The sequence below is a fragment of the Macrosteles quadrilineatus genome, unplaced genomic scaffold, assembly GCF_028750875.1.
Source record: "Macrosteles quadrilineatus isolate MER2022 unplaced genomic scaffold, UCM_ALF_1.0 Scaffold_2__2_contigs__length_208266976, whole genome shotgun sequence".
Lineage (NCBI taxonomy): Eukaryota > Metazoa > Arthropoda > Insecta > Hemiptera > Cicadellidae > Macrosteles > Macrosteles quadrilineatus.
Window position 1 is genome coordinate 196,080,812 of NW_026542595.1, and position 60,948 is coordinate 196,141,759.

Sequence of the window (60,948 nt, forward strand, 5' to 3'; positions counted from 1 at the left end):
CAGTTTCTGCAGCAAGTATTTTAAAACTACATTATGTTACTTAGATAAGAACATGTTAACCAATGTCCTTAAAAATATAACTGCCAAAACGTTCGAAATGTCGTTAGATTCAACGAAAACTATAATTATGAAGTTTAAGAAGCAGGTTTTAAAATGGTTTTTCTATAGTTTTGGCACGTTTATAGTTACCATCCTCGGGTTTTACAAGAACGCCATTATAGAAATCTGCTGAAAACTGTTATTTAAAAAAAATTGGAACCTCGAAAACAAAACCCACAACAAAAGTATCATTTTAAAATGACCTTGAATTTAAATTGCACTTAATTTCATGTTATTGCAAACCTCTATAAGAGGTCTTTGATAATCCCCATGAGAGTCGTCATCAATATTCTACTACAAGGAAAATTAAGTTTTTCTACCCACCTAATTGAGTAGTAGTATTTGGTACATTTTCCAACAGATGCTACACTTATGGTCAACATCTGTCCAGGATATTTGTCTCTCCCAGGAGTGTAGCGACCTTCACTCACTTCCTCACCGCAAGTTCCTCGGTTCGCAATATTTGCGTTGACCGAGGGGTGACCGAGGCCTCAATTAGGCCTGTTTGTCCTCAGACGTTGACCTCACGGGTCTTCCTGGATCCAATGCCTGATATATGGCTTCGCCGTTTGTTGCAAAACCTCCCTTGTTTTCATCCCTGTCTTCCGCTTCCTATTTCGCACGACTCTCGGGGCGTAAAACACACAATTTATCGCCTGTTTTGTTTTGAAAGTTGGCGATTTCACATCATTGTCTCAGGTCGTGGACTTCGGTTTGAGGGCTGTGAGGCTTGAAAAGCTTGTAGTTTATTTATTTGTGGTGTGACATCTTGTTTAGGCTTTACTGGACTTATTGTTTTATCTTCAACGACATGTTTTTTTATAAAAGGGTATTTTAAGTAATAGGGTGATGTCAAATAAGTAGTTACTAGGTTTTATCAAATTTCACATAGAATGATAGTTTTTACAGTAGGTTTTATAGTATGATCTAGACCCGGGTACGATTTATTTTATCCGTTTTGATTTACCGTTTTGTGGCCAAAAACACCCTCCACTCAAATTCATAATATTAATGTGACCAGCGTTATCGGAATATTGAACTTATAGGATCTTATTATAGGGAGTTTTATGGGGTGAACATTTTGTTTTTCCCATGTTTGACCTTCAAAACTTAAAATATAGCAATTTATTTCCAAACTATTTCGTAGAACTAAAAAAAATCATAACAATTTGGTATATTAGAAAATTCTCAAATATTGTAGATTAAAAATCCCCATGTTATTTTTTTGAAAAATAAACAAACTTTTGTAGTTAGCTTGTTCATGGAAATATTTTAATCCAACTAGGCAAATGTGTTTATTTCATACGGAGCTATTAACATTTAAATAAAAACACATCTTATTACCTTTTCTGTAGCAGCAAACCTAAGTACTCATTAAAATTAAAGTTATTTAAATAGGAAATAAATCTGAAAATTTCACGGGAAGAACTTGAGTGGAAATCCAGCTGGGTCATGAAACTTCGGTTAGTCTGCAGGTTTGTTGCGGCGGGAGTGTCATATAGGAGTAGGCAAATAATTACTCCAAAAGTCTGAGAAAGATTATATTTCCCAATAAATAGTAATCATTATTTCGTTAACTTATTGTTATCATAATGAGTATGAAGAAGCAACCAGTTGAATTAAGGCTTTCAACTCGACATTGTATAATCTAGTAAATGATAACACCGACAGACGCCTGCTATCTCTAGGGGTAAGTCATGACCTCATTGTTTAGATGATGCACCCTCAACACTTACATTTATAAAAATCATGAAAATTTTTATAAAGTAAAAAATATATAACTATTTTACAGATTTAATTAAAATCACTACGTAACATGATATAAAAATATGCGACGTTTTTTATTCATACATTTTAATATTTGTCTTATTCAGATTTAGTTTCATTAAAATAGGACAAAAAGATATCTAGTATAGTGACGAAAGTTGTTCTGAAAAGCTGGTGTACCAGAAAAACACTTAATAAAGACATTTGATCTATTCATTTATTTATTTAAAATCAGAAATATATATATTTCTTCCATTACTTTCTTATATATTACCTACTGTTACGTAATATTTAAAAATTCAAAACAAATCAAATCAAAATACTTTTATTCCAAAAATTAAACAGTACAATAATAGAACAATATATTACATGGAATTATTCCCCCGGATAGACTGTTGATCTGTGATCGGGGGAAGAGTTCTTGTAAACCATTGTTAGGCAATATACAAAGTATTTAAAATTTGTTCTGTGCTATTACCTACAACAAGTCAACGGGATAAATAATGATACAAGTTTATTTAAAATTTTGGGTTTTATCGGACAACCAAGTTTTAAAATAAATATTTAATTGTAAAATTGTTACAGAAATATAAATTCAATGTTCTAATGTGCCAAATAAAATATTTAATTTCATAATTAGTTAATTATAGCAATAACGTTAGTTTCTTGCTACCGTACTGAAGTGGCAAAATAATTTCACTTTCAAATATGAAATGCAAATACCTATTAATTTCAAATCCAAACAAAATCAAATAATTTTATTTCAGAAATTGTGCAATTTAAATAATATGTAAAATAAACACTATTATATCCTTTTTTAAGCCCAATAAACACTAAATTAAATTATAATTTAGTTTTACTCATTCAAAGATTTTTATGAAACGGAAAGATACTTTAAAACATTTATAGGGTGGATACTACGTAGTTACTTTAAATGATTTCAATACGAAATTTTTTACTTTTACAAAAATTACTTAGTTTTGTTGAACTAAATTTGTAAACATTATGATACAAATAATAAACCAAGTTAAGTAAATATGATAACAGAACTGTAAAAATATAAAATTAAATAGAGATATTCTATGTCTATGAGCATGAATTCAATAACAGTGACCTATATTGTCTATATTGGTCTAACATTATTTTGAGTGGAATGTTTTTTTTTACCAACAACAATATTTACACCCACGTTTGAACCCTGATAATCCCCCCCCCCCAATAATATGATTTAAAACCGACCGAACGATAGTTGTATGTAATTGTACGACCTAATGAGTTTTCCATTGGCATATAGGACACATAGTAAAAATTAACCTTTAATGAGTAGTGATGAGGACCCTAAAAATTAATACCTTTAGTAGCCTATAAATATAAGTATGATAATTTAGTTCCGATTCGCTCGTTCTATACGAATATTATTTTTGGGTTCTATATTTGTCAATGCACAAATAAACGCGTGAACTCCCTCAAACTATTTATCAAAAGAATAATTAGTGCGAGAAAGATATAAATATTTTGATCCTTAAACTTGATCCTCTATAAAAATATAAAATAGAGAATGAATCAGCAAAGAGGCAAAAAAACATTCTCGTTGTTAAAAATATTTTATTTATAGATGAATATTTTATGAACCCAAAAGCCGAAGAAACACTCTGGTTGGAAATAGGGATTTAAGTAATTGCTGTACTAATGATCTCCCATTCCAACGGTCATAAAAATACTTGGTTAAGATGCGGTTTTGTTTTAATAAATATCTTTACCATTTAAACGCACTGAAACGCGGCTTTAAATATGTTTAATTTATTACTACATTGCTTTGCCCGTGCTTCACAATCATAGCTATTTGTAGTATTACCTTTTTAGAAAGAGTTTGTACTTAAGACCTATTTTCGATGAACAAGTTTTGGATAAACACCTATCATAATTTAGAGAGAGAACCTATCATAATTTCTAGGGTCAATGGAAAAAAACAGTCAATGGTTCTTCTTTTATTGTTTTTAGAACAATTAAACATTTTAATTTTATGAGCCTGAAAAAAACTGAACATTGTGTTATTCCATTTTGAATCAATAGAGACTAATATTTAATCCCTAAAGCCAACTATACTAGAAAAGTAGACGATAATAGAATAGTAAAATGTCTAGACTTTCTTCAGTATAGCAGCGTGGACTTCCTCATGCCGAATCTGTGTGAAATATATAATTATTTGGTCCAGCGTTTTTACGTGATGGAAAGACAGACACTACATATCTGAAAAGTATGGTATAGATTTATTAATAGCTCAGTTTACTTTAGAGCAAGTCAATTTTCTCTCATACCATACAATAATATGAAAAAAATAAGTGTTTACCATTGATAAGTATTGGATGAATATTACACACCACTCCAGTAGTCTATTATTAGAAGATTAGATAAAAATAATTAATTTTATGGCTTGTCAACTAGTTATATCATGCAAAAACGTAGAAACGTATTGGATTTATTCGATATGCTTATTTTATTTCAATTCTACAATATTTAAAAAATAATGTTTGTATGTTGTATAATGTAAAACCATGGTGACGTATGGAATGATTTTACACATTACAGTGTTTTTTACAAAATATTTGAAAATGTATTATAGAATAGTCAAAAAATTATACGCTCAGAAATTGTAACCCTTGAATCACAATTTAGGCATTTCTTTAGCCTACAAAATATTCATGAACCAGAATGTTTCAAGGCTTGTCAAATAGTTATAGGATGCAAGACCGTGACTGTAACACCCTCCTTGATTGTTTCCCGGGAAACACAGAGTTGAGGGTTTTCTCGAGAGTTCATTGACTCCTTGACGTCACGAATGTTACCTTGAGCTCCACTGATCTACATTGAGGCTGCGCGGAGAAGTTGCGCAGTTCCTGCAGTGAGATGCGCAGTACACCGCGCCGGCGCGTCTCAGATCGAGGGATTTTATCCCTGATGAGGGAAATTTTTACTAGTTAGGGATTAAGCAGGATTTGGCGTTGAATAAATAAGATGTCGTTGCGTTCGTCTTGAGGTGCTCAGTACTCCGTGGTGGCACATCATACCACACGGGGTTTTATCCATGATGAGGGATATATTTACTATATTAGATTTGAATTGGGATTTTTGTTGAATAAAAATGTATTTGCTTACCATCCGCCAATAATTACGAGATAAACACGGTGGCACTTCTCACCTAAGGGAATTTATCCCCAATGAAACATATTTAAGGTTGTAGGATGAATTTGGATTTTGAGCGAGGTAAATAAAATGTGTAGTTTTGATGTGTTTAAAATTGGTTGTAGCAATACATTTTTAGATAGAAAATTAATTGCAAGTACAGTACCAAAGTTAATTGATAATACCAAGTGATTTCAAACCCTAGATTGTGGGATGAATGGGGAATTTTCTAGCATCGAGTGGGATATCGACAGGCTGAGTAGATGACCAAGTGTAGAATTTTGGGAATTTTGCCAATCACCAAAGTATGAAACAGTTACGGGCTAGTATGTGAAGGCGTTGCATAAAAAACTGTATAGGACATAATGTATTGCTGGGTTTGACCGAAGATCGAACAGATACCAAGAAATTTGAAACACAGAATTTCGGATAGAATGGGGTATTTTACGCGTTGTGGTATTATCGTCTAGCTGAATAGGTAATTTTGGTACCAAGGACTTCCAACACTGAATTGAAGGACAAATATGACACTTTTTACCAAGTGGGATATTTTGTCTGTCCTGATATACCTAATATAGTGTAGTGTATACACAATAAAAGTTGGGAGGGGCAAGTTTAAGAAAATGGCAAACTAAGTATCGTTGGATATATCGACTAGCTATTATACCCAAGATAGTGTGAACACCAAAGAACTCCAAACAATAAATTACATGACGAATGTGATACACGTTGTTTGGTATACTTTCTGGATGCATACTCTTGATAATATATGAATACTAAAAGATTCCAAACACAGTGAGACGAATCAGATACCTTTACTTGTTATGGAATAACTATTTGGCTGTGAGGAGACAACACGCTGCACATAGAGTTCATGATTGTCCCACGTCATACATACGTGTGTACCGCTGGGTACCGGGAAACCGCGGATAGTAGATATGCGGGTACATTGTAACTGTTAGGGTAGCGGTCATAAGATTACGTCATGTACCTTGTACAGAGTTAAATAACAAGTTTAAATGAATAATAAGCTAGAGGTGGGTTTGGAAGGAAAATTTATGGTCTACGGGAATATAATTTGCCGTTGAACTGGTAAAACATAGATTTTTATAATTATTTGGTATTTAGGGTTCCGTGGGAAATTATACCATACTGTAGGGTCTTGTTATTTAGGATATAACTGCGTCGTTGGGATGAAAAAAAAATGCTGACTACAGTATCGGACTTATTGCAATCACCTTTCGAATCGCAAGTGTAGGCCTATATGCATAGTGTACATTCAAAGTCACAATTACTTGTACACATTGTTGGAACATCATCACTATTATTCGCGTTGTACTGCACAAATTATACGCGTATCTCGTAATTTAAATCAAAACTTTCTTCAATGTGTGGTTTACCGGAAAATCAACATAAATATTAAACGTAAAAAGTGTAATTTTGCCGTAAATTCTGCGAGGACTCAACTTAATTAGCTGTCTTTACCTCAAAAAATTGTTCCCTATGATTCATGTTCCAAATGGCACTTAGAAGTACTGTATTTGTAAACCAATGGATTGGAAAGTTTGTACATATTCACCATTACAGGTGTTAAGACTAAAGGTAGATGTGAAATTTAAAAGAACGGTTCTACCATTACCTAGACATTAAAGTTGAACATCCTACTACTTTTTCGAGCAATTGTACTGAGTAAACGGTGGGGTTGGTTTTATTTTCATGGTAAAAATCACAAAAATTGCAATAACTTTTAAATAATAAAATTTACCACGTTTGTCTGGTTAATTTAGATCAAAGTTAAAATGACTATAACATACGAAACAAACAGAATCATCGGAGCTGTTTTTTTTAACCAGATATTCCAGCAATGTTATGGGTTTTATGTAAATGTTATGACCAAAAATTAAAATAAAAAAATTAAGTTATCTTGATTTTTATTACTCATACAAATTTCATCAACATCGGACCACACGTATACGTTTAGTATGCAATTCTGTACACATCAACAAAATACTCTCACAGACGTCACTTCGAAAACCACTTTTGGGTTCAGGGGGACACAAAAATGTTGATAGAAACAATATTTCCATGGGTAGGGAAAGAAAGTAAAAACTAATAATGTTTAAAAATTTATCAACTAAACGTATGTTGCTAATAAACTTTTTAATTTAAAATATCATAAAAGAATAATACGAGTACTACCACACTCTCTGTGTTAGTACTTATCAAGACATTTTAAATATAAAATTATCTTTTAAATCACACAAAATGTTTGAAATTCAAACAACTATTACTTACCAAGACTTTTAAAATTAAAAATATTCATTTTATTAAATTCTATTCAAATGATTAGGATTTTTAAATCTGAACATTCAAAATGTTAATAGTGTGAATTCTTAAATGTTATACAATAAAACTTAATCGAAAATAAATTTTCTATCTACTGTACTATTAAAAGTTAAAAAATTACTTAATATGCAAACTGTTTTGATCTCATTTTGCTTTTAAAGTTTTTAACCGTTCCATAATTTTTGGGGGATTCAGTGTCTGTATATTTTGTATACTAACTCAGATACAACCATTGTATCACTAATTTATTACACCACTTTCCGCTCGCTCTCTTTTTAGTCTAGACGTTATAAGATCGATAAAATCATCCCTTCAACTAAAGTTTTTTTTCAATATTGCGGAGAAAGGGAACATAAAATTTCTGTATTTAACTATGCAGTATATTACTGAAGTTGTCTTGCAGAAATTTGAATAAAAGTTACTTAATGTTTAATATTCAAAGCTTCAGGTCAAAACCTCACTTATCATCAATGGTGTATAGCCGTAGGTTTTTCTATTTTGAATCAAAATTAATTCTCGCCTATGCAGATGTGTATACTTTTATCAGAATATGATAAGTATCTTCCTTAAAAGCGTGAAAAACTAATGTAATGTAGTTATTTTGCAAAACTGAATTTTATTTTCATACATTTTTAATACTATACAAATTTCTAGATTTTTACAATGTTCATTTTACAATCTTTATTTTAATTTATAAAATTGATTGAGTTTAACGACACACCTAATATCATTAAGTCACATTAGTTTTATTTTATTAAGCTATAAATTGTAAAATAGAATAAATTTGCTACGCTGGTTACGTTTAAAAACATTGATAAAATGTTGGGAATTTAATTCCCTAATGGTTCACAAATATAATACCGCAATGACCCCTTTAAACTGATTGTAAAACGCGTTTGTTTGTGTGCTAAACAATTAATAACAATTTAATACAAGCAAGTATTTGTATATTTGCACATTTGAATGTTTTATGTGTGTTTCAACTATTTATCGTATTGTTTTGTTTCACATACAAGTTACATCCTTACCTTGACAAAGACTTTTAAGACTCTAACAGATCGATACAACGGATACAAATAATAACAGATACAAAACAAAATACATATTTTAAGACCTTTGACATCACATGAAACATTTCTTTTGAAGAACCAAACTCCAGTCTTTTAAAAATCGTCATTTATTTCATTAAAGTATGTTGTAATACTTTATCCGTCGGTCGGTTAGCCTTTTGGTTTTACCACTCATGTTTTAGTTATAATAAACCACAATATTTTTGATACTACCATATACAAATTCAAACACAACACAAATCGATGTTTCACATAGTAAATCCACACTTCAAACCTTTTCGCAATTAATATCAATCATCCGCCCAAATCTTTTCATATGTCACGTTTTAAAAGAACAATCGAAAAGAAAACATGAATACCAGTTTGGACAACGTCGGCTTCAGGCTGGAATTAATAGACGGCATTAGCGAAGTCAATGGACTCGCAAATTTGGACCTCAGGTTAGTGAACTTGCTGATGTAATTCTGAGCTCATGCTCTTGAGTCAAATTTACATCATTGCCTTGTATACGAGGCGTTATGCAGGACTTAACCTAATATATTAAATTACGGTATCTGTCTAACAGTGTGGATTATACTGTTATGTCCATTCATGGGGGTTTTTTCTTCGGAATAAAAATGACCGTTTGAATTCAAATCTGGATTGGTTATGATGTTGGGAGTAAATATAAAGGTTATGTGAGTATTATGTGTTTTAGGTGAAAGTTTCTTTCATACTCTTATGTCCATACTTGGGGTTTTTATTCTTTGGAATAAAAATGAGGGTTTGATGAATTCAAATCTGAGTTGGTATGATTTGCGTATGTGGTAAAGGTTATGTAAATATTATGTGTTTATCGAGGTGAACGTTTCTTTTATGGATTGAACTGTTACAAATATCACATAACATTGGTAATAACATTGGTTATTTCAGTTGGCATCTTTCTTGCAACAGTACTGTATTTGGACTTGGATTGATTTTTGTTTAACTTTTTCATCATTTGTTAATAATTTTTTTACTAAAAATATTTACAGTTAAGAACAATTTACTATTTCTAAACACTATCGGATTATTTTGGATGATTTAATTAAACACATGTTATAAAAGACTCTGCACTCTCAGTTTTTACTGGGTCTAAATTATCATAATCTTATGATTATCTTATAATATATAAGATGATATTTTAGATTTCCAAAATCCAAAGTAATAGTTTATCAATTTTTGGACTGTTTTTTTTATTTTGGATTTTGTAGCTCAAGTTAATTGTAATTTACTTCAATATGTTACATTTTTTAACATTTAAATAATGATGTTGTATACAGTATTTTATGACCTATTGAATTATTCTGTGTGGTATTACATACCAATAAATATTATGAGCTTAATATTTTCAGAATAAAATAATCCAACAGAAGAGTATGATTCATGTAAGCCTATTTATGCAGACGTACATTTGTAACTTAAAAGCGTTACTTACTTCTTTTTACTTTTACTTGTGAAATTTTTAAACTGTTTTAATGCTCTACTCATTTTGCTGAAAGCACAATACCATTTAGTGGAGAGTGAATTCGAATTCAGATTAAATCATTGCTACTTTTAGAATATCCTTTTAAGTATAACGTTTCTTCATTATGGCTAAGGGGGTTATCTATATTGAATTAGTATTTGTTCATGACACTCATAAAATAGAGTTAAATATTACCAATAAATACCAACCAATAATATATCCTATTAAGTGTATAAAATTTTCTTTGTTCATTTGTTCCTACTTAAAATTAGGTAAGTAAAATTATAATCTAATACGTTTTTTAAATTTAACTATGATTTTATGGTGTTGCCTCAGTTGAGATTTAAAAATCCAAAAACGTTTGCACATCAGAAACTTTCAATGTACAAAATGAAGTATTCAAAGTATATGTGAGTTCAAGGTCAAATGCCCTTTTCCTTGTTTATATTTAGTCAAGCTTCCAGGAAGTGAAACTCAAAACCACTTTCTGACTCACACGTCATCAACCCTTTTGTCGACTAACACACACACTCACTCACACACACACACATATCACCAAGTCCCGTTACCATTCAATCCTTTCCCTTGTTTTGGTTCTGGGGGTTCTTCCTCACAAAAACAAGTAACGGGACGTAGTTCTCCGGGGGTTGTTTCAAAAGACTTGGAAACATCTGCTCTAATTTCCTGCTGTTCTCTTACAGAAGGGTTGCCTGTGTGGGCGGAAGTTTGTTGAAAAGATTTCAGTCTTTGGATTTATTACGGATGGTTTTAGATGGATGTATATTTCATACGTCCTGTTGATTCATTAATTGTAGTATTAGATGAATGAGTTTTTATTTATTATGGATTGCTTTGGGTGGTTATGAATTTTGATGTATTTATTGGATAGTTATAGATTTCCTATACATGAATTTATATTTTCTACTAACACAGAACATTTTTATATTAAGAAGTGTTAGTTGTTAAGATCCAATAAGTGTACAATAAAGAACAACTTTACATTGACAGTAACTAAAATGTGATACTATATACTTTTTCATAAGAAAATGTTTTATGAGAACAGACCCAAATCAATATTTTTTCGCTGTATTGGAAATTAAAAAGGAAAACAATTTCGAAATAAGTAGACCTAAAGTGTTTGGGAGGTATACACCTTTATACATTGTTCCTATCATTTATTTGATATGAAACTACTTGTAATGTTGGTCAATTATAGCTTTTATGTCTCAAAACTAAATTATGTTCTAAAATTAGTGAACATCTTAGCTAAAACATAAATTAATATCGAAAACTTGTTCAAAATATTAAATTAACACTCTAAGTGAGCAAAGATTAATAATTCACTTTGAAAGTTTGAGATACAATATGCACAGAAGACGACTTAAGCAAACTCAGAAAATCCTTAGAAACCTCAGTAACACTGTTGGGGCTGGTTTAATGTTGTTCTCCTTTACTGCAAGAATAATATAGGACATCACTGTTCTGCTATAGTAAGGCTCGTACCTTAAATTTTCTACTCGTGTCGTTAACACTATTTACGCGAGTTGCGTACACTACTTTACCTACGACAGTGTTTTAATTACTAAAAATCACTACTTATAACTTCTAAGAGAGGTTATGTTTTCGTTTATAACCTCCCATTGCCACTGACAGTGATGCAACGAATTATTGAACCAAACGCTAATTTCACCAATCATTAACAATTAAATTGGTAAACAGCTGATTAGTTGAAGTTCGAATCATTACAATTTTACTTCTTCTCTCTCAATCCTTGAACCTCATTGGTCCGTTACCCGTGTTGTTATGAGTAAAACTATGCTGTTAAGAAGTAAACAATGCCGTTATGAGATACTTTTCAATTCTAAGAACTGTATTGAAACGACAACTTTAAAAAAACTGTCGTAAGTAAAATAGTTTTGACTTTCGACATTTATTTCGTTATAAATCGTTTATTTAACTGTACTGTTTTCAAATTCTTTTGGAAAACGTGGTTTTAGAGCAAGCACAATATGGGATGTAACTATTTGGCGAAATAATGTTCATAAAATATCAATATTTTCTTTAAACGAATCTTTTATTTACTTGAATATTTTAAATTTCTGTTTTGAAACTGGTTTAATGTTAACCTAATTTGCTGCAAGTATATTTGGAGGATAATTGAGACGAAACATTCCAACTTTAGAATCTTTCTGTACTCAATTCAATTCTACATTAAATGAGTCATCTTATTAAAAGTGTTTCAAAGAAACGCTTTGTGAAAATTCTCTAAGATCAATTCATACATTTCTATAGGTGGCCTTTGATTGGGAATTCTACTATGGTAAATATCGAGAAAGTATTGTCCAGTAACCCAATAGAACTATAAACAATGTTGCATTCAAACAAATACAGTTTTAAAAGAGATTATAAAAAAAAATAAAAATAAAGAAATTCGTTCTACGCTTATTATGGATAAAAATGATCACGTTTACTAAAAGTATCTGATATATTGAAAGGCAAACATGTTTCTTGAAAACCTTTTTCTCAGCTCCTGTGCATCGCAGGGAAAATCTATGCATACTGTTATAAATATATTTCCCTCCATATGTGCAGAATCCCCTAATAAATTTAAATAGGCTCAAAATAAGCACAACAAATTCATTAAAAATACTAACATGGAACTTATGTGTTGCCATGCTGGTGATAAAACAACAACGAAATATAAACAGAAAATCAAACGGAATAAATTACAATCGCATGTTTTATTTACAGCGTGGGGTGAAAATAGAGAAGTCTGTACATAACATATTTTTGGTCGAGTTTATGAACACTATAAGACCTCTAGTTAGTTTTAATTCCTATAAACAATAACTTGTCCCCTAGTTATATAACAAAACAGTAAAGGGCAAATCATGAAATCAACCCTAAAATATAGAAACAAATTTTCGTCGACACCGACGATCAGTGTCACCGGACATGAAATAGACAAAATGTACAATGACATTAGAGATCTGCTTGTATTGGTTAGTCTATGGTACGGTATTTATTTGTCAAAATCCACATGAATTTGAAAATGTATTTAATATGCTGATGCTATGTACTTTTGTATTTGGACTTTTCAGAACTGTTCAAATCGATATCACTCAAAAACCCTTTCAGGATACAAGACTGCCCCCAGTAAAATACCCCCGACCCAAGCATACGTCATGTTGACGTCAGAGATTGAGGGGACGTTTTCCAGTTACGTACACTCAAGTTTCGCTGTGAAATTAAATTTAACACATAGCATTACATTTTACTAGGGGGTAGTATTCCAGTCGTGGACATTGGCTAGTTTGTAGATTTCGCGACTTCACGTCTCACCTGGGGGGTAGTATTCCGCATCCCCCCTTTCAATACAACATTTTTCGACCACCCCCTTTTTATTGTAACAATATTGTCAAACGTCATAGAAGCAGACAATGTCCACACCAAATATGTTCAAACCATTCACCATGAAACGATCATGGCAATCGCCTAGTGATTCCTTGAGGTTCGATTTCAAATTTTCCTCATCCTCACAGCATCTTTTATTTCTCATCAGCAGGTAACATTCCCACATCTTTCTACAGCAGGTAAGTAACATTCGCTTGTCCCGTTACGCGCCACGACTCTGATAGCAGCGGAGTACGAAAGGTAAACCGAGTTCATTGGCCTCTGTGACGTCACTGGAACAAGGTTAGATGAAAGTAGTCCGTCGTGACGTAGCCTCGACCGTGGCCGCTGGAAGTACAAGGAGAAGTACAAGTAGGGGAGGTAAGTAGGGGAAGGCAAGGTGGAGAATACTCCAACACTTTTACCAGAGTTCAACTTACTTGGAACTTTCGTCAGCTGATCGCTTCCTGGGTAGACAAAAATGTCTATGGTAGTAATAAATTAATGTTGTGGGAAGAGTCAAAAATCTATCGAGAATCGATTTCTGGTATTATAAAAAAGTTTATGGATCTATAACTAAAAGAAATAATATAACAAAATCTAAATATAAAGCCAAAAGTACCCATGAACTTTTGAGAAAACTACAATTCACACCCCCATAAACCATATACTTAAAATGTTCGTCATGACGAGAAACCTTGCGCAAAATTATCCATTATTTCATAAGTTGCCCTATAAGGTCGTAATTGCTTTCCAAAGGGAACTTTCCATTTACCTAATGTTAAAAATACCTCAGCTGTTATTATTTGTTTGTATTCTGCTTTGTTTATTTCATCTTAATCAATAGTTTTACTAATACTAATGTAGTAAAATGGGGTGGAGCCCGTGGGTAACAGCTAGTTTGCTTTAATTGTGATATAACTAATTGAATTCATCTGAAAGTTAAGAAAATAAACCTCATTGAAAGGTATATGATCAATCAATTTCTTTATTAAACTATGTAAAATTTGTCAACATTAATGAGATTTGTTTTAATTGATCTAATAATGTTATAGCAATCAGGAGTTGTTTCGAGATATAAACAAATCGATTGCCTTAACGTTGTAGGAAATCCGATTTCGATCGATTAAATTTTGGTTTACGATTTTGGTTTGTGTAAAGTTTGTAAAAAACATTTCTATCAATGCAAAACATGCATAACTAGATAAAAAATTTACTTAAGTCAATGTTGACGGCATTAGTAAGTAATTGTACACATAACCTTTTTTGAGTTTTTTTACATTAGTATAAAGAATTACATTGACTTTTTATTGTCTAAAAATGTGGACATATCATGTTAAAACACATAGACTATTTAAAACTGAAACGAATTAACCTAAACAAATTACATTGAATAAATAATTACAAAGGATTCTATCAACGCCAAAAAAAGTATCACTAGATAAAAAATGGACTTTCGTCCAAAATAATTTGACCTCATAAACCCTAAAGTTTAAAAAAACTAATATGTCTAAATGTTTTAAAACAATTACTTAATTGTTATGTTATATCAACTCCGAGATTTTTTTAAATTGCCTTTTTAAAATGTTTTTATTAGCTCGCTTTCTTGTCCGGTACAGATTTTGCAATCAATTTTATACTAAGTTCCCGATGAGCTAGAGACTTGAAACTTGAAACAGCTCACAAATGGATGACAATGCAATATTATATCATTTTATTTTCATAGTTCCCTTGGGCTACGCCCCATGGGCTTCCATATTTTCCATGTTTACATTTTGAAAAAATGTAAATATATAAATTAATTTAAGTCAGCTGTAAATAGGCCTACTTAAATTTGACAGTTCTAAGAGCAGAGGTACAGGTTATGCTCACAAGAGATTTCTTTATACAAACATACATTTCAAAATAATGATAAACAATCTGATTGCACCTATAAAGATGTTTGTTAATAATGTAATTTGTTTTTTATTTAGTATTCTATAACGTAAACAAAAAATTAAATAGATTGATATATTTATGGTTAGTAGGTAGGCCATACATTCAATCTAATACATAATTATTTAAAAAGAAACTCAAATAAACCTTAGATTTCCCACATGCCTCTGTCTTAATCTGATATAGATGCTTGAAATAGATTTAACATCCACACATATTAAAAACTAAAAAGTAGAAAATAATTTATAAATAAAAAACTTTTTTTAACAAAATGTTTTAAATGTTTTTAAATGCACACTAAAAAGTAGAAAATAATTTATAAATATGCGGAGAGTATAAATACTTGTAAGATTTAAAACGAAAAACGTCGGGTGCTTGCAATAGATAGTTTACAATTAACTTCACCTATTGAACTAATGTATTATTATCAATTGCATGCACCCAAAGTTTTTAGTTTTAAATCTTCCAAATAGTTATACTCTTCACATATTTATAAATTATTTTCTACTTTTCAGAGCGTTTGAAAACGTGTTGTTTTAAAACAGTTTTTTTTATTTATAAATTATTTTAAATTGTAGACAGTCTAAGAAAAAAGAAAACTGGACAAAATATTTTCAGAAGCGTAAAAGAACGACATAATGTGAAATTACGAATATGAACCATGTATGTTTACAGTACGTTCAGTGTAACTATAGTTTTGAATTTCAATGATAATGCTAAAATCCGATACGTACTATAATCACTTGTAAATCGCTCGATTATGAAAGTGGCTGATTGATCATGCAACACCACAGGAGTCAACGTACTGATAATGGCAGTTTATGGTTTCAATGATCTTTAACACCTCATGATACAGTTACCACTTGCGGAGAGTCAATTTTCGACCATCATCACAATTTATAAAATGTGTTTTGCTTACCTTGTTACTAAGCGGTGTAAGTATCTATTTACAATCCTAAATAAATGTGAAGTACTTGTAATGTATTGCTTTTCATACGTGATTTTATAAATAGCAATAAATCATCCTATGTCGACTCCTATTTCTATTTGGTGGCATTTAGTTATCTAACTAATAACGTTATTATATACCGTAGGCCTACAATAGTTATTGTTAGGTTAGTATACCTATACACTAGTATATAGCGAGGAGCGAGCTGGTCTAGTGGTTAGACCGCGGGACTTATGCCCCTGAAGTCCCGGGTTCACATCCCGCCAAACCACAAATGGATTTTATCTAAGTTATAATGCCACATGTTTTAGGTCTAGTCAGAAATAAATGAAAAACGATCTCGAACTAGTACCTAGCTTCCTAGTACAGTATAAAACAACTTTTCCTATGACTTGTTGTTCATCATAAGTCACATTACTGGACTAATACCGCAGAAGAGATTTACGAAGACAAGGTAATTTTACAATAATATCTTATTGGCACGTGTAAAGCCCCGTAACAAATAAGAAAATTACACACATATTTACCATTAAACCAATAATCAAAGGTGACAGCTGAAAAAAGACTTTGCAGTATTTTTAAGTATTTTCATAACCCACTAATAATTTAATAGAACATAATCCTTTATGGATTAATCATCCTCATGGATAAGCTGGAGAAGAGGATGGTTATGTCTGATTAGTTTAATAGAATGGAGTACTAACCATATAAAATATAAAGTTATATATTTACCATTACAATACACCAAATATTAAAAGGTAAAGCTACATGAAGATTTCCCAATACAATGTGAATTTTACACAGCACAATGTATTGTACTTCAAATCGTCGTCACAATAACGATATACTGTTGTAGATTAAACATATTTCCTTATACTAGAGATTTATGACTCTTGTTTTTTATTGGGTTACTTATACGGAATTTTGTTTATTAATAGTCCAGTTATTGGTTGTTATCGAAGCAATTTATAGAGGTGTCCCGTAGGTAAACAGCTAAACTCCGAGAAATGGTTCTATGGGTTAAAATAAAGAGAAAATCAAGAATAACATTATTTACAAAATCGCTTCCTTAACCAGACATTCGTTATTTTGTTTGTTCACATTACATTTTTATCTATACAGTTTTTCAACCGATCATTAGAATATATATTGAAATGTATGTTTAGATAGAAAAGACCCATATTATACAAAATCACCTTGATTCATCTTAAGATTTTAACATGGTGGCTATTATAATTGTTTAAACTTAAATTACAAAATAATGGCTGGTTTTATAAAAAAATTTATAAACACTTATATTTAGCATTTTTAATTCCCTATCAAACAATGCCAAGTTCAAAAAAATCAAATAATAAATGGCTAAAATATTACGAGTTTTAGTTGTAAAATGGGGCAAACCTGACTAGCTTAGCCTTTCTCTACCCCATTTCACAACTAAAAATCGTAGTATTTAAGCTATTTCTCATTCGAACTTTTTTAACTAGTTATCGTTTAATAGGTATTAAAAAATGCTAAATAAAAGTGTTCAAGATGTTTTTTTTTCATAAAATCAGCCATTTTTTGTTATTTTAGTTTACAAAATTAAAATGGCATTAAGATGATTTCTTTTCTAACATGTGTCTCTTTTATCTTAATATACAAACCAAGTTTCATAATTGTCGGATAAAAATGTTGATGTGAAAAAAATGACGGTTATCTGGTTAACGAAAACATTTTGGAACAAATGTTATTCTGAATTTTCTCTTTATTTTGGCCCATAGAACCTTCCTGGAGTTCGGTGAAGAGTGAAAAAGACTTTACATTTTAACATGTCAAGAATTTTCAACCAAAACTACCCAAATTTAATGCTGATTATCAAATATAACCACATGTTTAACCAACAACGCAATTCGGTCCGTGGGCTCAATTTTTGGAGGGAGCGAGCAGCGACCTCAACGCGCGGGATGACTGAAGGCGGCTAAAATCTGATCAATTATGTCTCCTCCGAGGAGTCGCTGGGGTCAGTCTTGTCAGGGTCGTCTTTGTTGTTCTATAATTAACGACGGGTAAGTGAAGATCAGTATCGTCAAATGTTGTGTCTACTTGATCGTTTGATTTTATTTTTGATCTGGCACAATCAATCGCATTGTTGAGAGTTGTATGCATGCGTCTTAAATTTAGAGTGATGATTTTTATTGATGAATAAAGATTATATTGAGTGTATTTTAGTCTGAACAATTCACATCTTACAATCTCGAAATAACTTTTAAATAAAGTATTAATAAAATATTAATTATTCCAATTAAATAGTCTTTCTCGTTTACGTCATGGAGAAAAGGCTGGACACACAAACACGCTTCTTATACTAGAAACTATTGTGCAAAATAGTAAACAACTATTTTTCTTTCATCCTTTTCAATTCTCTAACCACTTTTGAATTTGATCCATCAACAAATGTTTAATATAAGTTTAGATAGTATATTGCGCAGAGTGGAGGTTTAGAAGTTTGACTGATCCAAACATGGAAGAGAGAGATAGTAATTAATGGCAATAATATTGCGATGGCAGATAGTTAATGCATTCGTTGACACTCATATGATATGAAAAACGGCGAATCAGAGGTTTGGGAAATCTTTAATTACTCATCGAGTGTGTATGGCATTAGTATTGAAGGGGATTACACATTAATACAGTTTTTATATGTCTTATATTTGCTTTAAAACACTAAAACTAAATAATCAAACATCTAAACCAAACGAAAAATATTTTTATTTAACTGTTTGAACAGCATTTATAGCTACCCTAAAGATAAAGATTGATTTATAAAATTAGTTTAGTACGTTTGCTAGTGAATGAGTACGAATATATTTAGTAAAAACAGTAATATTCAGAGTTAAAACCATCCGGATTTTTATAGCAAACGTATAAATCCGCAATTGATTGATTTTGACAGTAATTAATTGCTACCACGTAAACATTCAATTGTTGGGTGCACATTAATTACCAATTGTTTCCTTTTTATAATGTTTTTTATAATGCGATTGCGAATGTATCTAATAACGATAAGAGACTAGTTAAATTAGACCTATATAAATGGATATTGAAAATAGCAATGGCAAATAGCAAATGGTGGTTTGTAGCAATGAGTTGAAATCCTACGAACAGATTTTGCAATACAAATAAATTACTTATTGAATTTCTCAAGGAGTAATGTATCACGTACTCTTCATATACAGTGGTACTGTTCTTTTATATTCATAATTTCCATAGCCAAACACAAATGATTGCTGATTTTTGACTCTCTGTTATTCCTAGTAAATCACTTTGAAGAACTGCTGACCTAGTAGCTCTTTATAATCCGGGCTTTAATTCTTTAAGACTGTATAATAGGTTTTTATTCATTGGATGAAGTTCGTTAAGCAAGATTCAAATTTTAAACATATTGCCTATGATGGATCGATAATTTAAAATGTGTTGAAGTCCTCTACACAAGCTAAGATATAAAAAACCTGAAAATTGAAACCCCAATGAAACAGGTAACACAATGAAAAATCGAATAAACCATTCCCATTGTATCACTTTCAGTTACTTTGTTTCTTATTCATAACCGAAACACCCCCATTATTCCCACAATCCCCTAACAAAAGGGCCGCCCCTGGGAAATGGCGGGGGCGTAACTCGAATTCAACCCCTGGTGGGGGTATCAGGTACCTACAGTCTACAGATTCACTGAAGGAAGAGTCTTCAGGTCGTTGACCGAGGCTGTACCGTTGTCTTGGACTGCCTGAGTGGCAGCGCCACCGTCGACCTAGGCTGCCGAAGGAACTCCTCATCACTTCTCCTTAGTTCTGGTAGGACTGTCGTGTAGACAAGAGTCACGGAGTGTTGTGCATAAGGAACTACCCTCTAGACTACCTGTGCAGTGTTTGGTTATGACTTGTGGATTTTACGGTGTTGTGCTGGGGGTGGCCCCGAAGATGTGTGTTTGTGAATAAATTGGATTTTTGTGGTGAGTTTAAAAAAAATTTTATTTGGTTGGGGTAAAAGGATATTTGTTTGATGGTAGATATTGAGTTGACAACCAAACGTTTAAACATTTGTTTTGTGGGACCTTTTTAATTTTGTTGCGAGGGGTGGATATAAGTGTTTTAGATAGTTTTGTAGGGGCTTATTGGTTATCATTTACACTGGCAATTTTCCTCTGAGCCAACATGTTTCACGTAATATTGCCAAAGTTTAATTTAACTTAAATATTATTTATCTAATTTGACCAAACTAAGATTTTTTTATGAAAACCAGTTTTCAATACGCTGTGCACCGTATAATTTAATTAAATTATACAGCAGCTAGGAATTATGTAATGTCACATGGTTACATCGAAAGACACGAGAAGGGCTTAGCTGTCACTGCTGGATTTATTCTATCGTTGAAGGCAACCCGGCACTAGCACTCCGTGAGGAGTGGAGTATTAACTAATTATTCATGATATTCTCAACATAACAGTACACTATACTTGAAACAGGTTTTTTTTTTAAATTAATCACAATATGGTCCGAAACAAATAACTTAGTAAAGTAAAAATCAGCATGTATTTAATTTATGTCGAACGGAAAGTAATAAATCCTTTGTCTAATTGACAAAACGCCATCAAATAGTGAACATTGCAAAATGATTTTGTGACCTGCATCAAATTGAACAATATTTTAATTGCAGAAAGTAAATTATAACTCCAGTTGCAGGTTTTGCTAATATATAAGCAGCAAACTTCTGTTTGTCCATTTATCTAAGACCAAAAATGCAATGAGCTAACCTATGCAAGAAGTAGGCTAGAATGAAATACACTTGTTACATCTACTTGTCATTAGACTGTACGTAAAGGTATTTTCAAAGTCGCGAAACCCACAGCTGAGGCGCGGTCGCAGGTCCCGCGAGTTCAGGGGCCTCAAATGATGCGGAAGGACATACGACCTTGGTGTCCTTCGTCCGGTCAAGGTCACATTCTTATCGTCCTGCGAGTCCTGTGTAGGAAGACTGCGGGGTTTCCTTGCTAAGTTTGAGTGTATGTAGTTGCCAAATGAGGTTTATTAAATGTTGCCTTGATTCGTGCTGAAAAAAATCAAAGATTATTGATCACCCATTTCAACAGATTTGTTATTGATAAAACGTAAGGTCATAAATCTTTCCTTTGTGAGAAAATAACAAAACGCAATAGGAATTTTATTCTTCAACAGTCTTACGATTACAATAATGATTAGCTTAATGTCTAAAATGTGAACGGTTGGTATGCTAATCAAACTGCACAACCAAGTGTTCGATTAAATTTATGATTTTATTTAACCAATTGGGTAATTTATTAATTAATCATTGGCAAACAGGCTCTTGTCTCTACAATTAACGCTTGTTATGCATTGGTTCGTAAAATCTTTTATTTATTTTATATAGCAATTGAATTACTGTACGTTTATGATGTGTCAAAATGTGCTTAATAGGTACTGTAAATAGTTTTATCATACTAGGCAAATATAACAACTCGTACTTGTTTTTTTTTTTTTTTTTTTTTTTGAAAGACGATAAAATCTAGTCTTTGTACCTTCCTACATTCCCTTAACTTTTGTGACTAATTTAGGTTACGAAAAATATATTTTATACTCCTATCATCTTCCCTAACATGCGAAATTGCATAACCTCAGCTTTGGGCCAACCCGTGTTACTTCTTGTACTTTCGACGGATGGAAAGTGTGAGCCAAAATGGGAATGTTAACGAACGAGGTGGAAGGAGAGTAAAGTGGACTTCGAGGAAGGAGGTGGGAGGGATAGAGGAAGGAGGAGAGGCGGAAGAATGACCGGACAGTGAGAGTCGGGAGGTCAATGGCCAGGTCGCGATTTCGGGTGCGATGGCATCCACGACCTCCAGGTAATGGCAAACCTCAAAGGTTTCAATTTAGATTTTATAAATTTTGCATGTTGAATACGTTCATTCAAGTTGGTAGGTGTTTATGTATAGCCACAGTAAAATTATTTTGATCTCCTTACAGCTATTTTTGTATAGTTTGAGCGTTTATCAAACGTAATTTAGGGGGAAAATACTTTGACCTTTACGCTATTAAGATGTGTTCACCAACATCTTACTTGGTGGCAATTTTCAACTTGATGGGATGTAACGTATAAAACAATATCAGTGCTTTGTGAATTTGTTAGGCATGTCATAGTGTTATACTGTATTTGATTTTGTGTTGTTTCACAAAATTCCAATAAATTGTATATTCCAAATTTTAAGGAATTGTATCGGGTAGTGAATTTAAAATTCGGAATGCAAACAATTGCTATACAGTATTATAAGTGCCCTATTACAAATGACGTGCTGTTTTTTGTTTACGGTTTTGCGAAAATATGAGTTTTGAAAATTACACGTTTAAAAAGTTAACGTTACAAGTTTTACTCTCAGATGCTCATGAGGCAAATTTTCTTCTATTCTAGTGAAGAATTTCAACAATCCAAGTCTAGTTTATTGTGTGCCTAGCCTGTTCAGCTAATGATCTTGAAACGATTTTCGTCGACTCGTTGCGCAACGCTGCCACCTCAAGGTCGATGTCCGACCTTGGCCATCGCCGAATCTTCAGATTGCGTTTTGAAGTTGCACACTTCGGCGAACGACCTCGGTTCGCATGATGCCCGCTCATTTGAGCCGAGGCCGCGAACCGAGGTACAGTACGAGCCTGCTGAGGTCAGTCACTCCGACGTCGCGTCGACTGCATTACCGACGCAATTTGCCCTTCGCTTGGAAACCTGTTCGTAATGACAAATTATGGGCACCTTGTCGGCTTTTTACGCGGTAAATGAGTCAATTTTCTTATTTTTGTCAAGCCAAGTGATTGCTCTCTACTCCGAACCGAGGTTTGAGGTATTTTCAAAACAGAACTATTGAAATGGACCTGTTGGTAAATGGGAAGTTGTTAGGCTCATGTGTTTAACGTTCCAGAGTTTTGAGATGTTTTCGTTTTCAAAACAGCGGAAGAATTGAAATGGGTCGAAAGTTGGTACAGTATGATCGCATTTTGTACGTTTGAAGAGTGGCAAGAGGAGAGTGAACTTTGCACCCCGTCGCGTTTCAAAATAAAGACAAGTGTTCCATAGGGCGTTCCTCGCATGAAAGTTGTTACGATTTTCGTTCCTCAAGATTTTCCGTACGGGAAAATAATTAGACCTAGTCATGATTCTTAGAAGTCCACATCGGTTGGGAGGTCATTAATCTTGTACTTCCGAAAATCGAAGGTGAAAGCTGTGACGATATAAATACCCAGATGCATCGTCACCATTTCGGAGTTAACACTTGGTCGTCACTTGGGCGCCGAATCTATTCTGGCTGGAGTGAAAGGTTTGTTGTCATTGGTCAACGACCCCCTAATCTCGTCCACAGCTTTCTCTTCTGATATTTGTGTTATTGTTGCCACTTATGCGATCTCAAACAAATAGGAACACAAGGCTCAGTTACCTGTCTTGTATAACTTCCGATGTTTAAAACATTTTGTTATGGCGGTTTACGTGAGGGAGAATTTGGTTTGGAAATTTAAATTGTTACAGGCTAATAGTTTTTGACGTTGTTGCGTTGTTGATTGTTGCGTGGTCAGGTTACGTGAATGCAGGTTAACAAATCAGCTTATGTGAATCTGTAAGTGATTATTGATGATGAATAGTTTTGCTTGTTGAAAGTAAAATATGGTGATGTGATTATCATCGAAGCTGCTATACGAATTCAGTTTATCAATTTATCGACTCTGCATCTAGACGACGTGCAAGTCGTTATTCGGCTGAATCCCACAGATGATCTAAAGAGCATACATTATTTAGTATGTGGTTAAATCATTTTTCTGTCCAGAATATTAGCTTTTCGCAAACATTTACCTTATTTTGTCGATATAACACGTCATTCAAGTAAAGGTAGATTAACTACCTATATACTGTACTGTATTAATATTGTCAATTCATATAATAGTTGATTTATTACATAATTTTACTTTTACAGCTCTGATTGGCATACTTAACTGTTTTGTTAACTGTTTCGTCCATTATTCTGTGGTTATAATATCAAACAATTGCAGTTGGTACGTTTCATCCACTTTGCAACAACAATACGAGGTTCGCGTATCTGCCACCGCGCGGTCACGGCGCTGGTGTCGTCCTGTCGCATACTAACTATGCACTCCTGGACAGAAGACAAACCGGGAATGTTTTATTCAGGACTCATCCAGGATCCTAGTACGTGGAACAGTTCACTAGGGCCAGCCGGCACCTTGGTATGACGTTTCGTCAAATTTCTGAACAGACGACTCATTTATAGCTCCCAGTTGTATAAATGCTCAGCGGCGAACTGTGAATGTATGAGAAAGAGAATTTTAAAAATTGTGGAGCATTTTATTAAGACATATGGGGTAAACACTGTGAAATTGCCATTCATTCAAGTTCTATTACAATGTGGTCTGAAACTGACAATCTGTAAATTTTTAGGTAGACGAAACTAACGTTCTTAAGTTGGTTAAAAAGTTTAATTTAAACAGGTAAAACTTTTCAGACACCACTTGCATTAAGAGGATCGAAACTTGAGCGTTATTGAAGGTTTTCAATTGAACTTCTGTTGTGCAACATGTGTAACTTGGGTTGAACAATTGGTGGGGTTGTTTTCCGGAGAGGGTATGGAAAACTACATAAGTGTCTAGGGGGCCTTTGACCGGGAATTTTCGAATTTGAGTTGTAAAATTAAGAGTTTAAGTCATTTAGAGAAGTTTAAAAACGTTTTCCCTTAATAGTATCTGAATAAAAATCGTGCATTTAATATGATTTTTAAACCATGATTCCTTTTAATTGATTGAGGCCTACAGTAACAGTAGTACTGTAATACTGCAGTGTCTACAGTATTAGTTTTCGACGCGATGCCATCCTTCAAAGTGAGCTCCCGGAAAATCCTCTACATGAAAAATTGACTACAGTCACATACAAATAAATGTAACATTTGCATTAACGGTGGATAAAAGCGAAATCGCAGTATTTTGTTGCAATATGTTTTTGGTCGTATTGAGGGGTCACGCGTATATGACATTGGAAACATCGTTTCGTTATTTTTATCTCATTCGTTATTTTGCCATTTATTTCATGTGTGGTGAAAATCGGAAGCACAATATAAAAAACGGATCTTTGCCAGGGTTTAACCCCAGGTTTCTATTGAGTCGTTGTTCTCTTTGGATAGTCGCCAAAAGTGGGGAATGGAGTCGGGAAATATATACTTTAACTGCAACCACCATTGCTAGATGGTTTCTATGATAATCTTTCGTTCGCTTCCCGCCGAATTTGTGGTGACGCCGTTTTGGAAATGCAACGTATAGCGAATTCTGGTTGGTCTGTTCACATTTGCACACTTTGAAGGTGTCTTCGTACAATACACAATGCCCTATCTTTGAGAGTTGCGAGTATCCTAGAGTAATTTAATCGTGTGCTATAAATGGATGATCTTTTTTAAATGTTTGGTGAGAAGTTAAACGGTTAGTGACATAATCAAAATATTTCTATGAAAAATATAGAAAGTATTATAGTACAGTAGTTGTTTACTCTTATTTTGTCAACAAACTGAATTGCATTTCAATGATTGTCGATTTTTCTCCGTGATGAGAAAATAACATTTTTGCACAAAACACAATGCATTTACAAGTCCCACTTAATTAAACCGTGGTAGACTAAAAAATCACGGATTCCAAATAAATACTGGAAAAGGTAACGAACTGCATTTAAAACACATTTGAACCTTAATAATTTAAATTTATCTAAAACTCAACATTTTTACTCCCACCATTTCTTCTGATTTCTCCGGATTGAGAAAATAACGTTTCAAAAACACCATAAATTAAGAACTTTCTTCAGCCAAAAAACCGTTTGACGTAAAAAACCCGGTTGTAAATCTACTTTTACATAACCTCTTGTAATCCTGGGACAACGGTGCTCGGTTTTTTGTCTGGAAGGTCTTGTTGCGTAGGATGTTAAGCATGGGGGAGGACCTGCATAACGGGTCTGTCTCTGTCTCTCTCACTCTCTCACAACCTGCTATATCCCTCTCGCTCCCTCTAACGGGATCGGACTTTTTATTGTTATGTTAAAGGACGCCGCAGGTCTCGATATCCGCCCCCTGTTTTTTACTTTGACTCACCTTGTAGGGTCCCCTCCTCCACCAATTTAGATTCCAAAAGAAACATATGGTCGTCTGGGAGATGTTTTGTATTCCATTATGGATTCCGTAAGGTTGGATTTTGTAGAAAAATATTTAAGAGCATTTGGAGGTTGAGGAACGTTTAGATTTGAAATATTTCTAGATAAAAAAAAACTAGTTTCGACCCAATAATTTTGATACTGAAAATGTATAAGATTTTTTGTGATTAATATCGTATAGTTATTGTGAATTAAAAATATTTGGTAATTAAAGAACAAATTATTTTGAGTACTTAAAGTTTCATTCTAAATTAATAAACGCGAAAACTTATGTTTTTTTACTTTTTAATGGGATTTGGAAATTGCTGATCAGCAAATTGTAATTTAAAAATTCCAAAAATATTGTCTTAAATGAAGATTTAGTGCAAGGTACAGTAATTTGGGTATTTAAATTTCTAAAACTGTAATATTTTTAGAAATTGGCCAATAACAAACAGACACATTAGGTGGTTGAGAACTTTAGGTGACTCAAGAGCAGACTTTTTGAAGATTTTGAAGCGTTCTTTCTAAACTAAAACAATACTAAATTGGCAAAATTTCCTTGATTTTTAAAACCCGTCGTGAAGAATCATTCTACTAATTAAAATTATTCGTCGAGCTTCTCATAATTCAGCTTTCATAATTTTGGTTTTCATTAATCGAGAATATTGAGTGTTACTATAAAGCGTGCAATTGTCGATTTAAAAAATAAAAATACACCGTACTGTATTTTGACTTGATATTGAGTAATACAGTTGATTATAAAAATATTTATATTCATGACTAAACATTGTCATAGTAACTGTGAACTCACATTGATAAAAATTAGGCCAATAGTCGATCAAAGTTATCGTTATAGAAGCGATGTTTTTATAAGTTTCAAAACGGCGATAATTAAGAAGAAACTTCAATAGTTTACCCTAGTTAAGGGCCGTAAATTAGAACAAATTGCTGTCGTAAATGGGTCTTTATTGTTTACTACATCACCATTCATTTGCGTTTGTAACACTCATTCATTACACTCTATTGGTTTAATTGTTTAAACTTTGTTTTGTTCATGTTTTATTTCCAGCAAGTAGAAAAGCTTGATGGTTTGACTCTTGCTATGCAAATGTTTGTCGTATTTTAACTGATTTAGGTTTAGTATTGTTTGCATTTTGAATATTTGAATAGTTTGTCCATCGACAAAACGTACAAAATACGTAATACATACATAAATAAGTTGTATTACTCACTTTACAAAATAATTAGTTGGTGAACCCAAAGTACTGTTAATGTATTGTACTTCTACGACAATCCCTGGCGAATAAGTTTTCTAAATTTTTATTATTTGTTTCTATGTCACCACATGTGGAAATAGTCCGTATTAAAAAAAAAATAATAATAATATGAGCATTCATTAATTAAGTTAAGTTATTATCTAAAGTGTATAGCAAGTTTGTTTCTGTATAAAGGTCTATAAAAGTTAATTTCATGATTTTACTGCAGTGCTGTATTAGTGAAATCTACGGCCAACAAAAATGTAATGCGACGACAAATCATTTCCTAAATATGGAAAAAACGACGAAAGTAAATTTCTTTATTCAAAATTGCAACCTACAGCCAACAAAAATGTATGTCAATATACATATATATATGTTCCTGGCGATTTAAAAAATACCACTTCCTCACTCACAATTAATTCAAAACCACACCCCAAAAACATTACCAACCCCATTCACCTGTAAGAGACATGTTTTGGCACACTTACGATTTCGTTAACCCCTTTACCAAAGGAGGTTAAACTTACATAGCGTGGATCTATTTCTGTCTGGGCCACCCCCCCCCCCTCCAAAACTCTCGCTAGCGTTTGTACTCATGCGCGCTGTGATCGATACAGGGTGAGTGACCGAATTTGGCAAGCCGCCAAAGCGAGGTTGTCTACCCCAACGTGCAATTTTATTGTTATTGCCGCCATAAAATTTTATTGATTCGAAAGTGAATTTCGAAGGACGATTTTTTTGCGGCGCCGATGAAGTTGTAAAACCCTCCCCTTGCGAAATTCTGCAGCCCCTGGCCTAGGTCAACGATCGCTATGTTGAGGGTGCTCTTTGTGACTTCCACCCCGACAGCCCTTTGCTCACTTTCACCTCTGATTGACGGGTTGTAATTTGGGATTGCCAATAAAATACTTCAAAGGTTATTTGCCAAATAAAAACATTTTTTTGAATTTAAAAAAAAAATTCAATTGATTTATAGAGTTACTTATTTTAGTCTGTGTAGATTTTGCTAATTTAATTACTTTTTATTTTACGATAATGTATCAGGCCTAACTCTTTTATACGTGACCAATTTCAAATGATTACCTGATGACTTAATCGTTTTGTTGTTCTTTTATTATACTGTAATTGACTATTGTAAAAATGTTACGCAAATCAATATTACTGTAGTTACAAAGCTGTAATGCTGGTTTAAAACGTCTATTTGGCTAGAAAATGGTTCAGTCATAGATGAACAAATTATATTTAATTATATTAGTTAATCTACGTTTGAGGATGCATTTCTGGCAGGAATAATTTTAAATACACCCTACCGATGGATAACCAAAATTATTTGGCTCTTTAGATTGATTTCTGAAAATAAATGTTGAAACTATTTCCTAATTAGCTTAAAACATGCATATTATCACTACAATATCAAACTTGGAACAAATCAAAATACTAATTTAAAAAAATCTATAGTTTGGATTAAATATTAGTTTTTATAAATTAATAGACAATAAAAACTTATAGAATTTGATGTTAAATTATTTTCTTTATTAATGGATTAATTTTCTTAAAAAAGAGAATTTTATAAAATAACTCTCTGTTGTACAAAACATATTTAATTGCTACTACACCCAAGATTCAAAACCAATGCACTCGATGGGCGACATAATCGATTAGAACCCCTGGACAATAATTATTTTCATAATTAAGTTTAAAAGAATTTGTTAAATTGCAATTAAGTGTGAAAATTTTTTTCAGAAACATTGCTGTTACCTATTTGAAGAACCTAACTTTTTTGACTGGAAATTTAAAAAAAAAGAGTTCTTTAAGCACTATGTTTTTTGCAATTACGAATATAACATCTACAAAAGTATAAAAAGAATGTTTCCAGAAATATTAAATCTGACCAAAATGACAACCGTAACTTTAACAAGAAACGATAAAATCAGCTGCAAAAACACATCTCGTAAGAAAATGCAATTACATTAAACGAGAGAAAAGACAATACATTGTTGGGGATTCTGGGGGTTAAAAGTCAAAACGATAAGTCTTTCGTCTGTCAGGGACATGTTTACGTTTAGGTGAGATAACGTTGTAAACGAGGGGTGTTTACCCCTCTACAGTCCGTCGGGGGGGGGGGGGGGGGGGGGGGGTCAAAAACTGGCGTCTAGACTACGCTATCGACTCTACCCCTTCCACTCCCGCCGGACTGGCTGATTTTGCCGCCGTTTTTGAAATGCGCTGACAGCGTCTGAGGGGCTGATGAGGTTTTCGGCCTTGTCTAAAAATCGTCTGGATTTGATTTGTCAAGTACAGTTTGACAGCATTTGGGGCTAAAACAACTAGGGGTTGTAGTTACAATGGGGAGGAGTACCTATACCTAATTTGGTAAAGTGTTTATTTATTTATGTATTTATTTTTTTACATTATTTAGGCTAGTTGAATAAATTGAATTAAAAAATAAAATTTTGTATTTTAGAAGTTCTATTAAATGTATCATGATATGTGACGTTTTCCTAATTACATATGTAAATTGTTTTAATAAAAATAAATTACCCTTTGTCTTATTAATTTTCGACATTAGAATAAGGATTAAATTAAGTGTAAGGTATGTGGATAGAGGGGGTTTTCGTATTTTTCAACAAACCGTATTCAATAATGTGTACTTTTGGTTGTTTGAATATGCAGTATTATTCTTGTAATCAGTATTGTAGTTTTATGTGAATTAAATCAAAATATTTGTAGGCCTATAACAACATGACAACAATTTTATGAGGTAATAAGTAGTAGGGAGATTTAAAACAATTATACGCTACAGTATACGAATCAAACACAGTCTGGCCCTATAGAATAGAGTTAACCGGAATATCCTATGATCAAATTCTGTTTTTATTGATCTTTGGCAAGAACAATAAGACAAGTATTTGATTATTGCTATATCTTAAATGGGCACGTATTTGACATGAGGAAATCCAAGAGTCTACGGGATTGTATTGTCATTGACTATAAAATAGTTTATAGTCAATAACATCACTATTGCAAAACAGAAAATTTGCCCGGAGTTTATGGAATTATTCACTCGGTACGAGATAAAGTAAACGAAACTTCAAAAGTAGTTTTCAAACTTGCCGCAAACCGCGCAGGAACTTCGTTTCAGTCAGTGAACTCCTGTTTACCCCAAGCAGTTAAGTTGAGACTTATTGGGCTATAAAAATAAAATGCGAGATTCACCGACAAATATAAAAACTAGTAAAATGTTTATCGCAGCCAACAATAGCAGTGACTGAGTGTCGTGGCGAGATTAATGGCGTCATTTGTCAAAGGTTGTTCTCTAATTTGTCGATTGAAATTGATGGAATCGCAAGTTTGACGTTAAATGACAGTCCTATTAACTCGATTTAATTTTTTTAAGATATTTATGAATTTATGGAATTTTTGTTTAAACAAATAAATATAAAAAAGTATTAATAAGATTTTGATATTTTAAAATTTAGATTTTTGTCGAAAAGAGTAGTTTTAAAATATTATCAATGTATACCTGTGGAAATTTCATCAATGCAAGAACGCCAAATACAGTTAAAAGTAAAGCTTGTGTAAATTACACTTTTTTATTTTTGAGCAAAAAAGCTTGGTTAATTTTTAACTTGTTAATGGAGAAATATTATTACCAATGTTTTAGCTCATTCAAATTAGGCCTAACGGCAATTAACGGTGCCCCTCTAATGATTTTCGCTCGGAGGGGCCCCGCTACGCAGTAGGCCTAGACGCAGCGATGCCTCCTCACCGCGGTCAATGACCTCGCGGCCTAAATGCGCTGCCCGGACCTGTAGTCTCTCATTGCCACGGCCATCTTGATGTACACCGTAGGACAGCTAGGACTCCGTAAATATAATTCCTGTAAATATTGATTTCAATTTACAAAGGGTATAATGTATTTTACGCGATGAATGGTAAAATGGTATAAAGGTAGGAGCTTGAAGGATAGACAGAAAAGGACCGCTTGATTCCGCGATACATTTGGAGCACAGTGGAGTTATTCCAGAAAGAAAATTAATTATACAAAAATGCTTTAGTTCCTCTGTAAAAAAATGGGTGTGTTGTAGGCTAACTTTACACTAATCAAAAGCACAAATAATAGTGCATCTTTACATGGCGATAAATAACAATGCTAGACTATTATTTTTAGTCAGCCACAGAGGCGTAACTAGGATTACCCCATGAGGGGGTGGGCGGGGGGTCTGGGTAGAAAAAAATTGAACTATTAAAAACCTTTTTTAAGGTCAAAGGGGTTCAAATCCCTAACCCCCCAGGATATGCCACTGGTCAGCTACCCTTCTCTTTCGTTGTAGTAAGAATCAAAAAACTGTAAATGCTCTTATAAGAAAGATTAGAACATTTTTTGCCGTTTCATAACTGGATCCAGACACCCTTGATCATCAAACCAGCAGGTCCTGGCTAAACCAAAATCTGCAGATCAGTCAGTAACGAAGCTACCGCGTCATACATTCAACTCTTGTCCTAATACGCAAACTGAAGTTTTGGAGTGCAGGTGCCAAATACTGTAACATCGAATCTACAATACCACTACTCAAGAAAGTCATCATTACATCTCTGTATCTCAAACATCTCCAAATGTATTTGTGATCGCATCATAAACCCAACATTGGCAAATCTTGGTTTTCCATCGGCATTAGCATTCAAGGAGGTGCTAGGGATAACTTTCGTCTGCCTCTCCCCCTCCCTACGACAGGTGACTAGGAAGGAAGTGCTACGTCTAAGCAAGGTCGGGGCAACGACCGGCCCACTAACGGTACCGCTGCCCCACATGCGCCATTGTTGTATAACCCCCAGAGGGGCAACAATGTCCCCCCCTCGCAACAATGTCCCCCCCTCGCATCAATGTCATCCATTGTTGCCTTACGTGTACTTTGCAAAGCTAAGTTTGATTTTCAAGCTTTCTAATTTCCTGTTTGGCTAGGTTAATTAGATTTGGCTTTCAAGGCTGATAGCAAATTGAGTTTTAGTAGGCTAAATGGAAAATTATTGGCCTTTGAAGTTTAGGTAGTAGCTTTGTTAGTAAATAAGCTCAGCTATATCTTTAAAGATTCCTTATCAAGGACATCTATTTCCAGTCATAATAAAGTTACAAGATTTTCTTAGCAATTGGCAATTGATCGTTATACATGTTATGACGATGTAGGCCTACATCAATTACATGAAAGAATACCATATATGAATATAAAAAATGCATTGAGCATAATTTTGATAATTCTATGATATTGCTTGAATTCATTGAACTTATGACCTAAATACTTGATTGACTTGAGGACATTTTATTTTTAAATTTTCATCCACATGCAGGACTGAAGTAATTTATAACTTAGCCGTAATCGATACATTGATATTATTACTGACCTTAGTCAATGTCATAACTTTTGACCAGAATTGTAAAATTGTCGGTGTATAGTCTAAAATATAGTTTCAAAGAGCTATAAAATACTTATATCCAACCATCCATGCCAAAAAGTTTAACTATTGCAGTTTGCAATGCTTCTTCCGGATTTCAAAATTATTTTCGTCAAAATTATTGCTAATCACTTGTATTATAATTTTTTTGGCGTTTGTTACTCAAGCTCGCAGATTCCTGTTCAACATAAGTCGATATTATAAATAAATATAATTTAAAGTGTTGCAAAGTAGCAAAATTGAATAACTCGTCATTTGAGTTTGTAAAACACCCAGATGATTGCGTTTTCACATCTTAGGTGAATAAATAATATAGTTTTGGTTACGTTACCACAACAATAATAAGTTATGAATACTTGGAAGTATTGTTTTTCAATTCCCAGATTTTGGTATTTCAACAATTTGTACTTGATTTGTACGCACGTATTGTACAGGTGATTAAAAATGTCAACACGATTTTACTTCCCTAGGTTTCTTTAGTGAAGAACACTTTTTTTGTGTGTCTTTGAAATTGTTTTCCTCAGCGCTAGTTCCCTTATTTTCGGGTTTTGTGCGTTAGCGTTTTAAATCAGGGTGTATAAACAATTTACACTGTTCAACTTATCTGTAGTGTTGTGACGGTTTCAAAGATTTTATTAGCATAGATGAAGTAATGTCTTCATCTATGATATTAGCATGGATTCTCGTATTTTAAACTTTTATCCTATTGTGGTTGGGGTTCTCTCGTGTAAACGTAAGAAAAGTTTACAATATGTAAATCACACTTTTTTCCTTATTTGAAACATCCTTATAGAATGGCTCAGCGCGCCAGCCAGAATAACAGCTACGGCGCATGCGCACTACGACTGTTCAGTGACCGCGCATGGCCGAAAGACCTAAATACAGCCATCAACTCCGCCGCGCACTTTCCATCCGACATTTTTTATAAAAATGGTTCGGTAACTGCAAGTTACATAATTGCAGATGGGAACTGGGTCGGGGGAGGGGACAACAATCGGCCCGCCAGCCAATGGGAAAGCCGCGCTCGCAACAATCGCTCGCTCAGCCAATGGGAGAGCGGCTGGATGACCGTCTGTCCCCGATAACTTGACCCAATGAACTTCTGTACTGGATGCGCTTCCCGTCCCCGGAAACCAAATACTGTGGTTTTCGGATACTTTCTTCCGTAATTTGCTAAACTGTGCAAATTCGAATCTCCCAGGAATTTGTAGTGATAAAATTATAGACTATTGTGAAAATAGCAAAAATACGTATTTCCCGGTAGGCTAAAATTAAATATAGTTGATTTAGATTTCCCATTGCCTGAGTTATTTTTCTATACGTCCCCTTAAAATATTTTTAAGCTCATTGTAAAATTAAATATATTTAAATTATATTTTGTACTTTGCTCATTCGATTGCTTTGTCGTTGAAATAATAAAAACATTTTGTATGAATGTAACTAGCCCTATCAAAATATAATTTTGACATAGGTTACAACAATAGTTTTATTTAAAATCAACCGTTAAAACCCTAAAATACATTTTCAACAATTTTAAAAGGAGGTAACAACTTTTTTAGGGAAGAGAAGAGCAATTAAAAAATTTAAATAATCATATTCCTCTTTCAATGAATTAATAATAATTATTGTATTAACGATTTCAATTTAAATATACAATTGTATTACAAAACGTGTCATACCTATTTAACAAGCTCTATAGTAAAAACAATGTTTCGGAAATATTTATTCTTAAAGATGTGTTTATATAAAAATATATTTAACTCATTGAGTTTTTCTAAAACAAGTAAAACTTAGTTTAAGAAATAAATCCGAACGTTATCCACCATCATTTACAAAATTTAGCACTTTTTAAAAACTGTTTACAAATTATAAATTATCTCCACCCACAATCGCCAAAAGATTGTGAACGTTTACTATATAAGTAACGTAACCTAGATAGAGAGGTCATTGCCACTACGACGCCCGTTTAACTGTCAATGCAATTCGCGTACAACAATGCACTGCGGGCTTAACATACTCTGACAGTCAGGCGCTGTCTTGTCAGCCTTGCACTGACAAGCAAATGTTGTTTCTCTCTACGGCTTCGTTTATTGATACTTGTTGCCATCAGGGGTTTCAATAGTTTAAACTCTTGTTATCCTGCTGTTTGCTGCAATACTCCATGGAGGGTGTTTTTAGAGGGTTTGAGGTTGTTAAAAAAATAGTAGTTATTGTTAAAAAATAAGAGCTTTTCACGGTGTTAAATGAAAATAAAGCTCATTAAATTTATGAGTTAAATTTAATATTTTGTTCATATTATATTGCGAATGCATATACTTTAACACATTTTTATAATTAAAATTATGTGTGGTGTATGGAAGAAATTTAAAATAATTTAACTCAACAAGGAATTAACACATTACAAACAATTAATTATTCTCATCCTAAAGTGTGTTTGCACTGAAATGTTGTTTTCAATTTCCTAAAATATAAACTGATTGTGAGTGTTACTGAAATAGATTAGTGATAGTGTACATTATTCTATAATAATCATTACCTATTATTGTAATTATTTTATTATAATATTCACAAAAAAATAAAATTCATCACTTTTGTAACTACGCTCCCATTAAAATTCAACATTAAATACGTTTTCATTCGGATATTAATTTAGTTTAGTCGTCTTATAGCATGGTGAACACATGTGAAGACGTTGATGAATAGATAATAATCAATTACATTAGTTTTCATCATTTAAAACTCTAAAAATTACGAAACGTTCGAATTCAAATCCAGATCATTTATACAGTCGCAATTAATTCTACTGTCTTCAATCAGTTGAATTTTACTCCAATCACCAGTCAAATAATGAATTATAGCGGGGCAGCTCTAGCCCTAGGTGCGGCATGGGGCGGCCGCCACCGAACAGTGTGCAATAGATGCACTCACTGCACTCCACCTCCATTGCACATGCACCGGCGCATGCGGAAATGCATCTCAACTGCATCCCTACCCTATCGTCAGACACACCACGTTGAGATAGGTCGGAAAATACCCAGTGCTAGCCAGGGCTTTTCTATTGTACTTTGTCAATATTCTCAACGCTTTCCCGTCTGTTCCCTAGCCTTTTCAGCATAAGAGGTCTACTCGACGACTACTGTGAGTCTTGATAAGTTTTAGGTTAGGTTTCTATGTTTGCACTTAGCGATTTTGAAGAGGTTAAATGTTGAAATTTGTTCGAAAAAGTTTTTTCCAAGGTTTTTGACAGTAAGAATGGTTTAAAGTCAGTAAAGTAAATTTAAAGACAATTATTTAGAGTTTTCGAATTATAGGATTTTACATTGTCATTTCCGAATTTGCAAAACAAACTTTCTCCTAAAAAGTATATCTCTTTAATCATTGTATATTCTTAATCTCCTTGTGTATTGATTACAGTTATATAAACTATGCTAATGCATATAATGCAATTAGTGCTGTGACGTATGCTAAATCGTTTTACATGCATGTTTTTATATTCATGTACGTTTGTTTCCATTCATGACATGTTTTAGAGTATTTCTCTGTCTATATAGTTGGTTGTTAGCCTATATTATTAATCTATGGTATACAAATTAAGTTTAAGACGCGACTCAACATACGCTATGTCTTACTTTCTATAATTTTTTACTTTGTGGGCGACGGATTGGAAAGGGTTAATAAAACTTGTAAAGATAGTGAAGACACTTGCAACAATTTCTTTAAAACTATTTAATTATAAAATCTCAACTGAAAAAACATAACAAGTATATAATTACATATTGCATATAATTTTGTTAAAAATATTAATCGTATAAAAATATTTTTGAAAAAAGAAGTTAGTAGACAAAGGGCCGTTAAGTCTGCCGGGGTGGGGGGGGGGGAGGTGTCCAATGGTAGCCCAAGGGATATGGTGCAGAGGCTACGCAAATATCGATCCCATAGGCCCACGCCGTAAAATCTATGGGCGGGAATTCCCTTTTAAAGGTCAATAGTGTCCTATGAGTTCGAATGCTTCTAATACGTTTGGAATCTATGAAGGAATTAACTGATCAAACTGTTTCCAAACTTTCGTTGGTGGATGGGTCAGAGTGTTTCCAATTTTGTCGACGACAAAATCTCGTGAAATATTGAATTTTTTAGAGTTCCTTTTATGACTAGGGGGCGATAAAAAACTTTACTTGGACAAAATGTTTTTGAACAGAATACGCCGAAATGGGAAAGGGAATTTCATATTGAAACATAATCATCAACTAGTATCATAAAGTAGTTATTTCTTACTGTTAAATATCATCGGGCTTCTGTAAACTTCTTATTATAGTTGAGTTTCACCTTTGACTATTTAAACAACTTCATTTCGGTATCCAATAGTAAATATTTCACACAGTGCCAAAAATCTGTGAGAAAAGGTCAAATGATTATTTTAATGCTGAGTTTTTCTACTTAGAGAAACAACTTCCCCTTTAAAAAGTTCCCGGAATATTTTGAGCTACTGTGAAGTACGACCAATACAATGAGTGGACCATTTTACAGACTTGTAAAATATATTGTGTCCGTGACACAAATTGATAAAGCTGTAATGTTTGTCAACATAACTGCATTATGATAGCAAACATTATAATATGCAGGCCTTATGGTTTCAAAAAGTTAATTTCGCTCTCGTTCTAAAATAGGTCAAAATCTTCGAAACTAGTCGAATATGAATGCAAGCTTATCCAAATAGGCTTATGCATTTTGGGATGCAAATGCTTTCAACATTTTAGTTAACAGTCGTTTAATTGCGTTTTTATGAAGTATTTAAAAATCCATAACTATAAATGTTTTACATAAATACTATTAAGAGACAGTTGAGGTCAATAACAGTAGAATCTTTTCAAGCTTGTGTAAAGAATAACGAATTATTCTATTGTATCTCACAGAGTAAGCCCTGTTCAAAAACATATCAATTTGAATTTACCTAAAAAACAAACAGTTTGTTTTAATTTAAAGTAAACTCACAGTTTACATTTATGTAACCACTTTCCATGTCAAATATTATCATCGACGGCCTTCACTATTATCGGAAAGTTCAAGGTTTGCGATATTTTGCCGAGATTCTTCACGTTCCACTTCCTCGATGCACGAGATACGATTATTTGTCTTTTTAACATTGTTTAGCATGTTAGGAGGTGTTCTGTCCCGGTATCATTATGATCAAATACTCGTAAATAGTAGTTTTAGTAATTTCGTCGTAAAAATATATATTTGTACTCAAATGTAAATATTGTGAAAAAGATGAATCATTGTTTGACCTAATGTCGTAAAAAAAAACATTGTGTTCGATTATGAAGTAATATTTACAAAAACAAAGTCACAGTAACAGTAGTTTTTCAACGCGTCTGTCTATCACTTTACACTCATTTTGTAAAAAATGACAAGACTGAAAAAATATGTAAAGGAGGTTGATTTGGCTACCGATTTCGATTAACACTAGGCCATACAAAATCGGATGGTAGTATTTATATTGTTTTTAACGAATGGGAAGACGACCAAATGTTACAACTCAAAACATTTGTAAAAAATGTGGTTTTCCTAAAACTTCATCAAACTTTCAATTTCATCATTTTTTAATGCGGAATTTATTTAGAAAGCGATGAGGAAGTTTGACATTTAACGTAGCAGGGGTGGGAGTGTGAGAGTGAGAGGGTAGAAGGGAGACAGGGTGTTAGGGGGGTAGAACTCACTTATTGATCGACCAATGTAGGGAACTAGGACTTGCCCTAGTGCCCTTCAGACACCATCCCCCTACTGGCAACTAGTGGGGGTTGTGGGGGGGATAGTGCATCCTCATGATGCGCTAATCATGAGTGGCACACGTCAAAAACTTTACACCAGCTTCCTGGCTGATAAACGACTTTATGACGTGGCTGTGTGACACGAGTAAGGTAATCTACTGGACACGATAGTCGGGATGAAATTTGTAATCAACCGTTAACCAGAGGTATGGTACTACAATTTTGCACTTTTACAAAGTTTTTCCAACTAAGTCAAATAAAGAAAATCGGGCGAAACGTTCATGGAAACATTACCAGACATTTCGGAGAATAGTGAGGGAGGGGAGAAAATCGAAATTATTCCATTTATCTCCATGTTTACTTCTATTTTTTACAATATCAATATCAACTAATTGAAATTTCTCTTAGAAGAACGACCCAAACGCACCCATTTACAAACAAGGAGCTGCTGCACTTTTTCTGGTGGGTTGGGAGGGGGGTGCAAGTGCAAATGCGGAAGAGCATTCAAGGTCAGATGTTTTGAACGAAACTAAACTTGGTGAAGTACGGTACGCGCTTCAGAATTAGCTCACCAAGGCTACCCCAGCGCTACTAGTCGTGCAGAAAACATCGCCTCTTTCGACACAGCTGGAAATAAATACGCTTTACGCTTTGTCGTAAACTTCAGTCTGTGTCGTAATGAGTCATGGCGTTTTGTCGTTTGTTTGTAGGCCTGCAGCAGACAAAAACAGACTTGTGAAACTCTATAGTTGTATTTTGAGACGTTGCAAAATATACATAATTTCTGCGCTGATTACTGGTCTTTGATTTTTCGTCCACTGGATTACTTTTATTTTAGAGTTTCAAGGAATATCGTCAGTAAATTTTGGTTTTGGTTTTGGCCTATAAATTCAACCTTAGCTTAATTTTCAAGTTGAGTAGGCCTACAGTACCAAGAAAAATCATTTTATTAGTCACTTACAAGAAAAAGCCATAACTGGAACTACCGTACATCAAATCAAATTTGTATTAACTATATATATTTTTACTTACTCAACGTTAACCATAATGACTGGTGTTTACAGATAAATAAGGGAATTGAGGAAGTTAGGTTGCAATTACTTTTCACTAAAGTAATTCCTCAGCGGGTTTTTATAATCAAGGATAGCATTAAATTTCTAAAAGATTCATCATGAGCATTTGTTAAGGATGATTTTAGATTTTCACCATACACGTATTTAAATTATTTTTGTTATAACAGTTTCACTGTCTATTTCACTTATAAATGTGAAAACCCCATCATTAAGGTAGGTGTACGCACAATACTTTTAACAATGAAAATGTACAAAATGAACGCTGTCTAGTTATCAAACGTTTTCTAACGCACGCTGTGATTAAGACAGCTAATCAGTGTATTTTTCCCTAGCCTTGATCGAGTTGGCACCCGAATTTGGCTTGACTCCGAGCTTCCCGAAACCTACTCTGCAGTCTTCCGAGGCGCAGCTGATTTAGAAAGTGAATCGTACTAGTATCTTAGGAATAAATTCATTTCTTAAATCATCATGTACCGTAAATTTGCCGCTGGCACAAATTAAACAGTATCAAAAATACGGTAAACTTAGGTTTTGGTAAAAAAGGTCTTTTTTCTTTCTTTGTGGAGAAATCGTATATCTGTAGATCTTGCAGCCATCTGGGGAGTATCTAGATCGGGCGCCTGTCCAAGATAGTAGTCCTTCAGTGTGCATTAGCAGCAAAACGTTTTGTTTAATTTTAGGTTCGACTTCTCAGCAACACTCGTCGAGAATTCTTAGACGGGATTCCTCGGTTAAAGTAAACTGAAAATCTTGATCTTAGTGATGATCGCGTCGTTGAACAGGAGAAAATACAATTGAACATTTCTGCAAATCATCCGAAATATCGAAAAGATGAGTGAGGTCTATTCCTAAAGATTCGACTCATTCAACATTCAATGGCGAAAATATGTTCCCGCAAAAACTAACAGTACACGACATAAATAATATCTGGAGCGATTCCAATACAAAAATAACGTTTAAAAACAAACAAGAGTAATTGACTTTTATTTTCTTGGTAGAGAACAGTTGGACCGTGGTCAATGAATATTGTCCTCTACTATCTTAGCAGTTTGCCAAGGTATAGGTCATGGCCTTATCGTGTGCTTTGCCATATTGGCATACTGCTTACCATGCGAAGTATAATTCCCGATTTAGTCAGCTAGGGAGAGGCTAAAATAAACGGAGGCCTTACGTTCTAATTCGGCTACCGTAAATTTGAGGGTTACTCCTACTGTCCTGAGTTACCTGGTCTAAAAATATATCTTGGTAGCTCCAAGTACTTTTAAGTGAAGCTCCTTTTGCGTTCTATGCAGTTTTAAGTGCTATAAGTATCACAATGCACCATTAATTCCAAAGATTTGTGATAATGCATTTTAAAATTACCTAATCTCCTAATTGCTTTCTTAATTGTGAGAGGGAGTAATTAATCTGAGTTTAAACATTGCTTTTTGCATAAACCCTCTCTTCTCACAGCATATTTTTTAGTTTATCAGCATTCTCATCTTTGTTCTTTTCGTTTCAGGAAAGACCACGAAACTGCCACCTTCGTTCAGCGCCGTGATGTTATATTTCGTGTGAATGTAGCAAAATACCAGGCACAATGAGGCAGGTATGTATCAATAATACTGTTAAATTACGTTAAATATAACATCTAATGAGTTTTATGTTTGGGAACTACTTTGAATGTATACAGCTTTATACCATGTACAATGTTTGAAAGCGTGGCAAATATCACTAATATCACTAACACATTTTCAACTTCTGCATTATTCCATTATGCATCCACCACTACAACCTATCGTCCAGCTTCTTGGCTTTAATGGTGAAAGTCTTTGATAATCTTTCAAGGTCAAGACTTCGAATTGCTTGGCGAATATGTTAGAAAAATTAGTACGGTACGCAACAATAATACATTTTTAATTCTTTGCTTGTATTGCAATCACCACAGCCCACCTGTATACCACATTAACACCTTTATCAGTTTTCTACATAATAACCATACCTATCTAGATGATTTAGAATTGGCATGTAGTGAAGTAGTTCTTGTAGTTTGCCTAACAGTCAGACGGTTTTCACAGTTTAATAACATTGTGAGTATTTATGTTTATACAAGTTGTTTCAATATTTAAACTCTCTCCAGTGTGCTTTAGGTTAATAATAATTAAATTGTTTAAGTATTTATTGTCTTGTAATATGTTACAACCATCGTTCCCTCATCCAACTGTATTTTTATTTCACACAGATAATTAACATTTACCTTTACAATCTACATTTGCCTTAACATTTACCATTTACAATCTACCATTTTGACTTCGAGGTAATGCAATTGTGGAACTGGTTACTTTCATGTTCCAACTACAATTTACACCCTCGACAATGTTACATGTCTACACATCCTCTGCTCAATTTTCCCGCCGTTTACGACGCGCCCCTCAGCTCTCCCGCCATTCTCGCCCCTTGTTGTAAGGGTGGCGCGTCATGCCACACTGTAACTTTGTAAGCCGCACATTTACGAGTTACAACCCCGCGCAGACGCCACCCTTCGGTTGCTAGGATCCTGCCTCTCCTACGCCAGACTACGTTGTCTAGGTCAGGTCCAACCCCCGTCCCCCGGACACTTTCCGTTTCGTCTGAATGGAAAAATCGGTTGCATCGCCGATATTGTGCAATATTTTGTCTGCAGCAAAGTGAATCGTGGAAATTGAATTTATGCTGAGCCGTATGTTATTATATCATTGAGTATATAATACTTTATATATAGAATATATATTCAATGTTAATATGCACGATGAGTTGGTTGAAATGCGTTTTATACGTTTATTGTTTGTTATCGGTATTAATAAAGGCTGGGAATCGTGTCGGATACGGTTAAACAAATTACATGGCCATCTGTGAAAAAATTTTCTTAAGTTTGAAATGCAAGTAAATATATTACCAAATTTGCCACAGTTTTGTACACAGAGCTAGTTAGGTTTAGAGATTTTAAACGGAATTCAGAATAGATGAAAATATGATGCACCATGTTTTGTTTCACCTACAAACCTCTTGGGAACACCTTTTGGTAAAGGATTTTTTACGCCAATTTTGTAAACAATTTTTACAGCTTGTGCATGGGTTATTTTGAAGCACTGTGAACCATAGTATATGAATTTTAGGTTGAATATACGCTTCATCATTATAAAAACCAAACTACAACTGAGTGCTAAACGTATTATTATGTTAGCTATTCCTATGAATATTATAGAAAGAGACGGTTTTCACATAATATTGGCAGGGTCAGTTTGCGCCCGAATCAAAGGAACCCCTTCAATTTGGTCGACGCAATCGGGGTACTGCGCTCATTTTGCCTAAAGGATTTACAGGCGCTGTCATCCTGTCTTGCCACCAAATTCTGAAATAAATTGCATGGTCAACCTTAATTTCACCAACAAACCACCTTCTCCTAGGAAAGGTTTAACATTACCTACATCGTATTGTCATCATAGCGTTTACCCATGAAAAATTTGGACATTATATTTTGGATTTGTCGTTGGATTTCAAATAAATAAATATACTAGTTTTATATGATATAGTTTAGTGCTTAGCTGTCCAGTTAAAACAAGGGGTTTTAATGTAACTAACTTGATTTTTAGACGCACAAATTGAATTCTTTTCAAGGGCATTTTGTGCATCTTATGATAAAAAAAATGGTAATAAAATACGTTGTTTTTTAAAATTTGTATGAAAAGAGAACTAAAGACAATATTGGTAATTTTTACAAAATGAAAAGAGAACATAAGTATTTTTGCAATTGTAGTTTTTAAAAAAATTCTGGGTTTTTACATAATTTAACTTGCGAGCAACAGAAATGCATATATTTTTCAGGAAAGGCAGAAATCTATATTTTGATTCAGGAGGCAATTACATTTATTTTTATCAAACCGTTGTTATTTACGCAACATTACTTTTCAAACACACTTCGTGTATAATACAGTAAGACAGTTTAATTTTAGTTGTATTGTTAGGCACTGCAACAACACAATATTTTTCATTTCCGAAAATTTTCACAACGTAAATTAATCATCTTCACCAGACTTGCTATCGACGAGGTTCCAAGGGTTCCAAGAACTAGTTTTGCAAAAGGGAAATGTCAGAGGGCGGGATGCTGCCCCCCCCTCCACCCTTCCACCAGTCTGAAGGTTTGACATTGAAACTGTTATCTACAATCGATCTTTACGTCAATATCTGTTGTTGTGTTAAACAATCGTCCTTTTGATAAAATTACAATTTAGAGAATTACTTATGTTAAATGTAACATTCCTCAAACCCTTAATCCAAGATAATAATTTTAGAACTTTAAATACATTAGGGTCCATGCACTTTATCGAAAAAATATTAAAAATTATTAGGAATAAATTGCTTGAAAATATATTTTGCCCAATTTCATTACAGTAATAGAAAATTAGAGTTGAACTAAAAATATTACTGTCCATACACATAATAAAGATATTTAAGTTATACAGTATAATATCCGAACACTATCGTCAATGTTATTTCGAAGAAATTTATTGAACCTACCCACGTGACAAAAGGTTGTCTGAATGAAACACAAAATACTACTGACTAAATTGTCCTTCTAGTTTGTTTTGTGATGTAAATTATAAACAACACGTAGCACATTCCAATGCATCAAGAGTTAACCTAATGTACACAATAATGACTTTTAACCAGCAAAAATCATTTTTTTTCGAAACTTTCAACTTCTGAACAATTTTCCAAAACCTATTTTCACATAAATTGTCAACGATGACCCTGGTGCATGGTGACCTAGTAGTGGGCGGCGCAGCGGGGAGAGAGAGAGAGAGAGAGAGAGAGAGAGAGAGAGAGAGAGGGAGAGAGAGAGAGAGAGAGAGAGATGCAGACAGTGCGGGTGCGAGAGAGAGGGAATATGGGTCAGTAGTGGCAGTGGATCGATGGCGGCCCGGTAACAGGTACTAGCATTGCTGAAAACATCGGCTGACATTGACCTTGAGACAGCTATTACCCATCCTGCTTGACTCGACCCAGACACCCCCTTGGCCTTGAACTTTACCACCCCCACTGACGCCCACAGCGCACAGCCCCACAATTGAGGCGAATTAAATGTGTTACATGTTTACATTACAAGCACAATGCATCTGCTAATGGAAACCAATCAATTGGCCTTGATATTATCATTGTTACTGTGGTGTTTATGAAAATATATTTATGTTGAAGGTTGAATGAGATGTGTTTTGCACTTTATTCGCACATTGCAGGTATTTTTGTATAATAGGTAGTCTACATACTGTATATCGATTTTGCTTTTAATTTTTTAACAAGATAAACATAACATGGAAGACGTTAATGGTATTTTAAAACTATTGAAGCTAAAAAAATAATTAGCTCAGTCAATTGAATTGTTTGAAATATTGTCTGTGTTCTAAAATGTGGTGTTAACCATATAATAATTGTTTGATGATAATTGTAATAATTTTTTAAGCAATCTTAAATAAATTGTTGGGGACTAAAATCATACTGTACGTACACCCTGTTATCGGAAAAAATCACTCTACTGACAAATAGCTAGAATTTGTTTTTTTAGTAAAATTGGCCTACAAAAAATTGAAAAACTAAAAACTTTCACGGTTAAAATCCCTGATTGGAGTAAACAAGTGAAATTTAGTATTTACCAATGTATATGCAGACATTGCGTTGTTATCTTTAAATTTGATTTCAAATTGCACTGATCTGTAAGCAATATGGTAATAGAAAATTGCTATAATGACAGTGAGCGCAAGCGCACATTGGTCCGACCCACATACTTTGACCCAATTCTGGGACAACTGGGATGAGTTTGGGGGTTAGTCAGACACCCCTCCCCCCCCCCCAAAACTGAGAGGGATACTCAAAATTGTACAGTGATTAGTTCTATCACTTTCCGGCATTCAATTATCAACCAGACTAATAAACACTATTCCTTTGGCAATTTAAAGCTATAAAGGTTTTATCAAAACCTTATCTTTGTTCAAAGGGCTGAGCAGAGCCTATATATATATATATATATATATATATTATACATACATATTATATATATTATAAATATATATTATAAATCAAATTTGTTTTATTTGAAACCCTCGTTTAGCTTAGATAATTTTCGAGGTTTCTGAAAGTTTTTATACATCTCATATTTAGTTTAAAGAAAGGATTGAATGAAAACGTAATTCTCAAAGCGTCTGATTAAAATTTAAGAGTGGATGGTTGGAGTTTTCACTGATATAAATTTATACACAAAATGTAATATCAACCAAAATTTTGAGTTTATTGCAATTCATTCGCTTTACAGAAGGTACTAATTTTTTTTTTCATTCTAAAGCTATTTCAAGTTTCAAGTTATGATACGAGATATTATGAAAATTTTTAAAGAGAGAAAAATACCAACTGCAAAACCAACTGCATATGCAGGTTTCCAATGGCCTTAAATTACACAATGTTTATCCAACTGTCATAACCACATACCGAACTGTGCCGTTAGCAACACTGCAGTGGCTATGTAACAAAAAACATGTACTCTAGAGTGACTTCAATAATGTCCAAAACAATATTACAATTAAATATATCACTGGTTTATTTGTAATATTTTAAATTAGTAGTACCCATTTTTGTGTTGACTCTAAAACTGATGGTGATTTTCACACTTTTACAGACCAAGGTCGTACAAGGTACGAAGTTTTATAAATTAGGTAGCAAAAAGTTATGTCCACAAACATTAGAAGGTTATGCATATAACTTTCAGCATAAATCAGTCTGGTTCTGGGAAAATCAAAGACTGAAACACAGATAATATATTTGCGCTACCTGGACATGATCTCTTCCAACACATCATAGTTATAGAACTGTTTGTTAAGGAACAAGTATAGAACAACAGTGTTGAAATGGTATGAAGAACTGTTGGGATTACATTTTGAACTTAAATAAACTAAAATTTTCTGAAATTAGGAGTTTGGAAAACATTTTTTCATATGCGGAGCTCGTAATATGGTTTTCAAACTGGAGTGCATATTATAGTGTGTTCAAAGGAGATTTTATAACTAAAGAAATGTTCTATGGTGTTTTAGCAGGACACAAATTACATGGTGTTTTTGAAAGATGTAAGAGAACATAATGATCGTGTATTTTACAGAAATCTCTGCTATGCAAAAAGAATACTGTTTATTTTATGGAGTTTTTCCATGAGGTAATAACCAATACATTCTATGGTGTTCTTACAGGACGTAAGCATGGAGGAAGGAGAGGACCCCGTGAGTGTTTCATGGGATCTCAACTCCATAAAGGAGGATGAGTTTGAAAAATATGTGGTCTACATCGTCCCTGATCTCCCGGTTAAGCCGGACTGCACCAATCGGGCGGAGAGTACCTTGCCACGTAACTTGGTGCTGAAGCCATCACAAGCTCTCAGTGATGTGAGTAAAGAAAAATTATTAAAAATTTTAATAATTTACATGAGGAAATTGCTTGGGAGAACAAATATGGAAATTAATCTTCATGCCTGGTTAGAGACTGTAGCAGGGTTTAGAAAAATTTGTTTGTCAAGTAATAAAAATTGTTAAATTTTCATTTGAAGTACTGAAGTTGTAACATTACTCAATTGGAAGATAAATAATCAGTACCAATAAGAGACAACCTAAAATTTACTGCTTTTACTCATGAAGAAAGTGGTGAGTTCAAGTGCATTAAATTCATTTAACTTAGGAAATGTGCTTTAATTTTGTTTCTGCGTTAGGTCCTTGGAGTTTGGAGCACAAGTTACATTCCAAGGGGTACCCGTTTTGGGCCCTTGGTCGGAGAGGTTTATGCCAAAAACGCTGTTCCTACAACTGCCAATAGGAAATACTTCTGGAGGGTAAGTATTTCTTCTAAATCTTCCGTGTTTCTTCATGTTCTGTCTAATCCTTCTTTGGCTGTCTTTTCCTTTCTTCTATATTTTATTCAGAACATTTTAACCTTGTATTTTTCAAGTGTTATTTTAAAACTTCAAAACTAATATTTCAGTTTTTAATCTGTCAAATTACTAGGTACACCAGAAACTACATTTTACTAGAGTAAACATTACTAAATCCAAGCAATAATGAACATTTTGATTTTTTGTCCTTCTTTTTGTTAAAAGCAGTTCTAATTAATTTAAGTAGATGTTTGAACGCAAAGTTACACAATTTCAAAATTAGTGTCAAAGAACATTTCTTTCATGTGGGAATTTATAAAAAGACAACATAGCTCTTAGTGGTGTTATTTAATTAATTCATCTGACATTTAACATATCATTCACATAACTACATTTTACTGTTGCTTGACTTAGTGTCTATTTACAAAAATAAACTGCTTCCTTCTAATCTTGTTTTGTTACATATTGTATCATAAACCATTATTGCTGCAAAATTAACTCTTCAGAAAATACAAAATTACAAAAATTCCAGATATCATACCTCAATGAATACTAAACCAATAATCAGTATCACGTGGAATTATACAAAATTTTTTTAGGAAGTAGTTAATTTTTGCCCTGTATATTGAACGCTCTTTCTTATTCGCCTTCTTAACTATCATTTTTCCATCTGTTTTGATTTTGTTTCGCCATATTTGTAACACCATCTACATGTTTTTAATCTTGCAGTGTGTGTCTGTGGTTGTTGGTGATATTCTTGCGATAATAATCTGTTATGTTGGGCTGCCAGGTCCAAATAAAGGAGGAACGAAGGAATTTTTTAAAGGTATGGAAAAACTCTTCTTGTCTCTGTCTTTCCTTAGACTAAGCAAGCTTGTTTATTTTGGTGTGCTGGATTGCTAACACGACTTTAGGATGCTGAAGTTAAACACCTCTTCTTTATACACATTATGTAGCTATTTTTTATTTATTTAAATAGAACATAGATGAATGAGCTATATTCAGAGTGTGTTGATGTAAGCCTATTTCCTCTCTTATAGTTTTTTATGGTGAAATCTAAATCTGGCTTCGAATATAATATGGAGAAGAGGTGTCATACTTCAGTGTCAAAAAGTCAATGATAATCGCATAACTAAAATTACTAACATATGACTGATTTTTCTAATTATGATTCTATTAACCCCTCTACTAAAGGTTTGTTTTTATAAACTCCTAATTTTAAATTTATCGTTATTTTTCTAAAAAAACATTGCTTGTAAATGCTAATACGATTGATTAAGTTGTTGTCCTTCTCCAAATTTGTATATGATTGATTGAGTTGTTGTCCTTCTCCAAATGTTCATATTATGATTGATTGAGTTGTTGTCCTTCTCCAAATTTGTATATGATTGATTGAGTTGTTGTCCTTCTCCAAATGTTCATATGATTGATTGAGTTGTTGTCCTTCTCCAAATGTTTATATGATTGATTGAGTTGTTGTCCTTCTCCAAATGTTCATATGATTGATTGAGTTGTTGTCCTTCTCCAAATTTGTATATGATTGATTGAGTTGTCCTTCTCCAAATTTGTATATGATTGATTGAGTTGTTGTCCTTCTCCAAATTTGTATATGATTGATTGAGTTGTCCTTCTCCAAATTTGTATATGATTGATTGAGTTGTTGTCCTTCTCCAAATTTGTATATGATTGAATGAGTTGTTGTCCTTCTCCAAATTTGTATATGATTGATTGAGTTGTTGTCCTTCTTCAAATTTGTATATGATTGTTTGAGTTGTTGTCCTTCTCCAAATTTGTATATGATTGATTGAGTTGTTGACCTTCTCCAAATTTGTATAAGATTGATCGAGTTGTCCTTCTCCAAATGTTCATATGATTGATTGAGTTGTTGTCCTTCTCCAAATTTGTATATGATTGTTTGAGTTGTTGTCCTTCTCCAAATTTGTATATGATTGAGTTGTTGTCCTTCTCCACTTAACATTGTGAACTATGTTACGATAGTTGCTTTTGAACTTACACCCTTGGGTCTTGTTAATTAACATTTGTAAACGTCAAGGCGATGAATAACTCAGCCTGCCCTTCAGATAGAACAAAGGGTAACTAAAGCTTTTTTAATTACTCTTCCTTTACTCAAATTGCCAGTCATCATTACAAAGGAACTTGGATGTGTGCCCCATGCTTTGGGATCAGTTCAAAGAACCCCCCTCACATTTAAATTGAATTCCACTCCAATCGATAGGTTTGAAAGAAATCGGCCTGTCACATTAACATTCAATTTTACTCTGACCTAGTAAATCCATGCTTCAAACTGTAAAACAAATCATTAGCCTGTCACATTAATATCAAATTTCACTCTAATCCCGATAAAAAAAAAAAAAAAAAAAAAAAAAAAAAACTACTCTCTTAAAACCCCATCAAAACATTACAAATTATTTAATTATTTGTATTGAATTTTTTTCATTTACTAGGAATGAATAAATAGACTATTTTTTTAATTAGTTTTAATAGATTTTTTTTGTGAATTATATATTGTACATACACAACAATTTTAAACTTATATAATTATTACTTCATTTTTTGGATTAACTGATTTGATACTGACAACAATTGGCAAAAAAATTGTTATTTTATACTACAACCATCTGTACTAGCCATTCCCTGGATATGCTACATGTTTGTTAAGCAATTAGTATAATAGTTGCAGTTTCGATGAGAGAAATTATTACAGTTTTCTGTACATTTCCATGGGTTTTGGTGATTTTTTAAAATATTCAGTGCATGTATCACTTATCAGTGATTGTGGTATATAGAAGTTTGTGTACTCTGTAATTTGGTTGTAATTTAAACACTAAGCCGACCTTTGGAATGGTACATTGGAGCATGGAAATGCACGTTATTTTTAGCTATGCAAGTAAAAAAATATTCAACGTCCAAGCTGAGTATTTCAATTTTTTTGTTCAAAATTGTTAATTGATTTCTTTGAGAATAATTTATATTATATATTTTTAAGGATTTTACCCACAATTTCTCAGTGGTTTTCTTGTCATTTAAGTTTGGATGTTGGATATTTTAGTGTTTTATAAAACAAATAACATTAAGTTAAAAATTTTATTTCATTTTAATGATTCATTGTAATATTATGTATTTACTAAGTAATAAAAGCATGTTAAAACACAATAAGCCAACTTATATCTTTTGTCTACTACAAAAATGTTTGTAGTCATAATACATGTAGTTTATGAATTAATGTATGCATCATAAAAAAATATATACAGGAATAATTTCAGACATTCTACTAATTTTTTTATTGAGATACCAAAATTAAATTTTTACCCCTACCTAATTTACTGTAGGAAAATAGTTTTTTGTATATAGCCAATAACAACAAAATTACAACACTTTGAAATTACATGCAGAAACAAAAAAAATGTTGCACATTGTTATCAACACCCATTAGGTTAGATGTAGTTATAAAATATAGACTGTTCTACAAAGAATATTGTGGCACAGGTATACAAAGACAACCAGTTATTCTACTATATTGATGGATTCGACATCAACAAAGCAAACTGGATGAGATATGTCAATCCTGCTTACTCGAGCGAGTCGCAGAACCTAATCGCTTGTCAGCACCAGGTAAGCTTCCCTTCCGCCAAACTTACAACTATATAATCATTCGATTAATCAACTGGCGAAACTCACAATATTTATGAACTGTGATTATCCAAAGAAAATTTGTCATATTTCTCTTTGTGGGTTTGAATGCCAGGCCATAATTTTTTTAGGTTAATGTATTATCAAACAGTACAAAATTTGAAGACTGGATAAACATTTAAAACTAAACTAATTGGGTAAAATCAGTATTGGACATCACACAAGTCAGTGCTAAAATTCAAGTTTCCTTCTGATTTGAATCTAAGATAATATCATCTCTAAAAATGTTATTGAACTTGTCAGAAATGTTATTTAATTTTTACCTGTTCTTGAATTGTAATTCATCATTGAACTGCAACCCAATAACCCAATTTAGCAGTTGTATATACCCCTTTTTGTTATTTTTTACGTTTAAGCCCTATTGTGTTGAAAAAATTTACGTGGAATGGTATTTGAAAATAATGAATCAACACACACAAAATTAAGTTGTACATTTTGTGATGATAAAAATATTTTTTTAATACTTGGAAGTTTAATGACAAGTAATGAATACTAAGAACAAGATAATATTAAACAAACAAAATATCAGGTTGAAGAATTAAAATTACTTGCATTTGTGACCAAAACTTAATAAAAATAACTGTTTTTCAGATGAACATTTACTTTTATACCATAAGACCAATAATGCCAAATGAAGAATTGCTTGTTTGGTATTGCCGAGAGTTTGCGGAAAGGTTGAACTACCCTCTAACTGGAGAACTGATGCTGCAGAGGATAAGTAAGTAACACTCAACTTATTTGGAATTTAAGTTGTTTATAATAAAAGTTAGAAGAACAAAAGTAATTTACCAAGTTGGACATCAAAGTGTACGGGACATAGTCAGAATTTTACCTTACACAAAAAATAACCAAAAAGAAACACGTCAGCTACCAATCCAAGATTAAATAAACTAGAAAACTTAAATAAGGGAAATTAGAGGACATTGACCTAATAAAACGAAATTGTAAAATGGTGATAGATGTGATATCTTCAAGTAGGCTTTTACAGCCAGTGACAGAATCTATTGGTATGTCAAAATCTATGTAATCACTCAAGAAATGTATGTGAAGTCAGGTTGAATTCACTATAATGAAATCCAAGCTCTGTAAAATTGGGTGTTAAAATGTTATATTTTAAAGTCTTATTACCCTTGACTGAATCCAACTAAAATACTAATTAAAAATGTTTTCCAGGAGCACAAGTGCAAGCCACTGCGCCACCGCCACCAGCCCTCCCTCTTCCCCTCAAAGAGGCGGATGTGAGTTCAACAACCCCTCACCGAGCCTTGCCCTGTCCCGAGCCTAAGCCCTCGGTACTACAAGTCATCAACGGAAGGAGCAACGTTGTAGTACCCAACGACTCCAGGTTTGGCAACGGAGTACTAAAGATCAACGAGAAAAAAGCAGACGAATTGAAACAGACAAGGCCAAAAAGCAATGATCTCAAATCTCAAATAAACTATGATCAAGAGATGATCAACAACTATCATAGGATGCCGATTAATGACACTTCTTCGAGAAGAAATCACGAGAGGAACGGAGAGCAGGAGAAGGAGAAGGATAGCGGGTTTACGGTTCCGAATGAGGCAGTACCTGCGAAAAGTTACCCTCTGAAGGATGAGAGTTCTGCCAGTAAAGAGGAGATCAAGATGGAAGTTGTTGAATCTGCAAATTCAACAACGGATCAAAGGGTGTTTGAGGCCCCTAAGAATGAAGAGAAGGAACTTAGGTGAGTCTAATGAAAATTGTGTTTGGGTCTTGTACTTGAATAATAATCCTTGGAGCCTAGAAAACAAGGATAGATTCACAATAAATGTCTGGGGTTGGATCTCTAAAAGGATATAAATTTAACCCATGCCATTTGTCACTGGATTAATAACTATTTTTGCACTCAACAAAAGGATGACCTTAGCATAGACTAAGGAACCTCTGTGACGTTAGTAACAAGACTAAAATTTCAACCATTCCTTTACAACAACTTTTAAAAAAGCTTTTAAAATAGTCTTTCATAAATTAAGGTAATTAATATTTCTTCATTTCAACTACACCTACTTCACTGACTGCCCGTTTCCATACTTGAAGTATCCTTTTAATTAATTTACATCATCCCCCAACTTTAACAAATCCATAAGAATGATCAGTTGTTATACTTTTTAAATTACATTGGTTAACTTTTTAGTGTATCAGAAATTCTTCATCTTCCACTGACTAGCTTTTTATCACACTCCCAGGTCAAAAACTACTTTAATAAAAAAAATTGTGTTCTCCAGGTTCAGAGAAGACTCCCCAGCCAAGGACAGCCATGACAGGCCACACAAAGACCACCAAAGCTATGACCACCTGGCTGTTGGAGCCGACGGGTCAGTCAGGTCAGATGAGGGATATCACAGCCACGGGTATCACGACGAGGTCTTAACACCTCCGGAAGACTCAAGTGACTCTGATGATAGTGACAACAACTACGTCTTGGATTTTAGGTTGGTTTTCCAAATAAATTATTAGTTCATACTCTTTTAGTTTCCTATAAACTAGGGAGCAAAATCAAGAATCGAATATAAATTGAAAAATGAATTGGTACTGATTTAGAGATTGGTCTGTAGGAGAGCTTATGCTCTTGTTTCTAGCTCAACAGTTCATCAACTAGTAAAGTGCTGTTATAGTCAACATAAACACTGGATGATAAAAAATAAGTACATATGAAAAATATTTATATAATATATGTTACATTGCCAGTAAATTATTCTGCATATTTTTCACTTTGCTTTTTCTAAATTACACACACACTTAGGTAAACAATTTTTTGGCAGTTTTTGTACCCAGGGAAAATAAGCAGACTGAATGTTAAAATGCTTTTTTAAAATAATTTAGGAAGCAATTAATTTAGGAATATTGTGGGAACAACTCAATCTGAAGTTCAGGTAAAGGGTCAGTCTTCAAAGTAAACAAATCAACTGATAAGGACTTGATTGTACGGAGGCTAGTTTCAAACTCCAACAGGCTATCCTTAGTTGACAGGTTTACTTGTGGTTCTTAAGTTCTTAAGTTAAGTTATGTTTTCATTATCAAATCAAACTTGGTAATTTCAAAACTGTATGATTATACTCTTGATGGAAAAATATTATTTTACTTATTTAAGTAGAGGTATTTAAAGTGGATTGTAACTCTCTGAATGGTTTAAGAATAAGACTTTATACTTTTTCTGATAGTTTTGTCCAACCACAAAAACTAGGTGTGACAATTTATTACTTACAAATGTTCATATACAGTTATATATATGTATTACTTTCAACGAGAATTACTAGCTTGTTTGTCTTTATTTATCAAACCAAGAAAATTAACCTTTGTAGTTCATAGCCTTAAACAAATTTTCTAACCTTAATAATTGATTTTACAACTTCATATGATTTAAAAATTGCAATTGTTTTAAGCATTAGAATCTGCTACAGTTGTTTTTTATTTATAAATATTTTAGCTAAAAACAAATGTTGTACTTCAATTATGTATACAGTCAAAATTAAATTCTTGTGTCTTGCATTTGTTTATACTTTCACAACCTTGAAAATTAATTAAATTCTCTCTTTTTCAGCAAAAAGCCCACGGAAGAAATTATGGAACCAATACCTGAGGAGCCATCGCTAACCTCCCCCGAACATGCAGCCCCTGAGATCAACGGGCAAAGTCCAGACAGGAATGAGTACCGAAAAGTGAAGATAAAGATGACCAAGGCTAACCTCTACAGTCACCATTACAAAAGCGACTCTCCGCCCGACTCCGGGAGAGAGATGATACAAACAAGTCCGACTCCTCCTCAGTCTCATTCTCCGTCGGATTCGTTGATCATCGTAGAGTCACCTGTTCCTTCAGAGCACAGTCCACAGCCTGCAAAGAAACCTCACTACGAGCCTACGACTGTGGTGATTACCAGGAGTCCTCCTAGGGACACACCTCAGTCCACGTCAATCCTAGAGAACATCTTGCTACGGAACAGGAGTGAAAACAAGGAGACTATGATGAGGCGAAACTCCGCTACTCCTCCTCCTACTTCCCCCACGGAGATGGCTTACTCCTACAAGAAGTCCCATAGGTACGGAAATCTCCCAGTCAGTCCGGATTCTACAGCTAGTCACCCGCAGAATAACCTCAATGTTCCGTCGCTCCCCACCAGTCAGCTGAGGAGATCACCCTACACACCACCCCCGCTCTACCCCCCTGAGTTGCCGTACCCTACGCTTCATCAGACTCAGTACTACCAACCGTACAACACTTCAACTCTAATGCATCCTCAGATCACTTCTCAACCCTCTAGCGGCTACTCACCTCCGTCATCTACCAACCTTCACTTCTCAAACACAAACTCGATGAATATCTCCGGTAACCTCCACCACCTCTTGACTCCTCTCGCCCCGTTGCAGCACAGACAACAACTGTCGCCCCCTGGGTATCTCTCCCCTGATGAAGGATCTCTCGGAAGTCCGTTGAGCCCCAACAGTCAGACATCCCGTGGCTACAGGTCACTTCCATACCCACTCAAGAAGAAGGATGGAAAGATGCATTATGAGTGTAATGTTTGCTACAAGACGTTTGGACAGCTGTCTAACCTCAAAGTTCACCTTAGGACGCATTCTGGCGAACGCCCATTCAAGTGTAATGTCTGCACCAAGAGCTTTACCCAGCTGGCTCATCTGCAGAAACACCATCTGGTTCATACAGGTAAGGCTCTCAAATTACACATAGGGCAAACCATTGACTTCTTCTGTTATATCAAATGGTTGGCATCCAAACAGAAAAAATTAAAAAATTTTGTCAGTTTTTATTATTGTCTAGACCAGTGATGTTCTTAAGAAAAATTCACAGACATTATTAAGCAAAGCAGTCCAAAGCCCTTATTATTTTTTGGATATGCAAGGGATTAAGACTGTCCAAGATACTAACAACTATGCTTGCTAGACAATGATTCCTAAAACGTTATAAATGTCATCAACTGATAACTTTGCATTTAAACTAAGAAACACATAAACACAACGGCCCAATACATCTCCTTTAGTTTAAGTATCAAATAAGTATCTCATCTTTCAGTCTCTACAAATCCGATTTGCCCTTTCCAGGAGAAAAACCTCACCAATGTGACATCTGCAAGAAGAGGTTCAGTTCCACATCCAACCTCAAGACGCATCTAAGGCTACATTCGGGCCAGAAACCCTATGCTTGTGACCTTTGTCCAGCCAAGTTTACACAATTCGTCCATCTCAAGCTTCACAAGCGACTCCACACCAATGAGAGGCCATACACTTGCCAGGGCTGCAGCAAGAAGTACATCAGTGCTTCTGGCCTCAGGTACATGTACTCTTCATCATCAATCAGGCTAAAATAATAGAATTTCTAAAGGATATACTTTATATCAGGCGTATCTAACAATGGGTAATGTAATTCAGTGCTCAACTGAGCATTTATATTTACAACTGAAATCAAGTACTGTCAAAACCGATCTTCTTCAAATTAGAATTGGATTAGGTTAAGATGTAAGGAAGGACCAAGATCACCTTGTTTTTCAGTCAGGACCATTAATAAAATACCCAAAAGTCAAGGTCAGGTGGAGCCAGTGTCAAACCATCCCCGTCTAGTTGATGGACGAGCACTAACCACCCAGCTGTATTATCATTTTGATAATAGCTAACAGTAAATATCTTTCTCAGGACCCATTGGAAAACAACCAGTTGCAGACCTAACAACATGGAGGAAGAGATGGCCATAGCAGCTGCGGCCGGTTCTCCACCTGGCTATTATGATTTCGTCAACTCTGATCTCTCGATGGGTAAGTTTATTAAATCAAAGGAAAAAAGTGTATTGCTATAAAATCTTTCATGTGTGGCATCCTCATACTTTTTCAATTCAAAGGTGAAAAAAGAAAATTGAATAAGAAAGTAAAAAGAAATTGATAACTTCAGGCAGTGAAACTACTGTGTAAAACTGTTTTAGCAACTGAAAAAATCATATCTTGAAAAATCTGCTGAATAATTACAGCTATATTTATTTTGAAGAGTTTTTCCTATTCTTTTCACTTTGTAGGTTAGAGTGAAATACACACCAACCTAGTCTAACTGAAGCCTTGTTCGTTTTTGGCAAAGAGAAGAAAAGAAATTGTTGTCAAATATAAGTGGAAAACTGACATTCAATGAACAACAGAGAAGTCATTTGATCATGGCGGAGCTAACTGTTTGACAGTTGTTAACACATGTGTAATAAGAATCATGTTTGTACAGGAATGCTTGACAAGGAAGGCAGAGAAGCAGATTCCCGAGACTCCTTTGACATTCACCACCAGATGGAACCATCCGTCAACGTCAATGTTCCGGTGTCCGAGCCGCAGAGGCCATCTGTGATTGAGAGTTCGCAACCCCACATCATAGAGTGCACCTGAACTCCGTTGTTTAATGTTTTAATTAAACGCAAAATACTGCGCTAGGTTATTTTATTTTGAGTGAAGATTTTGTAAATGTCAGTAACCGATGGATTTAGATATCTGCTTTCGTCAAGAGAAAGAAGACTTATTATAGATCTGTAATTTGTGTAAAAACTATTAAGTTGTTTTAATAAATTCTGTGATACATCTATATATACGCTATTTGTAAGTGTATATTTCGTATTTATCGGCTCAATGCGACTTATGCTTTTATTACGTTGTAAATAGTCTTTTATTGTATTTATTTATGTATTTTATGTACCTGTGTCGATTTATTTCTTGTTGTTAAGATTGTATTTTTGGGGTAGCTTGTACAACTGTAAAGTGGTCTGTATTTTAAGGGAGATGATTATAAAGTCTGAGAATATATGGATATTTTTAACTATATTGTAAAGAGTCAAAGATGTGAATTTATTTATTGTAGATAAAAGAAATGCAGTTTCATGCAGCTGGTGAAACAAGTCAAATTCTAGTTCCAGCTTTAATGCTTTAGAGAAATTATGTTTCTCAAAGAAAATGGATGTACCTTAAGCAATTTTGAAAATACATTTTTTTATTATTTCAAAAAGTTATTTTTTAAGTTAAAATATTTGAGCTACGTTATGTCATTTAGTACCCACACACAACATAATAGAAACCAAATACCATGTTTAAAAGCCACAATTCCACCAACTCACATTGGTGTTTGCGAGTTAAAATTTGTAAAATAAACTGAGACGGCATTAGTCATGGGGACACTGTGCAGAAATGAAATGGGACGAAGATCCCGATTTATGAAACTGCATTTCTCACTACCACAAGCAATGCCCGTAGACTAAAGTGTGCCTACTCCTTTAGCAATAACTGGCTTACCTACTCAATATACCATCATTTCCATTGCTCTGTGTCAATTTGATCCACAAGAGGTTTGGAGTTTTTGTAACTGCACACTTTCTATATCGGAGGCACTTTCAAGCCTTGTTTGGTAAATTCTATACACGGTAGATTTTGAGACCCGTATCTGTTTGTAAAAAGCCGCTCGAGTTAAACTCAGTTTTTGTAAATAGGGCTTCAAGCTGAACCAATATCCCAATTTTAATCGATGTGAAATAAACAAAAAGATTTTTAGGTTTTTGCATTATACTAAATATTAATATTGTTTTAATAAGTTTTAGTTTTCTTCCCCACCGAATAATGTGTCTCTTAACACTGTAATAATGTTTATTCATATAAATATCTGTATTGATGTAATTTGTGTTCCAGATTCTATTGTTTTATATGTACTGTGTACATATGCATTTCCTAATAAGTGGATGCAATATACAAGTTTTAAAATTTTTACAACAAACATTACCAGCTAAATTCACCCAACTGCAATTTAAATACTGAAATTTTTGTTTGATCTCAATGTCTATAGTAAAACGAAATCATCCCGTTTACTGACTGATGTTAAAAAGTGTTCATAAAAACGACTACACCCTATCTTTTTATATAGCCATAATATCTTCAAATCAAACCAAATGTATATTGTGCCTTGTTTGATTTTTAAATGAGTTTTTTAAATAAAATTTTATATGAGGTTTAGGGATGCAACAAATTGCAATTGTTTTCCGGGATGATTACGTCAAATACAAGAAACTCTGCCAGTCTTTAGGGTAGTTAGTCACTCTTAGGTAGAAGTAGACTACTATTGTTTCTTTTAATAATCATAATATGGTATTCACATTTAAAGGCATTTTATTGGTCAGAAGTATGAACTGGGTGATTGAAAATGATAAAATTCAAAAATAATGTTTAAGCTTTTAGTAGAAATTTAAATTTATCAACCAATGTAAAACCTTTTTCTTCAAGGTTTTTTTTTACCTCTGCTCTGCTAAAATCGGTTTTAAATCTAATTTAGTACAGATTGTTTATTTAAAATTACCTTGACATTTTTCATGCTTACAGATAAATTTATTCTTCTAAAATTTTACCAGATAACTTCACCTCTGAGACGACCAAGTCAAGCAACATACTTAAATATTTAGAACTTTATCTAACTTTCCATTTTTGATTAGATATGAATATATTCAGTATAACATAGAAACTGAGTAGAGGAACGTAGTTCAATTTGAATTATAACTATTTTTACTCCGAATTTAATAACCTAAATTTTGCATGGTGATATGGCTTTTTTATTTGTTGTTCAATGAATTTCTATGTAGTATATTTTCCTGGTTAGAATCAGTTAACAGATATTTGTAACCAGATAGTCTGGATTAAACCTTGATTGTGTTTCTTGAGTGTTGTGTACAAATGCATGTAGATGGCGCTATATTATAGTCTGTTATTTATTGTATTTTAAAAGGGATTTCTTTTTTATCAACTGTTTCCACGACTGACAGCCATAGTTATAATTATTTTTCGTAATTATGTTTGGAAACATTAAAGAGTACATCCATTTAATTTGTTGTTTCTATTACCCAACTCTAAGTCACTTGTGTTGATAGCAAACATGTTTTGATTAGTGAAGTATTTGGTGCAAGGTAAGAAAGAAACAATGCAGGAATTACCAACAATATATAATGAGATTTGATAATTACTCTGGATAAAATCAATTATCAGCAATTAAAGTTAACAAACGAGAAGAACGATGTTCTTGACTCTATGGGTAGCTGATTCTTTTCCACTCCAGGAACTATTTTAGCTTGCAATATAGCAACTAAGGGGGGGGGGGACAAGCATGGCCCCACTAGAAAAACAGGCCATGCTGCAGCACGGGCAGCGCAACACTACATCACAGTGGTGGATAGTTGTACTAAAACTCTTACCATTAAAATCTTACAAACAGCCAGCTTGTTTATTTACCTAAAACATATAGGAATGGCGATGGCAATGAATTTATCAATGAAATCTATCCACTAGTGT

At 33.6% G+C, this 60,948-nt stretch overlaps 1 protein-coding gene across 4 annotated transcripts; it reads left to right on the forward strand.

The window, feature by feature from the left end:
• The first annotated feature begins 20,113 nt into the window (after positions 1-20,113).
• LOC128985832 (PR domain zinc finger protein 1-like) lies at positions 20,114-60,486 on the forward strand. 4 transcript variants are annotated; one of them, XM_054405754.1, is made up of 13 exons: positions 20,114-20,216; positions 41,493-41,579; positions 47,242-47,433; positions 47,754-47,873; positions 48,703-48,738; positions 51,420-51,545; positions 52,215-52,341; positions 52,797-53,331; positions 53,873-54,079; positions 55,189-56,312; positions 56,708-56,936; positions 57,296-57,414; positions 57,863-60,486. In XM_054405754.1, the coding sequence occupies exons 2-13, from the start codon at positions 41,571-41,573 to the stop codon at positions 58,018-58,020; spliced, it is 2,982 nt and encodes a 993-aa protein (XP_054261729.1). In that variant the 5' UTR covers positions 20,114-20,216; positions 41,493-41,570; the 3' UTR covers positions 58,021-60,486. The 4 variants fall into 4 exon arrangements, with proteins under 4 accessions (XP_054261729.1, XP_054261730.1, XP_054261728.1 ...); XM_054405753.1 differs by lacking the exon at positions 20,114-20,216 and adding an exon at positions 36,135-36,288; XM_054405755.1 differs by lacking the exons at positions 20,114-20,216; positions 48,703-48,738 and adding an exon at positions 36,134-36,288.
• Positions 60,487-60,948: the final 462 nt, after the last annotated feature.

Coding starts and splice junctions, on each gene's coding strand:
- LOC128985832 (XM_054405754.1), top strand. Junction 47,874..48,702: donor ATAGGAAATACTTCTGGAGG/GTAAGTATTTCT, acceptor TTGGGCTGCCAG/GTCCAAATAAAGGAGGAACG. Junction 54,080..55,188: donor AACTACGTCTTGGATTTTAG/GTTGGTTTTCCA, acceptor TCTCTTTTTCAG/CAAAAAGCCCACGGAAGAAA.